Source organism: Pongo abelii, chromosome 10 (genome assembly GCF_028885655.2).
Source record: "Pongo abelii isolate AG06213 chromosome 10, NHGRI_mPonAbe1-v2.0_pri, whole genome shotgun sequence".
NCBI classification, from domain to species: domain Eukaryota; kingdom Metazoa; phylum Chordata; class Mammalia; order Primates; family Hominidae; genus Pongo; species Pongo abelii.
In genome coordinates this window covers 52,694,240-52,766,328 of record NC_071995.2, presented here as the reverse complement: position 1 = coordinate 52,766,328, position 72,089 = coordinate 52,694,240, and the positions used below count along the sequence as shown (strand labels likewise).

The 72,089-nt window shown below is 40.7% G+C and overlaps 1 protein-coding gene across 3 annotated transcripts; it reads left to right on the top strand.

Annotated features, from left to right (window-relative positions):
- Positions 1–21,216: 21,216 nt before the first annotated feature.
- TESPA1 (thymocyte expressed, positive selection associated 1) lies at positions 21,217–56,356 on the top strand. Of its 3 annotated transcripts, XM_063712162.1 has the most exons (13): positions 21,227–21,394; positions 24,044–24,215; positions 24,319–24,381; positions 29,793–30,000; positions 30,880–30,922; positions 36,497–36,546; positions 37,151–37,204; positions 37,963–37,999; positions 38,243–38,341; positions 40,424–40,632; positions 41,130–41,941; positions 43,083–43,182; positions 53,955–54,387. In XM_063712162.1, exons 4-12 carry the CDS (start codon positions 29,838–29,840, stop codon positions 43,179–43,181), a joined length of 1,566 nt encoding a protein of 521 aa, XP_063568232.1. In that variant the 5' UTR covers positions 21,227–21,394; positions 24,044–24,215; positions 24,319–24,381; positions 29,793–29,837; the 3' UTR covers position 43,182; positions 53,955–54,387. The 3 variants fall into 3 exon arrangements, with proteins under 3 accessions (XP_063568233.1, XP_063568232.1, XP_054383247.1); XM_054527272.2 differs by lacking the exon at positions 24,319–24,381 and having other exon boundaries at positions 53,955–56,356; XM_063712163.1 differs by lacking the exons at positions 24,044–24,215; positions 24,319–24,381 and having other exon boundaries at positions 21,217–21,394; positions 53,955–56,356.
- Positions 56,357–72,089: the final 15,733 nt, after the last annotated feature.

Below are 72,089 nucleotides of genomic sequence, written 5' to 3'. Positions count from 1 at the left end.
TGTTTTAATTTTTTATTTTTAGAGTAAAAAGGTTTTACCACTTTAAGTAAGTTAACAGTCAAATTTGCAATTCCAATAAACATGCCACATCGTTATAACACAGAGAACATTAAAATCATTTAGAAAGCAATTCACCATGGTGGAGCAAGCCACAAACTTTGGCATCACAATTCTATCTTCCTTCTACAATCAACTAAATGTATATTATTATGCTCTAAAGCCATCTTGTCAAAAAGTGATATGCCCAAGTATGCATCTTCAGCCCAGATCCCACCCTGGACTCTAGACCAGTACATCAAATTGCCAACCTGATATCAGCAAACAATGACTAAAACATATCTCAAATTTAGCATGTCTATAGCTGAGCTCCTGCTCGTCCTCTATATCACTCCTCCTCCAAGCTTCAGGTTCTCAGTTACTATTGGCAACCTCCTTTCTCCAGTTGCTTGGGCCAAGAACTTGAGGTCATTCCTGGGTGCCCTTTCTCTTATGCTTCCAATCCATCAACACATTTTTGTTGATCCCACCTCCAAAATTTAAGAATCCCACTAGTTTTGCCACCACCCTTGTCTGAGACACATCATGTTTTACCTGGAACATTGCCATAGTCTCCTGACTGGTCTTCCGACTTATGTCCTTGATCCTTTCATTCTATTCTCAACACAGCAGTGAGAGAGACAGTTCTGCCCCTTTTTAGTTCCAAAAGTTCTAATGACCTCATATTTTACTCAGAGTAAAAGCCCAGGTTCTTACAATGACATCCCAGTCTCTACATATTCTGCCCCCTTCCCCTTCCTATCACTCTGTTCTGGTCTTGGACCCACTTTGGCTTGCACATTCTACTCCAAGATCATTGAGTTTTTTTGTGATTCCTCAAAAGCCCTGATCCTGTCTCAGGGCATTTGCACTTGCTGTCTTCTCAGCCAGAAATGCTTTTACCCCAGATATCTACACACTCCCTCCCTCATCTCCTGCAACCCTTACTCACATCCAAATCATATTCAGATTAGATTATTCTGCCTCCCTTTATAAAATAAAATAATTTTTATTCTTTATTTGTTAAAATCTCATTTATTTGTTTAGTCCATACCATCTTCTCAGGGATTTTTCTTTCCAGGCTGAATCAGTCTTCTGTCTTTCCAGTAAATGAGCAAGTACTTGTTTTTTAATCTCTGTCATAGCACTTGTTCCATGTTGCATCATCACCATTAATGCTGTTTGTTCATTTCTCCTACAGAATGCAAGCCCTTCTCAAGCTGAAAACTTGTCATACTCCTCAGTGTAGTCTCTGCAACACAAAACACAGTAGACTTATTATGTATGTTGAGCAGAACTCTGGTTATCTCGACAATCCCCACATTATTGATGTAACAAACTGACATCATTGCAGAAATGTTTACAAAGTATTTATGATTCCCAGGCATTGCTCCAGGCACTGGGGATCTAGTGGAGGAATTGGACTAACGAGTTTCTTTCCAATTGAACGATGTTGTTTATGTTTAAATCCAAACTTGATAATTAAATTTCACAGCTGTTCTTAGGAAAAAATCTCCTGACACTTACAGTCAGATGTTCTACCTTGGTTTCAGCTTGTCCTAGATGCCTCCTATTATGAAAGAAATCCTATTTCTCTTTTCCAGGGAGAAGTTATTGTTGAGAATTCTTTACTCAAAACAAATATCTTTGTCGTATGCCTCAAGGAGCGTATGACTTTAAAATGCTTAAGACACTGTAGAAACGATTGAATTAAATGTGTTATAGAATATACATGCATGGCAAGAGGACATGGCGAGAGGTCAAATAATTTATTTGAAGAGTCAGTCTGCAAAAAAGAGAAAGGAGAATGGCTTAAAATGGGAAGAAAGATGTAGAACTCTGCCTTCTCTGTCTTTGTCTAGAATCCGCCCCTCTTCTCCCATCAGCTCTCTTCCTTCTCCTGGATGATTTCCTCCCCTCCAATCCTCTCTACTCCTCTCCATACCTTGCTCTTGGATAACTCATCCTTTGGTTGGGTGGATACGTGTACAGAAAAAAATTGGCCATAAAAAGCAGCAAAGGGACACGCGGAACTGCTAATGAGGGAGCAGGTCTAGTAAACCGCTCAGGCTCTGCAGCGTTTTCAAAAGTAGGCAAGAAACAAATTATACGTTCCTTTCCCGTATTCTGAAAGCAGCACCAGTTACGTGATTTTTTTTTTTTTTTTTTGAGATGGAGTCTCGCTCTGTCACCCAAGCTGGAGTGCAGTGGTGCGATCTCGGCTCACTGCAAGCTCTGCCTCCCGGGTTCCCGCCATTCTCCCACCTCAGCCTCCCGAGTAGCTGGGACTACAGGCGCCCGCCAGCAGGCCCGGCTAATTTTTTGTATTTTTTGTATTTTTTAGTAGAAACGGGGTTTCACCGTGTTAGCCAGGATGGTCTCGATCTCCTGACCCTCGTGTTCCACCCGCCTCGGCCTCCCAAAGTGCTCGGATTACAGGCATGAGCCACCGCGCCCGGCCAGGAACACTTACAATTTTGAACTTCAGACCCAGATTCATTGTTGTAAGTAGCTATAATGTTTGTTATGCCTTGTAAGCTATGTTCTTTTAGACATGTTCAAACTGATTTAGTCCATCAATAAGCAAACCGTGTGCCTGCTCTGAAACGGGTCCTAGGAAAATGCTTACAAAGAACTCCGACAAATTATCTTTGCCCTTAAGGAAATGAGAAAGAAAATTGGCATGTCTTCAGCTAATTTCACACCATTTTCTACTAATACTCAATATGAATTATGAAGAATCATTATTGCATTTTTTTTTTTTTTTGAGACGGAGTCTCACTATGTCGCCAAGGCTGGAGTGCAGTAGCGCGATCTCAGCTCACTGCAACTTCCGCCTCCTGGGTTCAAGAGATTCTCCTGCCTCAGTCTCCCGATTAGCTAGGATTACAGGCGCCACCCCACCTGGCTAATTTTTTGTATTTTTAGTAGAGACGGGGTTTCACCGTGTTAGCCAGGAAGGTCTCGATTTCCTGACCTCATGATCCCCCTGCCTCAGCCTCCCAAAGTGCTGGAATTACAGGCATGAGCCACCGCGCCCGGCCTATTGCATCTTTTACAACAGATAAGGACACTGAGGAGCTAAGAGGAACATTAATCACCCAATGTGAACACTTATTAAATGCCATGGCAGGACTCTAACCCTTGTCTGCCTGACTGCAATGTTCATAATCTTCTCATTGCTCAGAGTGGTTGGGGAGATAGATAACTGAGCAAGGAAATGCTTGAAAGACAGCGTGAAAGACAGAAATATGTCCATATAAAGGCATGTGTTTAGGAAGTGTAAAAATTCTCAAGGGCTATGGAATTCCAGACCTACATCATGCTGATACAGTCAGTGATTTATTCTTAAGAGAGGTCTTAAAATAAGTTGTTTGGTCTACTGTCCCTTTCTGAGAACAGTGGTTCATTCTCTAAAATTATAATATAGGTGTTGTGTAAAAATTAAAGTCCAACAGTGTAGCTGATTGGGCTAAGGGTCAGAGAAGACCTTGTGTAGCTTTGACGAGGAGACCAAACCCCTCTGAAGGGGCCAAAGACAAAACTCTCACCTGTAGAAATGCTTCATTTTGGATGTTGGTGAGAGGAACTTAGCAGATCCTCTCTTGGGAAGTAACAATATTAAGTATACACAGAAAGTGAGTTTGAGTCCAGGTTGGTGCCTTAATTATCTCATTCTCCATCCTGGCATCCCTGGGACTTGGAATAATCAGGCTTCTGTTGCCGTATACTCCCGTACTATTTCACTTCCCCACATAGCCTTGTAGTAAACACAGATTACTAGAGACTTCTGCGAGTCTTTCTTTATTACCTGAAAGACCTTCCCTGACAGAACCTTAAAGACAGAGAAGCAAAGAGAAGTAAAGTAGGCACCAGGATGCATAAATGGCATCCGTCTAGGTGCATTACTTGGTCAGCAGGGCCTGCTCAGGGTCTTGCTGAGCTAAATGTACTTTTCCATCTATTCATTCATTCAACCAATCTAAATTCAGTGTGTACACTGGGCCAGCTGTTGTGCTGAGAATATATGGATGAATACAACAGAGTCTCTTTCTGATGGGATTTACATTTCATAGGAAAGTCCAGTGATGATGGTTGTGCCTACTCTGGAAGGCAAGGAGGGGAGCAGGGGGGACCATTGCAGCTGCTGAGGACAGAGCTGTCTCCCACTTCCCCTTTCCCACATCACACTCACTAACTGCTCAGCCTCCTGCTTTTTGGTGGTGTCAGGGCAGTAAATCCCAAGTCCATAAGTAAGAAATGGTCTCAACTAATGCCAGGGTAAAACAGCTAACCAAGCCCGTAACTATCTGATCTGCGTGCCTTTTTCACATCCCATTATTCACCACTTTGTTTTTGAATACTGTATACTATAGCTACAGGAAGTTCTTCACACTGCCCTGGTCTATTTGTGCCTTTTCTATACGCTCATGTCTCTTCTCATGTCATTTCCTCCATGGGACCATTTCTCTCTAAATCACTGTTTTAGTTCATTTTTACTTGACTGTCTGCAATAAACAATTAGTTCAATCATTCCTGCTTCTAAGAATCTTCTTGATACACCTACGGAAAATTAGGTGCCTATTACAAGTGGAATTGTGTTTCCCCCAAAAGAGATACTTTGAAATCCTAATGAGAACCTCAGAATGTGACCTTATTAGGAAACTGGGTGATGGCAGGTGTAATTAGTTAAATGATGGGGAAGTTATACTGGAGTGGGGTGGACCCTAATCCAATATGACTGTTGTCCTTATAAGAAGGCAATTATGAGCCGGGTGCGGTGGCTCATGCCTGTAATCCCAGCACTTTGGGAGGGCAAGACAGGTGAATCACAAGGTCAGAAATTTGAGACCAGCCTGACCAACATGGTGAAACCCCATCTCTACTAAAAATACAAAAATTAGAGGGGTGTGGTAGCGCGCGCCTGTAATCCCAGCTACTCAGGAGGCTGAGGCAGGAGAATCGCTTGAACCCGGGAGGCAGAGGTTGCAGTGAGCTGAGATGGCGCCTTTGCACTCCAACCTGGGCAACAGAGCGAGACTCCATCTTAAAAAAAAAAAAAAAAAAAAAAAAAGGAGACGACTATGTGAAGACAAAAAAACACACAAAGAACTCCATGTGAAGACAGAGATTTGGAGTGTTGCATCTACAGGAGTAGGAATGCCAAAGATTGCCGGCACACCATCAGAATCTAGGAGAAGACAAGGGAGAATTCCCCTATAAGCTTCAGGGAAGGCGGCCAGCTGATACCTTGATTTCAGGCTGCTACCCTACAATAAACACCACTCAATTTCCAGTACTTTGTTAATGGCAGTGACTGGAAACAAACACAATGCCCCTCCTCTGAGCTCTCATTGCAACTTCTTTCTAATTATCTATGTATCAGTCTCTCTTTCTCTAGACTGAGTTCCTGTAGGGGAGAGACTCTCCTTTCCTTCTACCCTGGATCATCTCTAGAGCAGTGCTTGGTGAGGTGCTGAAAACTTGGTGCTGAATGAACAAATGAATGAATAAAGAGGCAGAGAAGGTTGCTGAGTATATGGAAGAACATCAGAGATCCAGTCAGAGGTTTTCTTTTGTTTTTAGAAATTCTACTACCAGAATTTTTTCCTTCAATGCTTTGAAAATATCAGATTCTTCCTTAAATGCACTTCCAAAGGAAGTAGTCACACAAAAATGGGACAATTATTTGTGAGAGGGATCATTGTAGGCAAATTTGAGAGGAAAGTTGGTGGCAAAAGAAAGGGCCCTAACTGGGGTTGCCCCAGACCTTTAAGAGGCAGATCTGCTCTCCCTCAGTTAGGAGGACATGAATTTGGGATCCAGAAAACTCCAGAAGTAAAACATCCCTCAGCTGCTCAAGGCCGTCTCTGCCTACTCCTTTCGTCTTATCCTTTATGTGTGCAGGTCATGAAATTGCTATGACTTTCTTGTCCCTATATCTTTTCTCTCTCTACCCAGAATTCCTATCCTAATTTTATTGGCCTTCTGAACAATTTTTCAAAATCTCACCAAGAATCACCTCGTCAATGATGCCTTTTCTGATTCTTATTGCAAGCCTCTTGTTCTGCCACTGCACCTTGCACAGATTTCTTGATTTCTGCACACCTACACATATTTAGACCCATCATGAGGCCCTGATCTTTCTAAAGGCAAGAATTATGCCTTTACATGTTTCAATACCCATCTCAGTATGTGGCATATGGCAAGTGTGCAATAAATGTTTGTGGAATCAAGAAATTAAGTAAACCTTGTCTCTAGGGAAATTGTTTTACATCAAACTAAAACCTGGCCTTGGAAAGCTCCGGTACTTTCATACTTAAGTCCTTATGAATGAACCATAACCTAACTTAGTAGGTAGGCAGGGTGGAAATCTAACTGAGGAGTATGCTTCTGTAACAAAAGCTGAGTCTCAGCCAATCCCAGTAGCCATACTCCAGCCATTCACAGGCTGCTGTTTAAACCATGTTCAAGTAAGGCAAAATGCCAAGCTGTAACCAGCCTAGCTATTTCCGTACCTCACTTCCGTTTTAGGTAAATCACTTTCTTTTTTCGGTCCATAAACTCGCTCTGACCACCAGGCATCCCTGGAGCCTCTCTGAATCTGCTGTGATTCTGGGGGCTGCCCAATTCATGAATCTTTTTTTTTCTTGTTCAATTAAACTCTGTTGGCCAGCACAATGCCACACACCTGTAATCCCAGCATTTTGAGAGGTCAAAGGAGGAGCATTGCTTGAGCCCAGGATTTTGAGACCAGCCTGGACAAGATAACAAGATCCTGTCTCTGCAAAAAGAAAAAAAAAATTAATTAAAAAATCTATTAAACTCTGTTAAATTTAACTTGTCTAAAATATTTCTTTTCACAATTGAAACTTTTATGTTGTTCCAGCCATAAATAAGGAAAGGTAAAAGTTGAAGAATCAGCCTTGAAACAGTGTTCTGTAAGGGAAGCAACACTCTTTTTCACATGAGACAGAAGTAAAAAGAATTCAGCAACAATCATTTCAGGACAGGTTGCAGTGAGTATCTGAAGGAAAGATTTTGGTGCTGGGAACGAGGGAGGGACTCACAAAGGTAGCAGAAGAGTCTCGTTCACGAGAAAGAGTTCCATGCCATTTTCTTTACCTTGGCCTGATGGTGGTGGTCAGGCCCAGCTGAGCTGACCTGCAGGACAATGGATGGGACTTAGAAGGGTCATTTGAGTAAAACTCTCTTCTCTCATTCTGGTGTAATCTAATTCAAGGGCCCAGATTGGTTGGGGAAGACAAAACCACCCAGGCAAGAAGAGTCAAATATCCTCTGCAAATATTGGCAGTGCTCATTTACTTTTTATTGGCCCCGTACCCCAAAGGTGGGGGAAGACAATTCCATCCCAGAAAATATAATTAGTCGGCCTGCTGGTTTGGGCTCTAATTTAATCTGGGCAGCTGTGCCAGGAGCTTATATTAGCATGACACTGGGAGGCGGAGAATATAATTACTGAGCAATAGAGAAGGGGAGGAGAAGTGGGATGGTGACCAGTGTGTGTCTGTGATAGAGGATGGAGCTGGGGGGGAGGGTGATGTCTATGGAGGGCGAGGATTCCTTTGGGAGTAAGGAAGAGGAAAGGGGCTTCTGGCAGTGGATGGCAGTGACTTTAATTTGGCTTTTGAGACATTAGTGTGCAGTATATATGTGTGTGTGTGTGAGTGTGTGTGTGTTGGGGTGTTGGGTGTTGGGGGAGGGGGATTCGTAGCTCCAGGCTGATCCACTCTGCATGACAAAGGTGAGCTTGAGAGTTGATGGATGGGCCTTGTGAGTTACCCTGGAGGGAATAGATGGGGGATGTTGGAGCAGGTTATGGCTGAATTTGGGACAAATATTCTTAGATACTTTTTCAGTGGATCAATCTAAATGGGGGAAGCAGAATGAGGACATGAAATTTGCACATGTATTATCTCCTTTTTGTTTCAGGCAGAAGAAATGTGATTAAAAGAATACTCCTTAGGCGATTTCATTCGTTCATACAGGAAAGCTACCAGCTACAAATTTGCTGCCAGGGTACTTACTTTCAGCTGGGCTCTAGGTTAAGCAGCTTACACTTACTGTCTTAAGTAGTCCTTGCCAAGCTCAACAAAAGTGTTAGGTATTATAATCCCCATGTAACAATTGAGGAAACTGAGGCTCAGAGACTTTAAGTAAAATGCCCACAGTCACATAGCTAGTAAGTTTTGAAGGTATGATTCAAATCCAGGCTTGTCTGACTCTAAACACTATGCTAATAATCCACAACTCCAAATAGCTATTATCCTCTCGTTTATATATGGGGAAACTGAGGCTCAGAGTGGTAAAGTAATTTGCATTCACTCAAAATGTGAGTTACTATCAGAAGTTAAAATAGAATTTGGATCTCATGCAATACTGCCTCTTTACCAGAGGACATACGGGGGAAAACAAGAAAAAAGATATTGTTTGCCGAGGAAAGAGCTGGATATACAGAAAGAAACAAATAGAAACCAGGTTTCCTCACCCTCAACCCAATGCTCTTTCACTGTAAGTGACAAATGTGACAACAGCTAAAGTCTCTGCTCCCTTCTTATGTACTAGATGATATACTAAGCTTTACATACTCCCTCATTTCACTTGCACATCACTTTGAGGTCGCCACTATGATTGTCTCATGTTACATGAGAAGGCGAAGGCTTCAAGGCTGTGTAACTTGCCCAAATTCAAATTGCAGGTTAATGACAGAGCAGGGAGTCAAACCCAGACAGCCCATTCTCTAGTCACTGCCTCCCTATGGAACACACGGCCCCTCCAGGCATCATCGCATCCCTCCCGTTGTCAGAAAAAACCTTGGAGATCCATAGAAATCTTTCTTTATGACAAACCTAAGCCAGTCCCACTCAGATGTCTGTCTGTTATTGCAGAGAGTAGGTAGACATGTAGGGATACATTGGGGATCCTTTTCTTTACCCTCAGAGTTAATATTCCCTGTGGCTTTTAACCTTTCTTCTCCCCTCTAAGGACTCGCAAAATCATTCTGGCCCTACCCTAACTGCCTCTTGTCTTATAAGAAAAAGCAGAGAAGCCAGTTTCTCCTTTTCCTTCATACTTTGAGGTTCTGTTGCTCTTTCAGCTCTGTTTTTCCCAGGCAAATACCTCCCACTGGGGCCTTGAGAACCACTGGGAGTCAGAGGGAAGAGAAGCTAGCTTTCCTCCTCCCAAAGGAGGAAGATATGGAAGCTGTGCTCTCAGGCCTCTGGTAACCCAAGTTAGCTAGAGGAGAATCCCGAACACCCGCCTGCAGAGTTCTGCTTGCTCAGCTGCTCAGGATCTGCCCTGCACCCAGAAGTGGGTCTTCCCTAGGGTCCCTGCCGATCTCCTGGGCTCTGGCAAGATGAACCAGGGGCGCAGATGTGTCCTGCATCCTGAAGCCTGCGGGCAATGCTGGGCAGCCCCAGAGCTCACGTTCAGAAAGCCATCTTGATTGTACAGATTTCTTCCTGCTGATGTCCTCCACCCCTATAGATTTCTCTCCTTATCTTTTCTCCCTCACTCCCCTAAACCCTCATGTGCCCAAAAAGGGCATGTGATAAAATTACAAAGATCTCTTGACTAAAAGTCAAAAGGCTTGATTTTCCCACTAGCTGTGTGGGCATTGATTTTCATCTATCAAATGAGACAATGGGCATCTGCTCTCCATTTCCCACAACTTGTCATGAGAATGTGAGGAAAATGTGTATTTGAAAAGCTGGTATGTCAGTGACAAGCCAATGACAGGGTTTGCTCTTAGTATTGTCATTGCAGTCAATGGATTATAAAGTAGCATATATAATGCATATAGGTTTCAGAATCAGAGACATCAAGCTTTAAATCGTGGCCTTCTACAGAGACTCCTGAACCTCAGTTTCTTCATCTGTATAATTGGAATGCTAGTGCCTGCCTTGAAGGGTTGCTGTGAGATTTACATGAGAGGATGTACAGAGAAACAACCAGAAGAGAGATGGGTGAGTTGGAAGAGCTTAATGTATGTTTCTTTTCTCCCAGATTCTAATGTTCCCCAAATCTAATCCAGAGCTGTTAGGTCTCTGCACTTATGATTGTGCTGGTTGTGCCTTGCACAAGGGAATCTGCCCAAAGGAACAAATCCATCCAAAATGTGTGATCTGAGCCTGGGCTGCACTGGCCTGATAGGAGGGCATCCCCAATCTACCAAGATTCGTATGTGCTAGACTCAAGGTTAAAAGATTACCTGGAGCAGGTCATAACTTGGGTACCAGAGTCCCAGACAAAAAGAAGGCCTAGGCTGGGTGTGGTGGCTCACGCCTGTAATCTCAGCACTTTGAGAGGCTGAGGCGGACAGATCACCTGAGGTTAGGAGTTCAAGACCAGCCTGGCCAACATGGTGAGACCCCGTCTTTACTAAAAATACAAAAATTAGTTGGGTGTGGTGGCAGGCGCCTGTAATCCCAGCTACTTGGAAGGCTGAGGCAGGAGATTTGCTTGAACCCAGGAAGCACAGGTTGCAGTGAGCTGAGATCACACCACTGTACTCTAGCCTGGGAGCCAGAGCGAGATTCCATCCCAAAAAATAAAACAAACCAAAAAAAAAAAAAAAAAAGGTCTACAATGTATCAGAGTTGAAGACAGTAAAATCACACACTCACAGTTTCTAGGGTGACATTTCTAAACATGGTTCTGATTTTATCCTATCCAACTCAATATATTTTTGATGACTTCCAACTCTTAAGAAGATAAAATACCAAAACTAGTAGGTGAGAGTTGAAAGCTTAATAAGGAATAGGATATTGACATAGTTTAAAAATATTTAAAAGTAATTTTAATTTAAAAAAGGAAAATTATAAATTTATAGTGGAAAAAAAGAATACCACCTTATATTACCAATAATAGGAAAACTGATACCACATGCTTCCTGATGTGATGCACTGGGGAGACATCATCACATGTAGTAATCCTGACAAAATTGTCTAACCCAGATTGAATCACATGAACTGCAGACAAATCAAATTGAGAGATACTCTACAGAATAGAAAGACTATACTCTAAAAATATCAACACTGAGTACACCATGGATACAAAGCAGGAAGCAACTTTGGGTCTACTTGAGGGTAATGAGTGGGAGGAGGGTGAGGATCAGAAAACTACCCATCAGGTACTATGCTCATTACCTGGGTGATGAAAGAATGTGTACAGCAAACCCCGCAACACCCAATTTACCCATGTAACATGTACCCCTGAACCTAAAACAAAAATTGGAAAGGAAAAAATGTCAATTTCCATGAAAGATGAAGAAAAGTAGAGAAAGAATTTCAGATTTAAGGAGACAAAAGAGACATGAAAACTATATGCAGTGTGTGATCCTACATATTATTTGGAAAACAATCAAGTTTGAATAAAGTCTGTAAACTAGATGATTGTATCAATGTTAATTTTTTAAATTTTGATAATTATACTATAGTTATGAAAATTATTGTCTTTAATTTTAAGAGGCAAAGGGGCGTAATATCTACAACTGAGTCTCAAAATGTTGAGAAAAAATACATTATAATAAAACAAAATATTAACAATTTTAAGTCAGAATGACAGGTGTACAGAAGTTCTCTATTTCAAAGGAAAACTGTTAAAGTTAAGACAAAGTTCATATCCCAAAATACGGTATTCAAGATTTCTTAGATCTAAACTTAATTTAGATTAATTATCTTAGGTTCCACTCACTCTTTCTTATAACACAATTCACAGTATAGCCATGCTGAGCTACTTGATTTTTCCCAAACATACCCTATACTTTTCCATCTTGGTACTTACGCTCACTCAGATCTCTCTGTGAGAACAGACTTCTTTTTACTCCTTAACCTTTTGAAATTCTATTCAACCCTGAACATTCTTTAATTTAAAATAAGCAATCTAGCCGGGCATGGTGGTACCTCATACCTGTAATCCCAGCACTTTAGGAGGCTGAGGCAGGAGGATTGCTTGAGCCCAGGAGTTTGAGACCAGCCTGGGCAACTAAGTAAGATCCTGTCTCTACAAAAAAATTAGCCAGGCATGGTGGTGGTACCTAGTCCCAGCTACTCGAGAGGCTGAGGTTGGAAGATCTTTGGAGTCCAGGAGGTCGAGGCAGCAGTGAGCCATCACTGTGCCACTGCACTCCACCCTGGGCAATAGGGAGACTCTGTCTCCAAAGATGAAAAAGAAATCCAAAAAAATCAAAGGAAGAAATCTTCGATTGCTTATTCAGCTCCTAAATTCGTTCAATCTCCTGTGATACAAATCAGACAAACAGGGGTTGTCCAGATACTCCATAATTGGGTTAATTCATCAGTCTGGGTTAGACAATGTCCTGGGCAGTGGGCTAATCTCAGATTTCCAGCTAGGTAACTGTGAGATTAAAGAATGGGTATAGGCTGCCACCTGGTGGCTATTAAGAGCACAGTCGTGAGCTGCATAACAATATTCTGGTCAAGGATGGACCGTATATATACCACAGTCTCGTAAGATTATAATGGAGCTGAAAAATTCCTGTCATCTAGTGACGTCGTAGCCACGGTAATGTGGTAGCACAATGCATTACTCACGTTTACTCGCATGTTTGTGTTGATTGCTCGTGTAAACAAACACTGCGTACCAGTCACATAAAAGTATAGCACATACATCTATGTATAGTACATACTTAATAATGATAATAAACAACTGTTACTGGAGTAACAGTTTTTGTATGTAGTTTGTGTATTTACTTCACAATACTTTTATGTATACTGCATGTATACATAATGTATATGTATATATATTTAGTATATGTATAAGTATATGTACCTATACATATACTAAACTGCACTATATTTTTATGTATAGTTTATGTACAGTTATGTATAGTTTATGTAGTTTATGTGTTTACTGCACTATACTTTTTATTGTTGTCTTACAGTGCACTACTTCTACTTATTTAAAAAGTGAACTGTAAAACAGCCTCAGGCAGGTCCTTCAGGACCTCTTCCAGAAGGCATCGTCATCATAGGGAGATGACAGCTCCATGCCCCTGAAGACCTTCCAGTGGGATAAGATGTGGAGGTGCAAGCCAGTGATATTGATTATCTTGACCCTGTGTGAGCCAAAAGTAATGTGTGTATTTGTGTCATAATTTTTTTAAAAAGTTTAAAAAGTAAAATAAAATAATTTAAAAATTAAAAAAGCTTATCAAATAAGGATATAAATAAAATATTTTTGTACAGCTGTACAATGTGTGTTTTCAGCTGTTATTAACAAAAAGGTCAAAAATTTAAAATTGTATAAAATAAAAAAATTACAGTAAGCTAAGGTTAATTTATTAATGAAGAGAGAAAAATATTTTTAAGTGAGTTTAGTGTAGCTTAAGTGTCCAGTGTTTATAGAGTCTACAGTGATGTACGGTAATGTCCTAGGCCTTCACGGTCACCAGCACCCACTCACTGACTCACCCAGAGCAACTTCGAGTTCTACAAGCCACATTCATGGTAAGTGTCCTATACAGGTGTACCGTTTTTTATCTTTTATACTATATTTTTACTGTACTGTTTCTACGTTAAGATGTGTTAAGAGCTACAAACACTTCCCACTGTGTTCCAGTTGCCTACAGCATTCAGTACAGTAATATGCTGTCCAGATTTGAAGCCGAGGACGAATAGGCTGCATTGTACAGCCAAGGTGTGCAGTAGGCTATACCATCCAGGTTTGTGTAAGTGCATTCTATGATGTTCACACAAGGACGCATTTCTCAGAGCATGTCCCCGTCACTAAGTGATGCATGACTGTGTAACAGGTTGGGGGTTCATCTGTGAAGACAGAGGTTTGTAGGGTGGGAAAAGTCAGAAAGAGACACAATCTTACTTAATTCATCTGTAGATCACAATATCCACTTCTGAGATTGTTTTCAGGATTCAAGTTAAGATATATTAGTCATTTTTCGCAGAGTATTCACTCATTAAATGATAGTATTATTAGAAATATAAAACATTACACTGGGAAGAACCCTAAAGACAATTTATTTTTACTTCCTCATTTTACGTTTAAGGAATCTGAAACCCAGAAAAGAAGCAGAGTAAGGCCTAAAGCACAGGATTTTTTACTTCTCACTCCTTAACACATAGGTCAAAAGAGACAGGTTCAATATAAGTATAGGGAAAATTATAACATGTAGCTGTGGAGCACTTTAAGTCATTTAAATCTCCTTCACTCCCACTTTCTCATTTGTTCCTACCTTCCAAGGGAGGCAGGGCAGGCTATGGGAGGAGGATGAGTGTTGCCAGGCCAGGTGCCTGAGAAAGATGAGATGTTTCCTCCAGTGGGTGGACAAGAGAAGTTGCCTTTTGCAGTTAGGTGGGTGGTTACACTTCAGTTTCACTTTCTCTTGCATGTAAATCATTTCCCTCAGATTCTGTCTCTGCTTCTCTCTGATTCAGTCTCTCTTCTCTCTTTTCCTCCTCCACCTCTTCCTCCTACTCTTTCTCAAACCTAACAGAGAGAACTCTCCTTGGATCTGACACTCCTGTGTGCGCGGAACATACTCTGGGGTGCCACATGGATCATCTCGCCACCTGCAGATATCCCTCCGATCAGAAGGCTGCAGTTGTCCCACTTCCTCTGATTAACTGACACTACACTGAGGAAACACTTAACATCTTTCCAGAAACCTTGGTCTATTGTTCTGCAGTTCATTGCTGGGTTCTGCCCCACAGCCTCTTCTGCTTTGACCTGTGTCCACTGCGCACCAGGGTCTCCAGTCTCCTGTGGACAGCGAGTGCAGTCTGACTGGTAGAGTGACCTCAGACTTCAGGGCTTCACCTTTGTGGAGGTGAGAGAGGAACCCAGGCTCTTAAAAAAAAAATCTGCCCCTTCCTCCAATCTGTGACCTCCTGCCCCTTTCTCACAATAACCCATGTTTTCATGTTCTACCTCTAATCTCTAACCCCATATTCACTCACCCTACCTCTTTTTCCCTTATACCAAATCTACAACAATGCCCAAATTTTACCTGCTATTGTGTCTTTTGATGCCTATCCTTTTCAAGGCTTTAGAATGTTGGGTCTGAAGAATCCAGTTTTAAATGTTCCCCAAATCCATGAAGTCACTAACCCCTGATGCTCCCTTCATGGTTTCTCCAAGGTTGCTATAGTCTGAATGTTCATGCCAGCCCCCCAAATTCATATGTTGAAACTTTAACCCCCAAGGTGATGGTATCATGAGGTGGCATTTTGGGGAAATGATTAGGTCAGGAGAGCCAGAGCCCTCACGATCAGGATTAGGGCCTTATAAGAGAGACCCCAGAGAGCTAGCTCTCCCTTCCCATCACATGAGGACACAGTGAGAGGACAGGTATCTATGACCTAGGAAGTAGGCTCTCACCAGACACCAAATCTGCCAGCACCTTGATTTTGGACATCTCTCCAGAACTGCCAGAAATAAATTACTGTTGTTTGTAAATCGCCAATTTTGTGGGTTTTTCTCTGTTGTAGCAGATGAACATACTAAGGTAATAGCTCAACCCACCTTAAATCCTCTTTCATCTAAAAATTTTGGCTGCTTTTCACTCCTCCTCTTCTTTCTTTCCCCATCAATAATTATACTATTACTATGAGAGTTTACTTTGTACCAGGTCCCCGGTGTAGGAAGGAGCCCTGCTAGAAGCCCTCTTCTCTTCTAGGTGGAGAGATCAAGTTTTAAAACTCTTCCACATTTCTTGTTTGTCAAGTTCATGAGATTTTTCTTGATAGATCTCTCTCTAGCCCTGAAAGGCTCCTGCCTCCCATCCTACGAAACCCTCAGATCTCTCCTCCTCCACTGCACTTACACCCACATCCAGGCTCTGTCCTCCTCCATGGGCTTACAAAACACTGAGCACTCACCATGCAAATCACACTGAAGAACTCAATTAAGACCTGTGATTCTGAGTTAAATGAGCTTGATCAAAAGAAAGATGAAACATAGGCTCACTGAGAAGTCAATCCTGTGTTCATAGCCATCTGAATATAATCAAAGATTTCAATGTCACGATTTAATCCAGAGAAGTGGCTGTAGTGGAAGAAAACTTTTCCAAAATAATTTCCTTGGGATGTTCCAAGGAAGGAAGGAAAGATAAGGGAAGGGTAGGGAAGGAGAGGGGAGAGAAGGGAAAGGGAGGGGAGTAGAGGGGAGGGGAGGGGAGGGGAGGGGAATCCATAGGCCAATACATTTGGGAAATACAAAACTTTCTCCTTCTAGGAGAGTCACAATTCATGTTAATTTGTTAAAAGCCTCAAGAAGTTATGCCGTAAAGCAGGGGGCCCCAACCCCTGGGCCACAGACCAGCACAGTTTGGTTGCCTGTTAGGAACCTGGCCTCACAGCCAGGAAGGTGAGTGGCAGGCATGATCATCTGAAATGGAACAGTTTCATCGCCAAACCATCCCCCTCACCCTGCTCCCATGGAAAAATAGTCTTCCATGAAACCAGTCCTTGATGCCAAAAGGTTGGGGACCATTGCCTTAAAGGAACATGTTTGTCTTTTGTTAACCCTGTATTTCCCCAAATTACTTGATCATACTAGAAAATAAGCCCTCTAAGTGATAGTATTTGATACTGTTTCTCCCCCTTGTATATCTTCCTCTCCTACACTCCCCTCAGCCCCTTCCCCAGATCTATCTCATTTCTGACACTCAGAAGGTATCCAGTAAAATACATTTTGGGTAGAATTACAATCCAGATCACTGAAAGAACACCCTCTGCAGAGACCTGAGATGGACTGCTCTTCTGTTCTGCTGGACTCTTACAGAGGGAAGATACAGCCAGACAGAAGGAAGAACTTTCTGGCATTGAGTGGAGTAATTTAGTAGAATGGGTAGGTTAGAAAAGTTAGAGAATCCCATTTGTTTGTATCCTTAACAACCAGAACGTAGAAGCAGAGAAAACAACAAGATGACCCTCGTAGACACTTTTCTGCCTGGAGAAAGTTCAGAAAATCCTTGGTGAGTTAAATCACTGCTCTCCCCCTACAATTCTATCCACTCTGTCTTTCTACTTTTGAGCCTTTGGTACAGGAAGAAGACAAACTCACTCAAACTCCCACATCAGCAATTTGGAGGAACAGACTGCTAGAAAAAAACAAAACAGCCAAACAAACAAAAATGGCATTTGTCAACCCCAGGATCTGAGAAAGAAGAAGGTTGAGAGCTGAAATGGAGGCAGATGATTTGCATCTGGGCCTGGGGCAGAGGGGCCCAGCTGCTCGGCCCAGAGCAGTGGCTCTAAGCAGCAGCTTCTCTGTCTTGGGGCAGCCTCTATGGACAGCTGTCCTGGCTCTGCCCCAGGTCTGGGCAACCTGCCAGCTCAGCCTGTAGTACTGCAGCTCCAGAACTTATACTCACTACAGCCCATCTGTTTGATGGGCACATCAGCGTTCAGAAATTGTTCTTATTTATCAGTGTTATCAGGTTACATGTCTAGAGGATAATATTATTCAAAAGCAATATTTACTTGTCTTTTCAATGGAAAAGAGTCTTTCAAAATACTTTTTCTAATACCTTTATAATAATTTCTTACCAAATATCACTTAATATTTTCATTTTCCATAATAAACTACATGTAGTTATAAAAGGGTAGAGAAAAATAGTCTGTACAAGTGTTACTGACATCTAAAACCAAGAGGATCTTAGAAAATATTTCTCTGTTTGTCGGAAGGTGATACTGATATCCAGTGAAATTAAGTAACTAGTATAGTTTTAAACTCAGATTGCTCTTTTACCCCTAGTTCAGTGTTTTTACTAAATTCTATAAAACACAAGAGAGGGAGCCATGGAATGACAAATAGGCCCTATGATGAGGCACCAAACTGCTGAATCACATAGGCAGTAGAGAGCTAATTCATTATCTCAGTTAGCATAAGGGTTTTTATTTTTAACCAAGGGAAAAAAAATGAACAAGCTCACAAAAAAACCTTCAGAAACCCTGAACTACGGCATCTAGTATAAAAAGAACAAGTCATTTTGTTTTCATGAAGCACCTGGAATATATGCTCAGAGAAGTTCATGGTGCCAAAGATATAGAGACAATGTTTTCAAAGGGTGGGAAGGGCAGGTGAGAGGGAAAAAAGAGAAAGGGGAAGGAGGGAAGGAGGAAAGGAAGGAGGAAAGGAAGGAGGGAAAGAAGGAAGGAAGGAAAGAAGGAAGAACGAAGGAAGGAAGGAAAAAGAATGGAAGGAAGGAAGGAAGGGAAAGAAGGAAAGAAACAAAGAAAGAAAGAGAAAGACTATACAACTGAGAAAGAAGATAAACAGAGGAATACCCTGGGCCTCCTTCTCCTCCTAGGAATCATATAGTCTTCATCTTTGTCTTTCAGAAGCTGCTTATAGGAGAGAAAAATATTTCTTTCAAAAAATAAATCACAAATACTATAAACATATAAACCTACATATGTACTCATAAAAATTAAGAATAAATATAAATAAAAACCAAAAATAAATACATCCTTTTTATTAACAAAAAAATCTCTAGCAATTGCTTGTGAAATGGTATCTTTCATGAGTGAGGTAATTTTGACAGATAGACATAGTATTCTGGATAAATTGAAAATGTTATATTTCATGCAAATCAAAACCACAATGAGATACCATCTCACACTACTCAGAATGGCTATTATTAAAAAGTCAAAAAATACAAGATGTTGGTGAGGTTGCGGAGGAAAAGGAATGTTTGTACACTGTTGGTGGGAGTGTAAATTAGTTCGACCCTTGTGGAAGACAATGTGGCAATTGCTCAAAGACCTAAAAACAGAAATACCTTTAGACTCAGCAATCCCATTACTGAGTATATACCTGAAAGAATATAAATCATTCTGTTATAAAGACACAAGCACGTGTATGTTCGCTGCAGCACTATTCACAATAGCAAAGACATGGAATCAACCTAAATGCCCAGTGATGATAGACTGGATAAAGAAAATGTGGAACATATACACCATGGAATACTATTCAGCCATAAAAAAGAATGAGATCATGTCTTTTGCAGCAACATGGATGGAGCTGGAGGCCATTATCCTTAGAAACCTAGCACAGGAATAGAAAACCAAATACCGCATGTTCTCACCTATAAGTGGGAGCTAAATGATGAGAACACATAGAGGGAAACAACACACACTGGGGCCCATTGGGAGGGTAGAGGGTAGAAGGAGGGAGAGGATCAAAACAAATACCTATTAGGTACTAGGCTTAATACCTAGGTGATTAAATCATCTGTACAACAAACCCCTATGACAAGAGTTTACCTATGTAACAAACTTGCACATGTACCACTGAACTTAAAATAAAAGTTAAAAGAAAAGAAACTATTATATTTCAAGAGTCTTAAAAATAGCTTCAATTTCTTGAGCATTTGCTGTAAAGTAGGCACTGGACTGAATACTCTGTATTCCTTTATTCTTATAGCTCTACAACCATTCCTGTAAGGTTATCCCCATGTAGCAGCTAACAAACTGAGACCTCGAGATGTTAATGTGTCCAAGACTACAGAGCTACTTGATGCCAGAGCCTCACTCTAAAGCCTGCTCTCCTAACCATCAAACTATCAATGTTAGCAAAATGTTGACATTTGGGCCAGGACAATTATTCCTTGTACTGAACATTCCCATCCCTTCAAAAGTACTTATCATCATTGGCCCTCAGGTACTAAATACCAGTATCAGCTTCCCATTTCTTTGAAAACTAAATCTCCCTCACATATTTCCAAACTCCCTACCAAAGTTATATTCTCCATATCCCAAACATATTGAAAAACAACTGTTAAGGAAAACATTGAATTCTAGAAACTTAGGATTTAAAAGAGTTGTTAAGTTTCCATTAGTTCAGTTTTTACAGTTAATTTGTATGGAAAAGAATAGTAAATAAAGAGAATTAGGGCATGTTGGATTTAGCATTTTACTTGTTGACTGTGAAGTTAATTCTCAGAGAAGCACATATTTAGCATCTACTATGTCCTCAGAAAATATGTTAGATATTTTCATGCCTATGTAAAAGGAATAGCGTGGGAGAAGGGTTGAGTGAGAAACAGAGAGAATTGTTATTTTCCTCACATTATACTCGAAGAAAATAATGTTTTGAGGACTTAATTTGCCAAGCAAGAATTTTATTTAGGATTATTTCTACCATATTATAGCTATACTATGGACACTCAATGGAGTTGTCCCATTGATGATTGGAAATGGAATTTAGAAACATGGTAAAAAAAAAATCTAACTATACCTATAGCCAAAAAATCAGAAAGAAGGTAATGAACTTGTGAAAATCAGTCACAATTAACACATTAGAGGAGTGCCTTGTAGAATAAATATTGTGATATATATTCAAAAATAAATGATTTAAAGAAGGAAACAGTAGAATCAGGAGAGAGAGAGAAAGAAGATATCCAAAATGCAGCAGCATCCTACAGAGAGGAAAGTGTGTTAGGAGATACTGGAGAAGTGAGGAGGGATAGTTAGCAGTGCTGGATGCCCCCGGTGGGTGAAAGTGATTGAGGGCTGGGAGAAACTTTTAGAGTTCAACAAGCCTTCTCCAAACTGAAAACCAATAAACTGAAGACATCTTCAGGGTGTAACTGATTTTAAAAGTTCAGCTTTGAAAACGTTGGGGAAAGCAGTCATTTATTACAAAAACGAAAACTTTGAAGTGGTTTGAACATAAAAACAAAGTTAAGAAACTAACAGAAAAAAAAAAGTAGGCAGTATTCAAAAACAAGCTTCAGGGGAATTTACCAGAGTATGAAAATTATCAACACAGAGCGACTGGCTCAGAGCCCTCTCAAGTGTGTGATAGGGCTGGAAACATCTTCTCTGAGATAAACGCCAGATCATTTATGAAAGAGAGCTTTCCCATTTTCAGACAGCTCTCCTGAGGACAGAAGGATTTATCTGCAGCAGTGGAATTCTAGTTATATGGTAGGAAGACTCCTGCATACATCTCTTTAAATGGACTGTACCTTTGCCTTAATAGGAAAAGATCTCCTGTTTTTCTGGAAAGACAGAGGCAGCTCTGGGGCAGGAAGGTCTTCCTAGTTGTGAGCACCTTGTCTACGGATGGTTTGTCCTTCGCTCAGTCTCCTGAGCCGGAGCAAAGGATGTGGCTGTGCCAGGAGGCGGGGACTGCATCTACATGTGTGGATGTGTGTGTGTGTGGTGTGTGCTCATTTCCGCTTCCCCTTTTGAGCAGGCAACAGCAGTTGAATGAGTTCAGGGAGAAAGGCATAATCTACAACATGATACTTTCTCACTTGCTTCACCTCTGTGCCCACACCTGTGAAGGCCTTGGCCCAGCTTCGACAACTGCTTTGCCTCAAACTCAGCTTTCTACCAGCGGACAGGTAAGCACAGCCTTTATCTCAGTTTCAAGGCTGTACTGATTTAGGGTGATGCTAGGAGAAAGAAGGAAACATGTCAGAGAAAAATCAGGCTGTCAAGTCAAGGGAAAATCAAGAGAAAATCTCCCACCACTCTTACTTCAACCTTAAAAGCATCCATCATTATGCCTAGGAGAATGATGCTGGGTGCCCTTTTGCTTTCGTTTGTTTGTTTTCTCTTTATTATCAGAGAGGTAATCTTTCTAGATTCTCAAAACTTGGGTCTCTTTGATGACTTGAATAACTATTTTAGGAATTTTTTTTACCTTTCTCACCTGCAAAGTTCCTCTCTGTTTCTTGCTGAACTCATTGTTGCTGCAATTTCCATCTGATTATAACATTGAAAAGTTCTCAAGGAAGAAGTTTCCCAGTTTCATTTCAGGCCCTACTCTAGTGTCCAAACCTCCAACCATTGCGAGTACCGGCTGAAATCAGCTTTGCTTTCTGTGGGTATGACCTCTTTCTTCAGAAGCTGTAGAAGAAACTTGTTGAGAGAAACTGCAGCAAGATATATTGAGGTCAGCTATGAGGGAGGATGTACACGCTTGAGTGAGGCAAGGTCAAATTCGCTGGGAGGCTCAAGATAGATGGATAGCTACCATCAGGACCAGATTTCAGGGTTCACATCTCAAAGACAGATAGATGGATGTGTTGCCCTCTCAGTGACCTACATAATATTGGGGGCTTCATGCTCCTCCAACACCCCTTGCCCCAGTGGTAGCAGGCAGAGCATGTCACCACCTACATGAGTTTTGGGGTAGATGGAGGAGTGGAAAGATCCTCCACCCTGGGGTTTTCCCATGCCCCTTCTGTGCCACTAAGCTCACCAGTGGGTGGAAGAAAAAGGGTGGGTCCCCAGGGCGGGGCAAGGACAAGAGAAGAGAGTTCCACAGAAGTGATTTGACAAGACTGTGAGCATTTACAGGAGATATCCAGGCAAGTACTAGTGACTCTGTATACCACAAATGGTCCTGAGTAGAGAGGTAAGGAGACTTTCTAGATGTTGCAGGGCAGTACCTAGGATGGGAGGTTGGAGGTAGGAACCTTCAACTTGTGTGTCCAAATATCAGACTCAATAGTTGTTCAGCTGAGTGATTAGATATAAAGATCTCGTATGATTCTCTTGCAGCATGAAGTGTTAGTAGGAAGAAGGGAAGTCAGGTTTATTGTCTGTCTCTATTTAGACTATCATCAGAAATAAGAAGCTGAAGATAGAGCAGGAGGGATAGAAAGCAATCTAACATCTGAGTTATTCGCATGCACCCCAGGGTGTTTAGAATCCATTTACAGCCACGCTACCAACATGTTCTCTTAACTCTTGGGTTTTTTGAAAATTAAGATGGAACCCTGAGATTCAGCATTATGTAGTGAACATGAAGGCCCAACCGTCATTTTCAGTTCAATGTTTGATTTGGATTCTAGTAGAGAATTAAATGGAGGTCTCATCTCAGCCAATACCATGACTCACAAGATTCCTTCTGGGCTACGGTGAGGGGAAAAGATCACACATTTATTTCCACCTGCAAACTGGTAACTGTTCTCTTTTCCACCTAAGGGACAGGACCAAAGTGGATATTCCAGTACCCACAGTACTGTGTGCCTTACCACACCCAGGCCTGATGCAGAATGGCCTAAACACAGATTTTAGATTGAGAAAAGAGTTCAGTCAAATAAGTAGAGGGACGAGGAGAAGAGAGTGTGTAGATATTGAAAAAGAAAAGCGGGAAAGAAGAAAAATGAGTATATGCAGGACAGAGCTTATTACCAAGGAAATAAAACTGAAGAATTAAAGATACGAATTCACAGAGCTAACACAATGGTTGAGAAATCTGCTCATTCTTTGTACTTTCCGTTGATGAAACCTTCTATAAATAAGCTCAGATAAACTGCTGTGTCTTATTCTTGATGTCTTTATTGCCCATTCAAATAAAGATATTTGATGTCTCCCTATATTGAGAACATGGTATTAATTTTTTTTCCAAATCCACAACTTTAATATTTCTTGTAGCAATTATACAAGCCTTTCTTAAAATTCATATCCTGAAAGTGGAAGTAAGGAAGAAAGGGAAGGAGAGGAAAAAGGTCTTAGATGGTCTTCTTTCAGTATTTATTCAGCTACGCTTATTTGTGGGAGAAAGAGTATGAAAAGGGAGGGGAATAGGAGTTCTATTGACTAATGGGCATTTTTTTCTTTCCATTATTTACCAAGTAACATTTCCCCTTTTCCCTGAACAGATTGAACTGCTCCTTAGACAATAGAAGTCTCAGAATGCTCAAATATTATACTCAGGGAAATTCTTGTTCTGATGATCTTCCAACCTGAGTGACATGGAAGAGGGTTAGGAGCTAGAAGACAGTTCTATGAAGGAATGTGAGAATTTGTTGCAGATTGGGGTATATCAAATGGGGGACAATCCACCTGGGTTCAGGTAGAGTTTGTCCAGTTAATGAATAGAGAAATGTCAGCTACTCTGGGATTTCCCGCAGCTCTGCGATGGTAATGATGTATATCTTGGCTGTGGATGCAGAAGGTCTTATGGGCCACATCACGGAAACCCCATTTCCTTCTTCTCTCCTCCCACACTGGTTCTCACTCTCAGTCTCAACTCACAGGCACTGCTTGGGGCATAGGTACAAAACGGACAGAAGAGAAGAGAGGTCTGTCTCATACATGTCCCCCAGAGCACTAAAGACAAACCTGGGACTGGGCCTTGGAGACCAAGTGTGGCAGGAGGAAGGCTGTATGATATAAAGGAAGAAAGCATGCATCTGGAACTCAGAACTTGTGAGTTTGGTTCCCATTTAAAACCACTAATATTCTTTGTGACTCCAGGCAAGCCTGCTTCTCTCTCTCTCTCTCTTTCTCCCTCCTTTCTCTCTCTCTTCAGTTTCCTCAACTACAAAATGAGTGACCAGGATTAGATAATCTCTCTGGTCCCTTTGGGAATTAGGTAAGAAAGATTTTTCTTTTTTCTTTTTTTTTTTTTTTTAATATATTATACTTTAAGTTCTAGGGTACACGCACACAACGTGCAGGTTTGTTACGTATGTATACATGTGCCATGTTGGTGTGCTGCACCCGTTAACTCATCAGTTACATTAGGTATATCTCCTAATGCTATCCCTCCCCCCTCCCCCCACCCCAGGACAGGCCCCAGGAAACAAAGACTTTTCATTGCTTACTTTCTATCTCTGCTTAACACAGATTTAAAAAATCTTTTTCACCATCTTGATTTTATACTGTCAACTGCACCCTGCATTCACACCTTCTTCCTTCCTTCTTTCCTTCCTTATTCCTCAAGATGTTTCAACTTTAGTGAACATCTTAGACTGAGGGGAGATTCATAATCATAATCATATCTATCACTTATTAAGCACCACCTTTATACATCAGGGACTTAATATATATTACCTGATTACAACTGCCAATCACCCAACTAGTTTGTCACAGTATCTATTTTGCACATGAAGAAAATTAGGTATAGGCTAGGTGTGGTGGCTCACACCTATAATCCCAGCACTTTGGGAGGCCAAGGTGGGAAGATCGCTTGAGACCAGGTGTTCAAGACCAGCCTGAGTAACACAGCAGGACAAAAGAAAAAGAAAAAGAAAAAGAAACTTAGGTATAGAAGAAAAGATAGTGTTACCAAGGACAAATATGCAGAGAGTAGACAGAACTATCATTCCAAATTAGGCTTACTCTGATTCCAAGGCCCAAACTCTTTCTACAGTTTTCCTTTTCTTTAATTTCTAAATAACACTCTGAACTTTAAAGAAAAAGAAGCATTGGTCATCCTTACTGAGCCCCTTGAAAATTTCCCCATGGTGAAGTATCTGTAAGCACAGCTGATATTGTCAGGTGCAAATTGGTAGGCTAATAGTTGCTAAAATATTAAAATATGTCTAATAATGATAATTATCCACTTTCCCAAGCCCTCTGAGTGCCCATGACCAGCCCAGCTATCCCAGCTCTTTCCTCAAGACTCCCCAGACAGGCCCCAGAAATTCAAGGCCCCATCAGCCATGTACTGGGCGGGGCCCCACCACAGGGCTGTGATGGTATCAGCTCTCATTGCTCTGTGGTGCCCCAAACCATTATGAAATATTCCGAATGCCACAACAACCTGAAAGTAATGTGGAATTCCAGGCAGATTCTCTCCTCCCAACTAGAAGTTAGGTGGGCCCTTGCCAAAAAAACCACTCTGTAAGCCTGAGGAAGGTTAAACTGCTTCATAATCACCTAGCTGGAGTCAGAAAAGTTCAAGCAGTGTTGAGAGTCAATGAGTAGCACCTGACTGACTCCCTGTATAAGTTCCGGTATGGCCTTCCCGTTCAGGCTGACCACTTTCCTGGATCCAGTGTGAAGGCCTCATGTGCAGGAGCTCCATATGTTGGTGTTAATTTGAAAGGGAATTTGGTATATGGGAAGTAACTCCAGAGACCACTGAAGCATTTCCCATTTTTTAATGGGGAAAACTGTATAAATGCACTTTCTTTTATGGGTACTATTCTTATGCATATTTCAAACTCACCTAAATAAATTAATAAACATTGGTACTGGAAGTAAATGTACACAACACTGAGTCCAGCCAATCCCTTTCCTAGAGGATTAAACAGAAACTGTAATAAAAAAGCCTAACTGATATGCCATAAGTCAATTAATTGGACAAGTCAGAAAAATGTCCAAGTTTTCTGATTTCTAGTCAGTTTTCTTTTCACTTCACCAAACTCCATTGTATTATCAGTGTACGTTTTTGAATGACTTATTTGGAGGAAACATCTCCATGTCTTTGTCTCTATTACAAGGGGCCCCAAGACCTACAAAGCTGCTATCTTGACATCCGTGTGCACTCATTTTTTAATTCTGTCTAACACTCTCATGGCTGATGTGCTTGTCTGATAATCATTTGCCGCTTCCTGCAGATTTCCACAAAAAAAAAACAAAAAAAAAAAACGACGGTTTCTTATCTCCCAGCAGTACAGCTTCCTCCTATTACCACTAACCAGACACTACCATTTCTTCTTGCCTCTTGATGTTGCTGTACTTATAGTATTCCCATATAACACTCCATGGACAGGTCTCTACAACTCAAGTGTTGCTGAGATTGGGAAAAAAATTATTTGTGCAATTTCCCAGTCCTCTATCCTGTGTGCTAGAGTTGTGAAGATTAGCTTAGATCTACCTTGTGTCTTTTCTTCAAGACTTGAGATCACTATTACTTTTTCAAGTAGAAAAATTATTACATTCTCACCCAAATTGCCAGGAAAATGTCTGTCATTCTCAGTGAACACTTACCTGTCTGGTCTTTTTATTGTCATACCTACAATTGCCATTTGTTTGTAAGGCGTTCTTTGGAATTATTAAGCATTAAGGATTCTGTCTTCATAGGCATTTTCCTTTAGGAATTAACATTAAGTAAAACTTCTGTACATAGGACATAGAGACAGGCAGTAGATAGGGATTAGTCAAGAAAATGCAATTTTTGTTCTCAGTTGTAGGAACTTCTAGGATAAAAACAAGTCTTAGAATAACCATCTCTCTTTTCTCCAACTTTCAACCCACAACATTTTTACATGCTTAGTAAGCACATAGTTACCAGCTTATTGTTACTGTTTTGAAGTTGATCTCCCTGCATGTGTCTCTGATGACTCTGAAAGGCACTGGGCTCCTATGAGGAAAGGTCACCTTCTAAACATTCACTCATTTAGACAATGAGTATTCATTAAGTGGTTACAATGTGTTAGATTCTGTTTTAGGCATTCGAAACACAGCAGTAAATGACCCAAAATTTCTGTGCTCTTGGAGCTTGTATTCTAATCAGAAGAGTAAACAATAAATGGGGTAAATAAATAAAATGTAAAGTATGTTAGTGATAATACCTAAGAAGAAAAAAATCAAGCAGAGAAAGAGCTCAGTGAAAGTGATTAAGGTAGGCTGTGGAAGCCAGGCATGGCTCCATGGAGGAGGTTGGTTAAGACCTGGACACTGCAGGGTGAGTGTGGCAAAGACTGAGGAAGATGAAAAGAAGGAGGGAAAGAATTTGAGAAAACCGAGGTTAAAAAAAGAGGTAAGTATTTTCAGGGGATGCAGAGGAAATTAGCCTATATTATTGCGATATATTTTTGAAGATGTGGGAGGAATGTGAAATAGATTCATATCACAGAGGATGTTGAAACCCCCCACCTCCATTTCAATTAGTGAGATTCTGGAATTGTGCTAGGCAGTATAGGGGTTCGACTGTAAAATAGCACATCCAGAAGTTTGTAGTACTAGATGCATCAATATTAGGGCTGTAATGTTTTCATTGACAAACTGAGATCAAATAAAAGGATGAAATGTTCCAAGGTTATACCATTTGAAGTGGCAGAATAAAGTATGGAATCCAGATATTCCTCCCTTCCTCCCTCCCTCCTTCTTTTCCTCCTTCTCTGCCTGCCCTTCTGCCCTTCTGCGTTCCTGCCCTCCTGGCTTCCTGGCTTCCTGCCTTCCTTTTGAGTTCTACTACCAAAAATGTTCTGTGAGCTGAAGATTCCCAGTGATTTAGGGGAGGTCCATTTCCTTCGGGAATTAAAAACAATAGGCAAGTCAGCCTTTGTGATTTTCTTCTCTGGGTTTTGGAACCAATCTATTAAATATTTTGGATCACAGGACTAGGTAAACAAACTGATAAGGCTTTTTAGATTCTTGTCCTACGGTCATTCTAGTGGCAGTTGCATTAAATGCTCTGAAAACTCTAAATACCGGGGTAAGTCTTTCAAGTCAGTAAGTTTGAAAGCTTCAAACATCACGATTTAATGGACATTATCTCCTCACGACAGCTCTGACCAAAGAATAGCAAGTCATCTCTGCTACTCCTCTTTGAGGCTTCTTTATGACACAAACTTAATTCAATGATTTAATTTTCTCTAAAAGGCACAGGCAGTAGACAAAGAGCCAGGTGCCCGGGGTTAAAGAGCAAAGTCTCATAGTGCTAACTACCGTCTCACTTGGAAGAAAAATATGTCTTGGACTGGACCTCAAGTGAAGGAATTTAGATCAGACAACAGTAATTATGTATTAGTTTTTCCTAGGTATGTTTTGTCTGTAACAAGCAGAGGCATTAAAAACAATTTTATTGCCCTAGGAATGCATTTTATGTTCAGGATGTTCTTTTCAAAAAAGCTATTTTAACGCTTATATTGTTGGATGCCTCACTAATGGTTTTAAGTGTTGGAGGAACAGAAGTCTCTGTAAACTGGTAGTCTTTTTATTTTATTTTATTTTATTTTATTTTATTTTATTCCAACAGTTAAAAGTGTAGCTCTTAAGATGGGGTTGTTTATGGCAGCTCGAGGAAATAGGGGGATAAGACCCGGAGAGTTTCAGCCCCACTCCTACTTGCTCAGTGTGGTGGGATGCAAGTGTGGCCAGCGGGGGAGAGGCAGCAGGACAGAGTATGAGCCAATGAATATTACATTAGCCTCAAGCTTTTTTAAGCTCTATTTGGACAATTGAATGATTCTTCCCCTCTGTTCCTCTTTGAATGTGTATCTAGTGCCGTCATTGTGTCTCTTGGAAGAATACATCCATATTTAGTAATGTTACATGAAATATGAATCTATAGTATTAGTAATTGCATTGATGAGCTGAGGAATAAATTCATAGTTAGGTAGAAGCACAAGTTGACTAATTAGAAAGTCATTATCCTGAAGGTGCTGGCTGCTAATTGCTTAAGGCAGTGTCTCCTTGCTTTTAATCACAGGGTATTTTTTTTTTTTTTTCTGAAAGAAATCATATGTGGACTCCTAATATATAAAACAGAAACATAAAAAATCAAGACAAAAACTAAACAAACAAAACCCAGAATTCCTATAGTTGGAGTGACATCCTGGTTGTGGGACCTTAGAAAATCTGTTTTACCTTTGAGACCCTAAATTTTTTCATATGTCTTGATGAGGATAAAAAAATGAAGTGAATTTTATAAGTTGTAAACTTAAAGATGTTTTAGCCATAATGGAAGATTCTGGTAGACAACATTCTTAAGGATTAAAGAAAAAATGTTTTCTAATACAACATTTCAGCTACCCTGAAAAATAGAGATTCTTTAAGTCAGAAGAGTTTTCTTAATGTCCATTAAATCGTGATGTTTGAAGCTTTCAAACTTACTGACTTGAAAGACTTACCCCGGTATTTAGAGTTTTCAGAGCATTCCTGTTTTGCGGGAGAGACAGAAAATGAGCTAGGCATGTCCTCCCTGCTTTTGAATGGTCAGAGAGACCAAGCTCCTTTGGGCAGACACAGGAAAATTCGGGGGGCAACCCTGAGCGTCATGGTGGTTTCTGAGCACATGATGAGGGGGTATCACTGTTTTTCAACTCTTAGGACGGCATTACTGTTACGGGAGGCTCTGAAGTCTGAGCCAGGGCAATGGAGGCCTCTGTGCTGAGCCCCACATCCTGGGAGAAACGGCGGGCCTGGCTCCGTCAGAGCCGTAACTGGCAGACCCAGGTCCTAGAAGAGGAGGCTGCTGCCGCCCTGCACGATGTCCCAGATCCTGAGCCTTCCAGCCTGGATGACGTTTTCCAAGAAGGTAAGAGACGAACATCAGACAGACATCTATGTTGTCTGGTGGCAAAAGGTGACAGCAGGCCCAGGTCTGCAGAGTGTGAACAGGTTCCTTGTTTAGCCAGGCCCTCAGGGAGGACTGTTTTGACTGGTTTAAATATGTTTAGGAGAAAAGCTAAAGTAATACAAAATATGAATTATGTGAGAAAGAGACAGGCATATGATTAGGAAAAAGGGAAGGGCACATTTTTGCATCATCCTGAGAAGCTTCTGTAAGAACCCGAGGCTGGGGCTCTCTATGAATGCTTTGGGGTGTTTCTATTTTGTCTGTGTAACAAGACCACACCCAAGCTGGATGCCTGGACTCTGGCCACAATGCTGTCACTAACAAGCTGTGTGGCCTTTGGGAAGTCACTCACCTCTCTAAGACTTATTTGTCCAATTGAAGTAGTAGTACCTTCCCTACACTTCTCAGAGCTTCTTTGAGGTTCAAATGAGACCACAGTCATAAGAGTAAAACAAAAATTCTGATGGAAATAAATGCTTCTTTGGTAGGAAGCAAAAAGCACAAAAACAAGATTGTCTTTCTTTTTCTTTTTCTTTTTAAATGAGAAGGATCCACCCTTGTGGGAAAGGAACTCTCAAAAGACAGCAGTGGGCCTGACATCTTGGGCACTTTCCAGATTCTTGGGAGGAAGGGAGAAAAGAAGCAGAGAGAGAGAAGAAATATCTACTATTTTTATATACGGTGTATTCCTCTCATATCTTAAAGAAAAGCTTTATGTAGAAAAAAAGATTCATGACGCAGCTTATGTAAGAATAAACTTGTGGAATGGAATTAGTTGCAGGGAGGAGGTCTGATTTCGTTCAGTTCTCACAGTGATCTAGTGTCTGACTTTTCTAGGGAATCCAATCAATAAAATTGAAGACTGGCTGCAGGATTGCGGGTAAGTGCTGGACAGGCAGTGGGGTGGTATGTGGCTGATGGTTAAATTTGCTAACAGACACAACTCCTGGAAACTCAGAGACAGGAAGATGGATTTGATTTGGGCCTAAAGATTAGAAGTAAGGTTGAGATGGTGGTTGGAGGGGTGTTGCGGGTTTAGGGTGAACTGGTAATCACAATTACGAATCAAGTGCAACTTGGGGCTAAGACTAAATTAGGCACGAGGTCTAGGAATAGAGGTTGGGTTTGAGCTAAAGCTAAGAGTGGATGGGGAATAGTTGGGGTGAGTTCCAGACCCCTACTCCCCTGACTTCCCCCTTTAGATTGGAGTCTTACTTTGTGTAACAAAGGGAATTGGAAACCTGATCATTCTTGCTGAAGAGCAATTCATCTGTGTTATTTATTTCTACTGCAGAGCACAGGAGAAGCTTAGGGTTTATGACAGTCATTCAAAGCAGGGGAGAATTGGAGCAGGCACTTCAAGGCAGTGCATTACCTCTTTCCTCAGAGATACTTTAAATTATGAGACCCCACAGCCCATCAGCCTGTTACCGTTCTTAGGCTCAGTATACCCAGACACAAAAGGAAGAATTCTGTGATCTATTTAGTCTTATGTCTAATAATGAATTCTCAGAATGGACAACTTCTGCCTGCTCCTTATTTTCCCTCCAGGAATGTCTCAAGTTTTATATAGCCTTTAATCTAAACTCATCTATTAATTGGCATAAAGAAACCCATTCTTGCTTATTTGGTAGGAAATAAATAGCACCAAATAATCCAAGGTTGTTTATTTCACCTGTGCCCAAGAAGGCAATGCCAGGAAGGATTTATTTTGTGTTTGTTTTGTTGTTTGAAAAAACTTATTGTTCTCATTGCCCTCATCTTATTCACAATTCATTGATTTCAAAGTCAATTAGAGGACCCAAAAAATACAGGAAGAAAAGAACGGTGGTAATCAGAATGTTTGCAGGTTTGGGTGAGAAGCCTAGGATGAGAACTGTCCTAGGATTTAAAATACTTACCAGATATGTACAGGGGAAACAGTCAACTCAGTTAATGTCCTTATCTCCTTAACTACTCTTGAGTCATCAATTCATGTCAGCAATTATTAATTACGCTTTTGCTAACTGTCTGATTATCTGAATAACCTAGAGGGGTGCCAAGTAGTTTAAAATATGCTCATTGACTTAGAACATATTTCATTCTAATTGAAAATAATAAATTCACAGAAATACAAGATAATAAACTCTAGAAATCAACTTTCTTCACTCATGCTCTACAAAGATAAACCCTGAACCAAAATTTATGACAAAAATGTGGTCTAGTTAGTGAAAAGTGTCCAAGATTTGAGCCTAATTCTTGTGCTACTAAGTGGTTAACCAACCATAAGGAAATAACTTAAAATCTGTACACTGTAGACACCTGAGCTATAAAGTGGGACACTTAAAATAATACAGTCTAAGGGTTCTCGTGAGGTTTAAATGAGATGATATATGTGTATGTGCTTTGTGCTTTTAATAGTGAGTGACTGGTGAGTTTTATAAACGAGGAGTTTATACCTACCTATAATTCCACAAAATGTCTGTCTATATCTATCCATCTATCTACATCTGTTTATTTATCAGAAAAAAATACTCCCAGAAAGGATACATATTAACTCTTGGATAGTGATTACCTGGAAGAAGGAAAAGAATTGACTTTAGAAGTAAAATAAGACTTTAGTTATATCTTTAATATTTAATTTTTTATTTTACATTATATATTACTTAATATATTTTTTCTGAAGCAAATATGGCAAAATGTTTACATGTGTGAAAATAGAGTGACTGGTGCAAGGGTATCTGTTACATTTTCATTATGTATCTGTGTTTTGAAAAGGTTTCAAATATTTAAACTTCAAAATGGCCATAAAGAGTTAATCAACATACTTGCATTTGTCTTTGGAAGGGGAATTGTTGGAGTCAGAACATTTTCCAATTTCCTCTGTTTTCTGATTCTAAGTGTGTAATACTTCTTAATTGCATGGAAAAGCTAGAAAAATTAAAGGACGATAATGACAATGATTGATAGTGAGAGTACACTTGACTTTTGGTAATAGATAATGAAGAAGATAGAGGGAAAACGCATTCTAAATATGAGATTCTGAATTACCACAGTATTCCATGCTCCAAGACCACAGAGGAAAGAGGATAAACAAGGAGCCTGCATTTACTGATTATCTGTCCACTCTGCCAGGTGCCCTGAGGGGCGCTTTTCAAATTTTGTTCCAAGACCATATAGTTTCCATTTTTCTTTCCAAAGCCAAACATCCTCTGGTAGCAAGAGCATCTTCTTTTCTGACAAGCTCTGCAGAAGAGTCCACCAACATCTCAGGCAATTTAGTGTCAATGTTTCTCAGTGCAATTGAATCTAGCGGCCGACTATTCTGCCACAGGATCTGATCATGCATGTCTTTGCAAACTATGCCTCTCCTTTTTTCTTTCTCCTCCTAAGCTCTCGGGATTTTCTGGGACATGACTGTGTTGCTCATGAATCACCAGAGGTGGGGTTGGGAGCCCAAAAATCATCTGTGTGGGCTTCAGCTTAAATCTCTGCAGGCAGGTAGCTATGGAAACATCTAGAAGAAGCTAAAAATAGCCATATACTTTTTCCCACAATGCAACCCCTCCTCCCTACTATTTGTTTATGAACTGCATATACAGAAAGAGCAATACCTTGGCTCTTTCATTTGAGACTTAAAATGATGCTAAGGAATTTTTCAATGCAAGGGTGGGAAGAGGGGAGCAGCTATAGATCTAGTCCCTGGTCATTGATTTTATGGCCTATCCGATAACCCATGGAAGGCCTGGGACTTGAGTGATGGACATAAAGTCTCAAATCATCGTGCTCGGTGAGAGAGCATCAGTAGCTCCAGGCCCATGTCCACACTGCTGTTGTAGGTTCCACAGAATGCCCCAAGACCCACCAAAGGCTATTCCTCATAAAGAGAATAGAAATACTTGGCAGATTATAACTAAAGAAGAGAAATGTAGGATAAGCACTCAATAAAAATTTGTATCCAATGAATACAAGTGAGTTTTGCTTTGGACAAATCAGAAATTTTATCAGTGACATTTTAAATGTAAATTGTATTGAAGTTCAGCATACATATCAGTAACATTTTCCTTTTTAATATAAATTATATTGAAGTATAATATACTTACTGAAAAATAAATGAGTATTAAATATGTAGCTGAGGCTAGGCACATGGCTCATGCCTGTAACCCCAGCACTTTGGGAGCCCAAGGCAGGAGGATTGCTTAAGCCCAAGAGTTCAAGACCACCCTGGGCAATGTACCAATACTCCATCTCTACAAGAAAAAAAAAAAAAAAACAGTTTTTTAAAATTAGCCAGGCATGGCAGCACCTTTAGTCCTAGCTACTCAGGACAGGAGATTGAGGCAGGAGCCTCGCTTGGGCTTAGGAGTTCAAGGCTACAGTGAGCTATTCTCACTGCGCTCCAACCTGGGAGACAGAGTGAGACCCTGTCAACAAATAAATAATAGGCAAATAAATAAATACATAAATAGCTCAATGAATTTTCACAAACGGAATACACCCATGAAACCTAAAGCAGAGCATCGCCAGCATTCCAAACGCCTCCTTTCCGTCCCTTTCGTTCACTATCCTGCCTCCAAGGGTAACAAATCCCCTGACTTGTAACATCATAGATATGTTTGGGATTATTTTGAACTTTATAGAAATAGGGTCATATAACATGTACTGTTTTATGTGTGTTTCTTTTGCTTAGCATTATGTTTATGATGCTTACCCAAGTATTCGCATGCAGCAGTAACTCATTGTTATTATTGTGTAATATTAAGTTGTATAGTTATTATATAATTGTTTAATTTTATAATAAATAGGGACTTGGAGGCTACCATTTTTTGGTTATCATGACTAGTATTTACTTGGGGGAACCTATACAGGCATGTCCATTGGGTACAATCTAGAAATGGAATTGTAGTCTATTTAAATTGTACCTCTAGTACTAGTAGGCCTTAGTAGTGGCACTACTGTGCAGCTACAACACAAGCATTAAATACAGTAGTAAATTGTAATATTCTAGTACTTGACTATATTAGCTATCATGCTGTTTTTAGTAGTAATAGTAAATATTATAGTTACACATGTTTGTAGTATTATACCACAACATATTTTATGCAATTATATATTAGGAAGAGAAAAATATATTTATAGTTCTAGGTGCATTATTAGAGTTACCTATTCTTAACGAGCTTGGCTATTATTTCATATTTTATAATGAACCTTTGATGTAGTATTTTTCATAAGGACATATTAAAATTCAGATTTTGGTAAACATGGTTGATTTTTTTACTACTGAAAGGAGTTACAAGCAAAAGATATATCTATATCTATCTATCTACACACACACACACACATATATGTGTGTGTGTGTGTAGTGACTTATTTTGTAAAATTTAGGCAGAACTTGACCTACAGATATTTGGTTAGTAAGCCTATTCCCACTGTTACACACGCCGTGAAGTGATACTCCAGTGGCCTGAGAGTAATCTGGATTGCTGGAGACTGATAAAGAGAAAAGCTCCTTTAGGACCAGCACCAGTGGATGCACTTCAGTTTCTCTGCTAACTCACATTACTGACCCTTTTCCCCTCCAACCTCCACTTGAGATTACATTTAAAGCACCATGAACAACTTCCATGTAAAAGCTTTAGGAAAGCAAACTCCACAAAATTCACAACATATCAGTGTTTGAAGCAGACTTAAATGATGATAATATCTAGGGATCCAAATTCTCTTACATAATATTTGAGAACAAAACAGCCACGATGAGCCAGGACTAGAATCTGGATGTGCTGATCGCGTTTCAAAGCTCTGTCACAGATTACTTCACACACCTGTTTTTGGACAGAGAGAATTTCTTGCTTGTTTGTAAAACTGAGCTGTCTCTCACCACCATTTGTGCTGATTTCTGTTTGTTCTTCTGTTGGAGATGGTAAATGTTTGATAAGACCATGTCTGAAAATTTTTAAATATCTCTAACCAGGATACGATTTCTGCTGTTTCCTGAATGACATGATATTCAGCAATAACATGGTTCAGAGAGAAGGAAGGAAGTGTGGGTGGTTAAGGTGATCTAAAAGTTTTAAGAAAACCTAGAAATTTGTATTTGTGATTTGGAAATCATGGCACGCAAACCCCTGCTTCTATGAATGTAATTCTCCAGTTTTGCTTCAATATTCTTTCTTTCCTGTTTTACCTAAAGACCGAAGAATCATTGCTAAGTTGACTTTTGTCCTTTAGTCCTGTGGCCAGGACAACAGAAGCACAATCTAAAATATAGTGCATTCCAGCCCCAGTTTCCCAAATTACTTCTATGAATTTTTCAGACAAGTAACCACTCTGTCTTTGTTTTCTCCAACATAAAAGCAAATTAAATACTACTGACTCTCATTGGAAAAGAATATGAATATGTGTGAGTTTTTCCATGAGAAAGCTCCTTGGAAAATGTAGTAAGTGACTTCAACCTGTAAGACTGTTTTTGGTTTAGATACTCTGAAGAAGGATTTTCTGAGGAAGCAGGACAGTTTATCTACAATGGTGAGTATAGGTTCTGTCCATCTATTTTTCTTCTACCTGGAGAGTGATATACCGGTGCGTGTGTGTATGTGAGTGTTTATGCACATGTACATGCATAGGCATGCAAAAGAGTCCCCGAGTGTTCTTAAACTGGCTGCAAAACACTGTTGGTGGTCACAAGGCTTCAGGAAATCCAGAAGAAAGTGCTGGTTCAGAGCCCACAGGCTCACTAACAGTCATAGGCTATCTTCTGCTAGTGGTTGCTCAGATAACAACCACTGCTATAGGAAAAGAACTTTATAAAATATGTGTTTATATGGGTGTGAGTGCACACCCCCATGTGTTTGCTGTTTGGCAGGGGATTGTGTACATAACTATGTGATATAGGGGAAAGGTTATAGGTGAATGCATGTGATTCTTTCTGAATCAAAAATGAATATGACTTCTGAGGTGATATATGTGCAGTTTGTGGTAATTTGACAAATGTGGGTATCTAGTATAATTATCTGGTTGTGCAAGTCTAGTCTAAGGGCATGTGAAGATGTTCGTGTATGCAGGGGTGTGCGTGTGCATGTGTATATGTTCCATCCTGGTTTTCTGTGACCCTCACCTGATTATTGGACAGGCTTCTGCAGCCATGGGACCAGCTTTGAAGATGACTTGACCCTGGGAGCAGAGGGTAAGTGGCACAGTTCTCTGAGGTTGGGATGAGAAAACAGGATATACATTGGTTGAATTCAGAATAGGATGGAAGTGCAAAACTTCAAAAAGAAACAGCCCATCCATGGAGTCTTATCTATAGGGAAAGGGCAGTCTCATTATTATCTAATGTAAAATACAGAAGGCATCACATGCCCAGAAACACCTCCTCATCAGCCTGCCATGACTCCTACTGGTTCATCACTGGAACTTTCCTTTGGCCCCTGGGATGATAACATATAAAATTACTATAAAATTTGCTGCCCAGATAGCCTTAAGACTGTTTTCTGTACAGAAACTCCAAACAAGTCTGTGCACTGGGTGTGAAATAGAGACTATACTGCGGGAGGAGAAGGACATCAGTAAAGAATGAAAGCACAGCAACCTACCAGTGTCTCCTGGGACCTGTAAAGACTTGTGTAGGGGGACAGGAACACTAGCCAGGAAGGCCAAGTGACTCTATCCTTTTCAGGACAGAGGGGCTCTTGCCTACACATCAGTCATGGGTCAGAAGTTCAGAGGCTTAAGGCCAGTTACTCTCTGGCATATCTGTCCCTATTCCAGAACTGTGTTAGGTAATCTTGAGGCCCCAAGAAGTGCAGAATTCACGGGGTCCAGCTAGCCTGTCATAGTCACAAAAGGAAACAGAGAAGACTGAGTTTTAAGTTCAGAGGGGCAACACAGGTGATTTTCATTTTTCCTTCTAATTTGCTCTTTGCTTCTCTGTTTCTTGTCCAGCCACACTACTGGCCGCCAATGGCAAACTCTTCTCCAGGTAAGTGTTAGGTTCGGCCAGGGTGAATGATGTCTCCTTTAAGAATCAATGAATTGGGGTAGGTCAAAGAGATTAAAATAAAGAGCTAAAGATTCACATTAGAGAGTGAGACTTTCCAATGAACAACCACTGCATAGACTAAAAGGTACCCTTCAGGGGGTGAATAAGCCCAGCAGGGATTCCTTGAAGCCAGGGTGCAGACTGGAAACAAGATTTGTATGACAACAGCTTTGATCTCTGCAGGAGTTTCCTCGAGACAGCCAGGCCTTGCCAGCTACTTGATCTTGGCTGTAGTTTGGCTTCCAGCAGCATGACTGGGGGGACCAACAAGACTAGTTCAAGGTAGGTACTGAAGTTTGGCAGGGTGGAAGGGTGGAGAAGATGAGAAGCATAGGAGAATGGAACCAAGAGCCATTGCCTGTTTTTTCTGGGATATCTTACTGGAGCTTTTATGCACTTTTACTGCATACTTGAAAAATGTGACCACATTTGTTTCAAGAATTGTGAAAGATGCAGAGGAGTCTTCTCAGAGCTGAATACTATGTGTAAAATACAGGTGTCTCCTCCCACTGAAACTTGTACCCCAGGAGGTATAGTATTGGTACCATCACAGTTCCAAGACTCAGAGTAGGTGCTCAGTAAACAATGTATTGATTAATTGACTAATTTGTTGATTGAATGAAGCAATAAAATATTAATTCATTCAGACAGGCAGGCCAGGCAATGACTGTATGGAATTTGAAAAAGATGAAGCAGCACTATTCACAATAGCAAAGACATGGAATCAACTCAAATGCCCATCAGTGATAGACTGGATAAAGAAAATGTGGTTCATATACACGAATACTAGGCAGCCATAAAAAGGAATGCATTCGTGTCCTTTGCAGGGACATGGATAGAGCTGGAAGCCGTTATCCTCAGCAAACTAACACAGGAACAGAAAACCAAACACCACATGTTTTCACGTCTAGGTGGGAGCTGAACAATGAGAACACATGGACACAGGGAGGGGAAAAATACACACTGGGACCTGTCAGGGGATGGGGTGAGAGGAGGGAGACCATTAGGAAAAATAGCTAATGCATGCTGGGCTTAATACCTTGGTGATGGGTTGATAGGTGCAGCAAACCACCCTAGCACACATTTACCTATGTAACAAGCCTGCACTTCCTGCACATGTACCCCAGAACTTAAAATAAAAATAAAAAAAGAAAAGATGAAGCAGACAAATAGCTGAATGATTTAACAGGGTGGACAAAATATACACACAAATAACTCTTTAAAAAAGATGAAAAGTTGGGAAAACTACTATGATATAATGAAAAGTATCTGAAATTTGAAGTCAAAATTTGAATTTGAGACCTGGTTCTGAGACCTAAATTTTGTTACATGACCAAGTTTAGTAATTTATCCTCACTGAGCCTTAGTCCTAGTTCATACCCTAGTTCAATTTAGTCAGAATGTCTGGAGATGGGATTCAAATATATGCATTTTTAAAGCCTGCAAAGGTGACCCTAACATGTAGCCATGGTTGAGAAGCACTGATCCAGTTTTATGCCCACAATTCACAGATAGGGAAACTTAGGACCATGAAGATAAAAGCTGGCAAGCACAAGAGTAGATCCAGGGATTCCGACTGTCCAGCTATTAGCTAAACAAGATGGTCCCTATTTGATCAAAAAGCCCAGCATACTTTCTGAAGAGAGTGATAGTGATTATTCAAAGCCTCAAATAATAATAGCTTCCCTTAGCCTCACTGTCTGAAACACAATTACTAAGCTCTAGTGTCACCCAGGTTGGTGGAACTCCGATTTAGACATAAATCCAGGTTGATACCATAAGGAGAGAGCGCGTGCATGTGATCTTCTGTGACACAGGACTTCTGTACTGAAAATAGTGCTAGAAAGGAGCATATCTCTCAAAATCAGGTTTTGGATGTACTTACTGATTACTTTTTGCCCTAAGATCAAGAATAAAAATGTTTACCTTCAGGGGTTCTATGTTTCTTACATATTCATTGATTAGTTGTCCCACGCAACAACCACTGGGGCAAGTCGGATGGCAAATTTGGGAACTGAGCACTTAATGATGCAACTGTGAAATTTATTTATATCTATACTGCTCTTATTTTTCAAAATCCTTTCATATTTACTTAAATTTTTATTCATCTGCAATAAGTTGTTCAGAGTACTGTACTAAAGTTTTAATCAGTTTTTGTAACTAGGGTTGGATTGTAGTTTCCATGTTTCCAACAGATAATTTAGGTTCAGAGAAGTGAAAGTTTTTCTCAAAGTCACGGTGAAAAGTAGAGAAATGGACAGAAAAGAATTTCAGTCTTCTGACACTTTTATTAGATATTCTGATATTCTGAATTACCATATGTCTCAAAGTTGTCCCTTATTTACCCAAACTCCCTCATTTCAGCATCTCGGAAATTCTGGACAAAGTGCAAGAAGATGCAGAAGATGTCCTCTTCAGTCTGGGCTTTGGCCAAGAGGATCACAAAGACACTTCTCGGATACCCGCCCGATTTTTCACCACCCCCTCTCAGGCCAAGGGCATTGATTTCCAGCTCTTCCTGAAGTCCCAGGTGCGGAGGATTGAAATGGAAGACCCCTGCCTCATGCTGGCCAGTGAGTGTCCCTCCCAGGCACCTGCTCTACTTCCCTTTTCCTTTAGATTTTCACAGCAGGGCTCAGTGGCTTCAAATCCTGCTTTCTCGTGGTTATCTTTCACCCTTTGCCTATTGTGTCTATTTCCTCTTATGTTGTCTTCAATGAAGATGGAGAACTCTATCTGATTCTTTCTCTTAAAGAAATAGCCTTTAAGAGACTTCAGGCCACTACTGCTTCCTTTAGGCTTTCTTGCCTTTCAGTCAATCATATCAGCATGATGTCTATAAATCTTAGCCCTCTTTTTTATTTCCCAGTTGGAATATCTTCATGGGATGGGGTGTCAAGAAGTCATGAAATTCCAGAAAAAGTGTTAGAAATCTAAAAGGGAGAAACACTAGTAGGAAAATTGGAAGCTTCTCCCTGAATTTTGAGCTTTGGGGAGCCTTCTGAAGGGAGAGATTTAAGAACATTTGCTGATGAACCCCAGACTCACCATCTTTAACTCTTGTACCCAGGCAGGTTTAAGCAGGTGCAAACACTGGCTGTCACTGCTGATGCCTTCTTCTGTCTCTACTCCTATGTGTCTAAGACACCTGTCCAAAAGTTCACACCATCCCACATGTTCTGGAATTGCAACCATCCAACTGATGTGCCATCCATCAGGATTCTGTCCCGAGAGCCTGAACCCCAGTCACCCAGAGACCGCCTTCGGAAAGCCATCTCCAAGATGTGTCTGTACACATGCCCCCGAGATCGGCCACCACCACCCCACAACACCCCCAAAAGGAACAGTTTGGACCAAGTTGTGTTGGAAGTGATGGATAAAGTGAAAGAAGAGAAGCAGTTCCTCCAGCAAGACTCTGATTTGGGGCAATTCTCACAGGAAGTTCCTGTGCCCCCTGTTGAGGGTAAAAAGTTAGCCACTTCTCCCTATCCATGTGTCCTCTGCTGCAAAGAGGAAACACAGCAGGGGATGTCCACCGTGTTAGCACCATCACAAACTCTGGATTCGAACCCCAAGATACCCTGTTGCACACATTCTCTGCCCATAGAAGATCCACAGTGGAGCACAGACCCAGCTCAGATAAGGAGAGAGCTGTGTAGTCTACCAGCCACCAATACGGAAACCCATCCAGCCAAGGATGAGACTTTCTGGAAAAGAAAGAGCAGAGCAAGAAAGAGCCTCTTCCAGAAGAATCTCATGGACAGGAAGGTTAAGTCCTTGGACCTGTCCATCACCCAGCAGAAATGGAAGCAGAGTGTAGACAGACCAGAATTGCATCGGTCTTTAAGCCAGCAGCCACAGGACACTTTTGACTTGGAGGAGGTAAGTGGGTTGGAGGTGAGGGAGAGACTGGCAGAGAAAGACTGTAGATTCTTTCCTAGAAGATGAAGGGTTAGGACCCTTGGGGGAAAAAAAAATCCAGGCTTCCTGTCCTAGCCAGATATACCACTTTCTGATTTGAATTCAGGGTTAATATACAGGGGGAAAGAGAAAGAGGCCTGGTTTCCTAAAAGCAGTCGAGTTTTCAGAGCTCCTTTGGTAATACTTACCTGATCTGATTGCCATTTAATGTTCTCCTTAAGTACACCTGTCATTACCATTTGTTGTGGTCCCCATGAGATTACAAATGGAGAGCAGTTTTACACAAAGCTAACCACTCTTAAATAAAATAAATTCTCCCTTACCTTGACAAATATCTAACCATAAAGACCCAGAAGTCCAGATTTCAATCTAGGATTCTCAGACTCTTAGGACTTCTGTGCTAGAATGTGACAGTGTGAGCAGAACCACTCCCCAGCTCCTGACCTGTTCCCTTCTCTTCCCGTGCCCAGACCTGTCCTATACCATAAGGGACCTTGCATGTCCATGTTGGTCACCCGAGCCTGCACATCCAAATGCCACAAGCTCCCACCTACACAAACAGCCATTGGTCATCATTTGGGCCTAGACTGCATACACTACTGGAGAGGTCAGCCCTTGAGAGAACAGTCATCAGGCAAAACCAATGCACATTCCTGCAACCGGCTTGGGGCCATTTGACCAGCAAACTTTGTGATTCTGGGTAACCAAAGAATGTTCTAGAAGGAATAGTGCAGGACTAGGTGGGCACATTCTCTAAGTCCACCAACCCTTCTGACCCTCTAAGACTCAGAACTCCTCTTGCCTGGGTCTATGGAAGGTACTTCCATGAAGTGTTGGGATCTCTTTAAAAACCTTTTAAATCCTTGCCACAAAAAGAAGCCGTGATTATTTGAAATATCATTTGCATGTATGTCACCTCTCCTTGAATGTAGAGCTACACCTCCGCTCCTGCCTTCCTCATTACTGTGTCCCTGACACCACAGAAGAGGCTGTCTCTCAAGTACACTCAGCCTCCTTCCCCTACAGCTACCTGCCACCTGCACCTTTCCTTACCCCCTTTCCCCCTTGGCTCTGGCTGAGTTCTGTGGGATCTTGGTTACAGGTGCAAAGCAACAGTGAAGAGGAGCAGAGTCAGAGTCGCTGGCCCAGCAGACCCAGGCACCCCCACCACCACCAGACTTTTGCTGGCAAAGACTCATGAAGTAAGTGGGCCTCTCTCAGGCAGTTGTCAAACCTGGCTGCACATTGTAATCAAATGAGGAAGGTTTTTTTTTTTTTAACCCCATAATAAAGGGTCCCACAACCTGTAATTTTGATTTAATTGGAAACCAATGACTAATTATTTTAAGCTTCCAGGTAATTCTATTATGGCTGGAAAATACCTCTCTAGATCAATGATGCTCAGGCTTTGGCAGGCATCACAATCACCTGGAGGGCTTGTTAAAATACAAATGACCGGATCCCAACTCCCAGAGTGTCTGATTGAGTTGGCCTGGATAGAACCAAAGAATTTGCATTTCTAAGAAGTTCTCAGGTGATGCTATTGCTGCTGGTCTGGTAATCACAGTCTGAGAACTGCTGTTTCAGAAGACATTGTGTAGAACTTTAATATTCAAACTGTAGTCTACAGATACAAGGAGCATCAGCATCCCCTGGGATTTTGTTAGAAATGTGGATTGTCAGCCCCCACCCCAGACCTAATGAATCACAGTTTTACCAAGATCTTTAGGTTAGATAATTGATTGCATATTGAAGTTTGAAACTCATTGTAGTAGAAGTTTTGTAACAGGTGAGGACCAGCCATGGAAGTCAATATCCCAACACCTGCTTTCAGCTATGTTCTAATCAGCCCACATCATTGGACTCAGAGCAGACTCCTCAATGTACCTCACAGCTATGCTCATTTAGGGTCTGAGCTCCCTTCTGCAACTATGGTCGGATGAAGGTAGCTTTCCCTCCCCTTCTCAAAGCAGGAAATGAATTTCACATTGTTATTTATTGCAGCTAAAATTTCTTTCCTCCAGATATGAGTTTTTCAGTATTAATTTTTTCAGAAATATCTCTTATACCTTGAAATAGTTTGGCCAGTAATTTATTACTTAAACTAATGAAAATTAGTCTTTCTGTAGTTTTAACCACCTATCTACTACAACCACAAAGAAAATGGCATAAGGGATAATGGTATTTTCCCCAGATAGTATAAATTACAATCTTTATTGAATTAAGTAAATAAATCTTGCTTAGAGATTCCTTTATTTTGGATATCTTGGTACCATTTTCTGCATTTTCTATTCTAATTGTTTTCTTGGTTAATACTCCAAAATTTCAGTGGCACTTGCTCAGACACACAAAGATATTTACAATTCTAACTGTTCTAATTCTAATTCTCTGTGGTTTTAGGAATCTAATCACTCTTGTTTCTCTCTTACCTGCTACCTACATCTCAGGGTATATGAATCATATGTATATATTTAGTCACTCACAAAAGAGGTAAATAGCAGAAGGCATCAATATGTCATATGCACTTCAAGAAGTTTCAGATGGTTTCAGTTGCTGGTCTGGCACGTTAGGAGCTAGAAGCGGCCACTCCACCCAAACAAGTAAAAAGCTGAACAGACTGAAAAATTAGTAACCGTTCTAGACCCATCAGAGAAGTGGGTCACAGGGCAAACCACTTCTCCTCAAATTAGAGAAATAGGCAAATGCAAAGATTTATGACTTGTTAGAGCAAAAACCCCAAAGCATAAACTCCCCCAGGAATCAGAACCACAGTAGAGAATCCACACAATAACCGAGGAATTACTGGATGCTCAGCATGGACCGGTCTGAGACATAAAAACTCTAGGGAGACCCAGTCATTGGGAGGCCCCTTATTTCTGGGAGTCTTACTTCTAGGAGCTCAACCAGGTTCTCACAGGAAATACTGGAGAAAAATCCCCTAGTGTTTCCCGCAGGGAACGGGAGAAAGGAACCATTTTGAAATGCAACAGAGCATTCTATTCCTCTTAACAAAGTCTTCCCTCGGGAGAAACTAGATACCAAAAACCTAACCGGATGAGGTTTTATCAGAAACTAATCGACCTGAAGCAAGGGAAACACTCAACTCCAGCCTACTCTAGCCATCCCGTCCCATTAAAGGGGACAGAGAGGATGAGAAGCACAGGTGAGAGTTACAATCCAGAGGCACAGGCTCACTGGAAGACTGAGACCTAACCATAAGACCATGGAACACTTCCCTTCTCCCTAAACCTTACCACCACATTACTAAAAGCCTATTTACATCAATTTCTTTTATTCAGTACATCGCGTCCAGTTATAAAAAAAAAAAAGACATAGTAAAAGGCAAAAACAGATTAAAGAAACAGAGAAAACATTAAAACCAGTCTCAGATATGACAGGGGTGTTAGGATTATCAAACTGGAAATTTAAAACAACTAAAATGATAAGGACTCTAATGGATAAAGTAGTCTGTGTGCAAGAACAGATGAGCAGAGAGATGGAAATCCTTAGAATTAAAAAAAAATGCTAGAGATAAAAAATGGTGTCACAGAAATGAAGAATGCCTTTGATGGGCTTATTGGTGGACTGGACATGGCTGAGGAAAGAATCTCTGAGCTTGAGACTATAGCTATAAAAATCACCAAAACTTAAAAGCTAAGAGAAGACTGAAAAAAATAAAAGAGAATATCCAAGAAATGTGGGACAGTTACACAAGGTGTAACATGCATAATGGAAATTCCAGAAGGAGAAGAAAGAGAGAAAGAAATAAAAGAAAGATCTGAAACAATAATAATTGAGAATTTCCCCCAAATGAATGTCAGATACCAAACCACAGATCCAGAAAGCTCAGAGAACACCGAAAAGAAGAAATGCAAAAAAAAAAAAAAAAAAAAACACACAAAAATCTACACCTAAGCATATAATTTTTAAACTACAGAAAATCAAAAGTAAAGGGGAAAATCATAAAAGAAGCCAGAAGGAAAAAACACCTTACCTATAAAAGAACAAAGATAAGAATTACATGCAACTTCTCCTCAGAAAATGTGTAGTATATTTTCCACAAGTAGGTTCTTGCCAAGAATTGAATTTACTCTAAAATGCAACACTTTGCTTAAGTGTTGTTTGTCCAGCAGATGTCAGCCTTGCACAAGAAAAAAAATGCCAAGATGTTCCACAAAGCAGGCTGTGTGCAGGATTTATATGGTTATACATTTCTGGGCAATCTATGCAATGCCCGGAACACAAGTTCCTCTCACAAACCTGTCCCAACTTTGTCTAAAGGTCAGCATTTTAAAACATCAGAATTGAATTGCTAGGGAGAAAGTATTGCTAGGAGTCATACATTTCAAGTACCTAACTAGATTCCATTTTCTGCCAGTGATGGGGCTTCATTACAGCAGGAGAGGTAATGGTTTAAAATGCTGTATTTTATTGATTCTAAGGCACACATTTTTCCACACTTTAACATCTCTGAAATTAGGTTGTGCCTTAAAATTTGTAGTGTCAGCCAATTTAGTTGTCTTTTTTTGCCTCCTTAAGTGGAATGTAAAATAATTATGAGTCTTACAAAAAATGGTTTATCATAATCAATGAAATAGAATAACTTTATAAATTAAATGCACTTTTTCTCTCAAGTAAATTAGGAAAATATTTTGTGATTTTTTTTCTATGATTACATAGAAGAATAAGAGATCTCTTCTTTCCTGACACAGTCTTTGGCTGAGGAAGGGGTCACAGTAGTTCCCAAATTTTTCCAATGTCCTGTGCATTTGTTTAACCATCTTTTCACAAAGCTATAACCTATTTCTCTCAATCCACTCCTCTATTACCCTTTAAGAAATCTCAGGAAGCGGAGAGAGCTATAGCAACAGCTCAGTACTGCCAATATTAAAGCCTGTGTGATAAATATGGAAGGGGGAAGTTCACTCACCACAATCAAAGGCAGAGCTAAGTGGGATAATTTTTTCAGTTCTGCTGGGAAATAGTCCCACTTCTCCCTTTTTCAGAGTCTGTAATTATTTCCTGGAGATTAATGATCTTCCATTGTAATGTCGTTTCAAGTCCCAGGTATTAACTACTACTTGTTAGTAGTGGATAGGAAGTGGTAGCAGCACTCAGCCAGCCACCGTGTAGTGTTGTGCAGCCCATGCATAGCCCAGAGACACCCAGCTGAGTAGGCAAATGGGAATTAGAATCCAGCCCTACTGAGCTTGCCATCCAAAAACTCTAGGGCTTTCATCTTCTAAGAGCGAGCTCCATTTTTTTCTAATTCATTCACATAAGGTGAGTGCGTTTCTGTAATTAGCACAAGGGCACTGCTGTGGTTTGAATGAGTCTCACAAAGTTGGTATATTGGAACCTTAATCCCCAATGCAGTGCTGAGAGGTCAAACCTTTGAGGGGTGATTAGGTCATGAGGGCTCTGTCCTCATAAATGGATTAATGTCACTATTGTGGGAGAGGATTCGTTATCTCAAGTGAGCTTGTTATAAAACCAAGTTTGGCTGTGTCTTGCTTTCTTGCTCTCTCATGCTCTCTTCCCCCTCCATCTTCCACCATGGGATGATGCTACAAGGAGGCCCTCACCAGATGCGGGCTTTTGACCTTGGATTTGCCAGCCTCCAGAATTGTAAGAAATAAATTTCTTTTCTTTAAAAATTGCCATTATCTGTGGTATTGTTATGGCAACACGAAATGAAGTCAAACAGGCAACTTTTCTATTAAAAGAGGACCTTGACCCCCAGCCAACAGCTTTCTTCACTTGCCACCTTCTCATTTAGTCTCTGCTGGGAAAGAGGTTTTAATCTTCCTCCAAGTTCCTGAGAAAGGATGACCCACATCTTTCCTCATAATTTCCACCATGCTCAAAAATGTCAAATTCACAGCCCTTTCTATTGGTTTCCTGTGTTGACATTTAAACCGCTTGACCTTTATCTCACTTATAAGAGGCAGAGCCAAGGAGAAAGTTTTTATTTTTTGTTGTTCTTTTTGTTTCTTTTACCAGATCTGAGGTAGCACAGGTCAATATTTATTCTCTTTGTGAAGTGACCATATCTAGAGGTGGAAGTTTTCATTTTTATGGTCAACCCTGCTGGTGGTAACAGAAGAGACAGGAGGGACTAGGTGGGAATGCTCGTTCAGAGCATGAGACAAAGAAGAAAACTAGTTTGAGATACCCCCAAATGGTAGGTAACTCAAAGCACTATCTGTTTTGTACTTGGTGGAACCTTTGTAAGTTGGGTAGCTACAGTCTTTTCTTTGATGTAAGATTGTCCTGTATGATAATATTACCAATAACAACAAATATATATAGGGATTACTACATAGCAGACAGTATCTTTAGCACTTATGGATATTAAATCATTTCATCCTATGATATAAGGTCTTTCATTATTCCCCATTTTATAGATGATGATACTGGACACAGTTATTTTTATATCAAAATAAATTCTGAAGAGGTACTGTCAGATGTGAAATGTAGGAAGAGATTAAACAAGGGGGAGGGATGGTGGGAGGACATCATGAAAATGTGAATATTTTTCCACCTCATTTACAATTCTTACCAATGTTGTTTTGCCTCTGTTGGGAAAATACAATTAAAAGCAAAATCTCCTCCCACCCCAGGAAATCGCTCCACAAAGGTGTAAAAGAAAGAAAGTTTTATTTTTGAATACCATTGAAGCAGACTATGATATGCATTACAGAACATCCACTAAACAGATTGCAAAGACAGAACGAAATCTTACCCTTGTACACAGCCAAGCAGATACAACCCATTACATGGCTGTTGTCAAATAAACAATACTTTGTCCTCAAGTAAGAAGACTTAACAGAATCATTTGTCACTCACAGTTCACCCTATACTTACCTGGTAATCGGAGTGGTCATCTGTGTCAGTCAATTGGCTTTATGCAAAGAAAAAAATAAACTTCTCATATTTTTAAGACAGGAAGTGGTTTTGCAAGTTAAAACAAAGTGCTTAAGTTAGATGCCCACCTGCCCATGGAGACTGGAAGAGAGAGGTGCTACCTTCCTTGATGATTACATCTCAAAGGGATGGCTGTCAACCTTTGCCCATTTTTTTAATTGGATGATCTATTTGTTTGTTTTGTTATTAAGTTGAAGAAGTTTCTTATATATTTTGGAATTATCATTTATTGAAAGAAGACATACAAGTGCCCAACAGGTATATCAAAAGATTCTCAATATCACTAATCGTCAAGAAAATGCAAATCAAAATCACAATGAAATACTACCTTAAACCTGTTAGGATGGCTACTAGTGAAAAGAAAGATACACGTTCACAAGGATGTAGAGTAACTGGAACTTCTGTACACTGTTGGTAAGAATGTAACATGGTGCAACGGCCATGGAAAAGAGTACTAAGTTTCCTCAAAAAATAAAAAGTGGAACTACCATATGATGTAGCAATCCTATTTCTGGGTATTTATCCAAAAGAATTGAAATCAGGATCTTGAAGAGACATTAGCACTCCTATTTTCACTGCAGCGCTATTCCCAATGACTAAGATATGGAAACAAACTTAATGTCCATCAGTGGATGAATGGATAAAGAAAATGTGACATATATATACAGTGAAATATTATTCAGCCTTTAAAAGAAAGGAAACCTTGCAATATGTGATGGCATGGATGAATCTTGTGGACATCATCTCTCTATATAAGACTTATATGAGACAATATTTCTGAAAATGCTATACAGTATAATTACTAGAGGCTCTTTCTACCAGAAGGACTGTGTAAAGTGGTGTGGATGAAGCCGGGACCTCCTCTTCTCTGCACATCCTCAAAAGCAATTCTTACATTGCTTTCTATGTGAATGTTGACACCTGATGTTGTGTGCCTTGGCAGCCTTGGAAGTAATCTTGGTGATCCATTTGAACTACAACTTAGAAAATGGGGATTATGCAATGCAGATAAAGATTATCTTTCTGCCTTCCACAGCCAAAGAAAGAATGAGACAGTGTAGATAAAGGGAAGCCTGAGGAAGAGAAAAGAAGATACAGCAGTGTTCCTTTGTCTGTGGTTTTGCATTTTGTGATTTCATTTACCTGAAATCCGTTTTATACTTGACTGGGCTCAAGAAAAGGACTTAGCAAGATCATGCAACTAGTTAGTGTCAGAGCCAGAACTAAAGCCCAGGTCTCCTGAGATCCAAGCGAAGACCATTTCCATCAGAGCATATGGCCCTGATTGAGCAGAAGTTTAGGCTGTTACTGTGGATCAGGGCAAGCCTCACTACCTGTACTTGGATCTGACCTTCATTTACTGTGTGCCTTGACCCTTTATGCTAAGTACCAATACTCTCACTACCTTTGTCACCACTGAAATGTACTTGCCTTCTTATAAAGTCACCAGCAAGAGGAGCATTATACAGAATAAGCAGAAATGTTCACAGGATGCTTTGAGTTCATAGTTTAGTGAAAAATATGACAAGAAAATCAGAAATTATTAATAATTTTCATTAAATGCCATAGGGACCAGAAATTAACCTTTCAGAAGATGACACTACTTTTTTTAACGATGTGTGTTGGCAAAGATGTAGAGAAGGTAGGCCGGGCACGGTGGCTCACGCCTGTAATCCCAGCACTTTGGGAGGCCGAGACGGGCGGATCACGAGGTCAGGAGATTGAGAGCATCCTGGCTAACACGGTGAAACCCCGTCTCTACTAAAAATACAAAAAAAATTAGCCAGGCCTAGTGGCGGGCGCCTGTAGTTCCAGCTACTCGGGAGGCTGAGGCAGGAGAATGGCGTGAACCTGGGAGGCGGAGCTTGCAGTGAGCCAAGATCGCACCACTGCACTCCAGCCTGGGCGACAGAGCGAGACTCCGTCTCAAAAAAAAAAAAAAAAAAAAAGTAAATAAAAAAAAGATGTAGAGAAGGTAAGTCTGGACAGATGTGTCCAACATTGAACAGGGAGAAGGTGGCTGAGGAGAGTAGAAAAAGGAAAAGCACAATATTGATATTCTAGGCAGAGAGAAAGATAAGTTCAAAGACAGATGAATGGAATACCGCAATATCTTATGAAACTACACCTTATGCCTAGTGGGAGAAAGGGGATGTGCTGGAGAAAGATCAGAACTGAAAATAAGAAAGATGAATAGAAAGGAAGTTATAAAACAAAGTCTCCTATGTTATTTTAAGTGTTTTCATTTAGTCTAAGATAGGAACCCCCTGAAAAATTTACAAAGGAAGTGATGTGATTAGATTTGTCTTTTAGAAAGATTATTCTGGCAGAAGTATGGGAGATGGACTGGGTAGGAAACCGACGGAGTAAGGAAAATAATTTAAGAATCTACTGCAGAAACCTAGGGAGAAACGTGATGATCAGAAACAAGCTGAAGGCAGTGGGAATGGAGGGGAGGACGAGTAAGATTTTGAGATATTCAGGAGGTAAAATATCTAAGCCAGGACCGATTAGACTTGTGTTTGGGGAAGAAAAATGGAATAAGGAACAGAAAGAAAGATAGCACATAGAGGTTTCCTCTTGGGCAACTAAATGGATGTAAATATCATTTTATTAAGAATGAAGTAAAATAGGAATAACAATTTAGAAGGCAAATATATTAAAGTATAATTTTCAAAAAGGTAAAATAATGACTCTCATGCAAATGTAGATAAACATGTTCAAAGACTTTACTCAACTCATTAATTACTGAAGGCACCAGCAATATGCTTGACCTGGTCCAAAGACTATTTGAGAAGTCAATTTATACAGAGAGATAATTTAATAGATTGCCATATTAGATACAAAACTGGTTAATATCCAATAACAGCATAAACTTTATCTCTGGGATTACTGGTTCCACTGGATGGAAATTATTTGCATCTCTACCCAACATAAATCACTAAGGTAATCTCTGTCCTTGCAAAAATATAAAATAGCAGTGTAAATAGAAAGTCAAGATTAACATTGTACTGAAAGAATATCTAGTCATCTTGTTTTACTACTTACAAAAAGCTGATGAGTTCATATCTGAACATGGTGAGTGTAAGGTACTTCTAAAATACTATGATAAAGAGGTCCATGTCTTCGTTGGTTTCTGTTGCTGTAATAGAACATTACAAACCAGGTATTTCACTTTATAAAAGAAATTTATTTGCTACAGTTCTGGGAGCTGGGAAGTCCAAGGTGAGGGCCTTCTTCCTGCATCATAACATGGCAGAGGATATCACATGGTAAAAAAGCAAGAGCATGCCATCCCAGGCCTCCCTTCCTCTTCTTATATAGCCAAGATTCCCATCATGGGGCCTCACCCTGATGAGTTTATCTAATCCTAATTTTTTCCCTAAGACCTCACATCTTGATACTATCACAATGGCAATTAAATTCCAACATGAATTTTGGAGGGCAAACTCAAACAGCAGTCCATAAGGCAGTTAGATAAAGGAATCTAGGAACTGAGCTTTTTGGAGTTCAAGGCTTACTTATAATAGGTGACGGCATGAGGAAAGATAGTTCACCAAAGAAAGTATGCAGAATCAGAATCTGAAGTAAAAAAAAAAAAAAAGAAACTCAGAAATATTAATATTTAAAGTTTTATCAAGGAACAATGTATATAAAGGAGCAATATTGATTAGAAAAAGGAGGTTGCAAATAAAAACCAAGTGATGTTTCTCTCAAGAAGGAGTAGTCTTCAGTAACATTTACCATAAAATATCCAATAGGAAGGAAAATGCAAAGATACCATTGTATTTGTGACTAGATAACAATTACTAACCTTGATAAGAATATTTTTATTTGGGTGACAAGGCTTTAAAATATTAATATGAAAAGTGAATAAGAAATGATGAAAAGAAAGTAGGTAAATAATTTTTTTCTAGGATGGTGAAAGTTTAAGCATACAGTAAATATTTCCCTGGAAGGAAAGAATCAATAGAATGGGAAAGGCTATGGTTTAGGAGGGAAGGGATTGTATTAGTCTGTTCTCACATTGCTATAAGGACCTACCTGAGAGGTTTAATTGGCTCATGGTTCCACAGGCTGTGCAGGAGGCATGGCTAGGGAGACCTCAGGAACTTTCATTCATGGCAGAAGGGGAAGGGGAAGCAAGAACATATTCACATGGTCAGCAGGAGAGAGAGAGAAGGGGGAAGTGCTACACACTTTTAAACAACCAGATCTCATGAGAATTCACTCGCTGTCATGAGAACAGCAAGGGGGAAATCTGCTCCTGTGATCCAATCACCTCCCATGAGGCCCCACCTCCAATACTCAGGATCACAATTCAACATGATATTTGGGTGGGGACACAGAGCCAAACCATATCATGGATGTTGATGGTGTGAAGTCACTGAGAACTGGGATGAGATGAGATCCAAGGCACTTTTGGAGAGTGTAGCTAGCCATAAAATAGTGTGACAGATATTTCTCTGAGATTAAAGGAAAGAAAAAATGGAAAAAAATTTTAAGTGTCAATATAGTTATATTGGTCATCTGGAGAGGAAGTCAAGAAAAATTCTGCCTATTTCTTTCTCTCTTTTTCCTGTGGGGTCATTACTAAAAAGTGTGAGTCAGGAAAAGAATGGTAAAAATTTGAGAATTCTACTGTGTAGAAAAAACAAGAGAAATAATTATTAATAGAAAATGCATTGCTAGTTGAATAGGTGAATAATGTTAGGCTCATTTCAAGGTACAGAACATGAATTGATAGTGGTTTAGTGATATTCTCCAACAGTGCTCAGCAATCTATACAAAAAAATAAAGGTATAAATATATGCTTTTATAAGTATTAAATAATAAGAGGTAAACTCTTGCAGGAATCTCACCTCATGATGAAAAGAGCAGAAACCCTAGGTCACATGACTCTTTGCTGCTGCTGCTAATAACTTTAAATATCACTTATAATACTGAGAAACATTTCCACAGCTGAGGTATGAAAGTTCCTACCAACCTCAGTACCCAAAGTTGTTTAAAAAATGCATGATATGTATCTTTTTTATTCCCATTGCAGGCTTTCTCCACTGCCACAACAGCATGTGGTCTGACAGAAGTGGCTTCATAGAAGAACCTAAAAGCCACCTCTTGCAGGAAACTGCACTGCCCTCAACATCCAGCCCCTACTCCTTGGTCCTCCAAACCCCCAAACTCTGCAGGAGAAAGGCAGCATGGAACATGGGGAGGAAGATCAGACTGAGCGATTTGGAATCCACATCCTAACGCTGCCACAAGCTGCATGCACAAAGACCTTAGGCACATTGCTTCATTTCTCTGTACACTGGTTTCTCTACTATGTGTGTATTAAAATATATAATGTGGACAATAGTAAACTGAACAAAGCCTTAATTTTCTCCCAAGCTTTGACATTGCCAAGGGCAGTTAGGAGACTTCAGGATCAAGTTTAGGGGACAAGTTTTTTTCTAATACTTTCAAAAGGCCCAAGTGAAGAGAGGAAGGACACCTCACTTTCTGGTTCTAAAAGCATGGTGCATCTCACAGTAGGATTCCCTCTGCACCTCTGTTCATCCCTGTGTTCCTAACTAAATTCCAGAAAATCTTCCACAACACCAGAGTCCTATTTTTCTTCTTGAGACCTCCTTTGAAGAAATCAACTTGGAGGCTCCTCCTTAAATCCAGTTTCTTTCTCTACCCAAAATTTTGCATCTTTAGTAGATGGAAAAGAGATAAATAGATGCAAAGAGATAAGTAGGATTCAGAGTCTCTTCTCCTAGCCATTGTGGGGGGAAAAAAACGCTATTTCTGCTGGCAGAAAACAATACAAAATTTTTTTTAAATCATGGCATGTTTTTAAAGTTAATTAACAGCTGTAGTTTGCTTTGGAAGTTAAATATTTTGTCAATAAACAGGGCTTGAGCACATGCAGTGCTCTCTTAGGCAGTATGTGGTTTCAGAGCATCTTGGACACATTTCTCCCTGAGAAAATATTAGTATTAATAGAATGGGAGAAGTAAGATACACGCATTTCCAGAAGTGTATTATTTGGCTGCCTAATAAATTGTGAGACAAAAAAATAATAATAATAAAAAAAAAAGACAGGAAGAGAGGGACTTGAGGGAATTTGAGGGAAATCATAACCAAAAGTTTAAAGGGAAAAATTACACCAGACATGATAAACAGAAGTTGATTTTGTTCTGATGCTATTGCCAGCATTAGGGGAGAAGGCACACACTAAGTCTGATACCTAGTGAGGCAGAGACAAAGGTCTAGGGTGGAAAAAATTTTAAACCATCTGTGTTTACTAATTCGCCATACCAAAAGAAAAAAATGAACTTTCTTCTATTTCATGATAAAAGATAGTTTTACAATTTGGAAAAAGCCCCCCACTCCAAGTTTCCTACCCTTCCCACCCACAGAAACCAGGAGACAGGGGAACTATCTTCCTTAATGTTTATATTTCAAAGAGGTGGTTCTCAGGTCCTAGAGAAAGATATTCCTGAGTTGTAAAACTGGGAAGAGGCTGGAAGAAGATTTATATCTCAAGAAATAGAAAGAACTACAGTAAATTTTCTAAAGCAAATATTCTTAAGGGAGGTCAAGGGCCTGAAGTCAGGAAGAAACCTATTCGGTCAAGCTGAGGGGAAAGTTAAGGCTATATCGTCACAAGAGAACAGAAATATCTGACGATATTTCATTCAAAGAACTGTATTTGTCCATTCTCACACTGCTATAAATAAATACCTGAGACTGGGTAATTTATACAGAAAAGAGGTTTAATTGGCTCACAGTTCTGCAGGCTATACAGGATCATGGCAACATCAGCTTCTGGGGAGGCCTCAGGGAGCTTTAACTCATGGTGGAAGGCAAAATGGGAGCAGGCATCTTACGTGGTGTGAGCAGGAGGAACAAAGAAAAGGGGAGGTGCTAACACTTTTAAATGACCAGATCTTGTAAGAACTCACTCACTATACAGTACCAAGGGGAGATGGTGCTAAACGATTAATGAAAACTCTACCCAGTAATCCAATCACCACCCACCAGGCCCCACCTCCAACAATGCGGGTTACAGTTTGACATGAGATTTGGGTGAGGACACAGATCCAAACTGTCAGGCCTCTGAGCCCAAGCCAAGCCATCGTATCCCCTGTGACCTGCACGTATACATCCAGATGGCCTGAAGCAAGTGAAGAATCACAAAAGAAGTGAAAATGGCCGTTTCTTGCCTTAACTGATGACATTACCTTGTGAAATTCCTTCTCCTGGCTCAGAAGCTCCCGCACTGAGCACCTTGTGACCCCCGCCCCTGCCCACCAGAGAACAACCCCCTTTGACTGTAATTTTCCACTACCTACCCAAATCCTATAAAACGGCCCTACCCCTATCTCCCTTCGCTGACTCTCTTTTTGGACTCAGCCTGCCTGCACCCAGGTGATTAAAAAGCTTTATTGCTCACACAAAGCCTGTTTGGTGGTCTCTTCACTCGGACCCATGTGACACAAACCATGTTAAGAACCTGAGAGACTAACAGCATCCTTGATCCCATCTCCATGAGGAAATAGGTTGGGGCTGCAGAATGAGGCAATCCCCACATTCAGTTTTGCCAGACACTACTCCTCAACAACTGAAAGTGGACAACTGAAAGGCATCTAGAGTGTGTGTCTATCAGAGATCTCATTTTGAAGGTAGCGGGGGTATGGTCAAGATAATCTCCTCTGTTCCCTAGGGGCTTCCTCAGTCTCTAGTCTCAGGCCACACAGACCATGAGGAGTGACAAATGGATCTGCACGGGAAACACCAGGGAGGGAGAAAGAAACAACACATGCTCCCCTGCTGCCCTACCCTCTCCACCCACCCCAAAGATTCTGAAAGAATTGAGTTGGTGAGTGCGAATATTTTGCAGCAAGTTCTATTATTAGCCCTGAGAACAAAGGCTTCCCTTGCTCCCCTGCTGCCTTAGCTCTCTCCAGAATCTGCCTGGCTCCACCTTCTCCAGTTGGCTACCAGGGAGGACCAGACTTCTCTGCCAGCCTCCCCAGCCACAAACTGTCCTTAAGTGAAGGGGCAATGGGGCGATGGGAGGAGGGAGTCCGCACTCCAAGGGAACTGGCTGGTTGCTGCTTAACAACTGCTCATTGTTTCCAGGCCACTCTGCAGTTCCCTCCTCTCTCCCATGTGAGTGACAGAAGCTGGGTGGATGGCAGAGCTGCTGCATCATTTAGGAATAATGGATTAGACACACGGCAATTCAGTGGTTTCTTAAGCAGAGCGCAGCACTGCAGTCTCGATAAGGTTGTAGGCTTGTTTACCAGCTGTAGCCAAATTGTTACACTGTGAACTTAGCAAAGCAGGGGCTAATATTTCCATTCCCAATGGGTAAACTGAGGCTGGAAATTACAGACTATCACAATTCAAAAGGACCAGCCCAATTGTCTGGTAGTAAAGAAACAAAAAAGGGCCAGAGAGAGCAAAGGAATGTGATCAAGATCACTGGCTGGCATCCAGGGCTAGAGCTCTGGTCCTATGGCCATGAGCAGAAGTGCTTTTTTTTTCTGTTACATGCATTCTCCATGTTGTCCAAGCTTTTCCCCCAATTCTTCACTGTCCCTTTTCAGTGCTGACTTTTCTCAGCCATGACTTTCTCCCACCTCCCATTTCTATCCCGCATTATCTGAAAGCCCTGTAGAAGGAAGAGAGGCCAATCTGGGAGATAGGCTCCCTCAGGAAACAGCCTGGAGCTCATAAGTGCTGCCCAAAAAAACAAAAAGTGACAAGCGTATGTATGCAAATTGGAGTTCCTAAGCGAATTCTAAGGGGAGGCCAGGGAAAGCCAAGGTCATTACAGGGAGCTGATTCCAAGGAAAGTGACATGGGTGGAGAAGCCTTTAGGAGATCACTTTCCTGAGCTACAGAGAGGCCTCTGAGGCTACTGGGTGGAATACGGCAGTGGGAATGGCTGGGATGGGAAGTGAGGGAGAGGAAGCATTCATCTGGCTTGGAGAAGATACAGACTGTTAAATTTTAAAAGTAGGAGGCTGTTAGCCCGAGGCTAAATTTGAGTTAATCCTCTCAATCCCCACTGCCACTTTATCAATTAAGTTTATGTAATAGTCTAAATCTTTTGTTGTTATTTCAACAATGTTTACAATGTCTTCACCAGGAGTACATTGCATCTCAGGAAACCAATTTCTTTGCTAATCCATAAGAAATAACTGCTCTTTTTTTTTTTTTTTTTTTTGAGACGGGGTTTTGCTCTTGTTACCCAGGCTGGAGTGCAATGGTGCGATCTGGGCTCACTGCAGCCTCCACCTCCTGGGTTCAAGCGATTCTCCTGCCTAAGCCTCCCCAGTAGCTGGGATTACAGGCACGCTCCACCACGCCTGGTTAATTTTTGTATTTCTAGCAGAGACAGAGTTTCACCATGTTGGCCAAGCTGGTCTCAAACCCCTGACCTCAGGTGACACACCTGCCTCAGCCTCCTAAAGTGCTGGTATTATAGGCATGAGCCACCGTGCCCGGCCACATTTGTTAGTTTTATCACAAGCAGCAATTCCATGATATCTTCAGGCTTCACTTCTAATTCTAGTTCTCTTGCTATTTCCACCACATCTGCAGTTATTTCCTCTACTGAAGTCTTGAACCCTTCAAAGTCATCCTTGAGGGTTGGAATCAACACCTTCCAAATTCCCGTTAATGTTGATATTTTGACTTCACCCGTGAATCACAAATGTTCTTAATGGCATCTAGAATGGTGAATTCTTTCCCGAAGGTTTTTTATTTACTTTGCCCAGATCCATCCATTTTGTAAAGCCTTACAAAATGTATTTCTTAAACAATATAACTTAAAAGTTGAAGTTACTCCTTAATGAGCTGCAGAACAAATGTTTTGTTAGCAGACATGAAAAAAATTGTCTTGTACATCTCCATCAGAGCTCTTGAGTGGCCAGGTGCATTGTCAATGAACAGTAATATTTTGAAAAATAGTATTTTTTTTCTGAGCAGTAGATTTCAACAGTGGGCTTAACATATTCAGTAAACCATGCTATAAAAAGATGTGCTGTCATCCATCTAGGCTTTTTTCCATCTATACAGCATAAGCAGAATAGTTTTAGTATAATTCTCAAGGGCGCTAGGATTTTTGGAATGGTCAGTGAGGATTGTCTTCAACTTAAATCTCCAACCGCATTAGACCCTAGCAAGAGTCAGGCTGTCCTTTGAAGCTTTGAAGCCAGGTATTGATGTCTCCTGTCTAGTTATGAGAGTCCTAGATGGGATCTTCTTCCAATAGAAGGCTGTTTTACTTACACTGAAAATTTGTTATTTACTGTAGCCACCTCCATCAATTACCCTAGCTAGATTTTCTGGATAATTTGCTGGAGCTTTTACATCAGCACTTTGCTGCTTCACCTTGCACTTCTATGCAATAGAGATAATGTATTTCCCTAAACCTCATGAACCAACTGCTGCTAGTTTCAAACTTTTTTCCTGCAGTTTCCTCACCTCTCTCAGCCTTCATAGAACTAAGAGTTTTATGAAGTTCATAGAAGAGTTAGAATCTTTGTCTGGATTAGGCTTTGGCTTAAGGGAATGTTGTGTCTTATGTGATCTATCCAGATCACTAAAACTTTCTTCATATCAGCAATAAGGCTGTTTCAGTTTCTTATCATTTGTGTGTTCACTAGAGTAGCAACTTTAATTTCTTTTAAGAATTTTTCCTCTGCCTTCACCACTTGGCTGTTTGGTGCAAGAGGCCTAGCTGTTGGACTAGCTCAGCTTTTGATATGGCTTCTTCACTAAGCCTAATCATTTTTAGCTTTTGATTTGAAGTGAGAGATATGTGACTCTTCCTTTGGCTTAAACACTTAGAAGCCCCTGCAGGGTTGTTAACTGACCTAATTTCAATATTGTTGTGTTTCAGGAAATAGGAAGGCCGGAGGAAAAGGAGAAAGATGAGGTGGGGGGACAGCCAATCAATGGAGCAGTCAGAAAACACACACAACCTTTATCAATTAACTTTGCCATCATATTTGGGCAGTTTGTGGTGTCCCAAAACAAGTACAATAGTAACATTAAGGATCACTGATCACAGATCACCATAGCATGAAAAAGTTTGAACTCTTACAAGAATATCAACAATGTGACACAGAGACGTGAAGGAGCACATGTTATTGAGAAAATGGTGCTAATAGACTTGCTCCATGCAAGTTTGCCACAAACCTTCAATTTGTAATAAGTTCAATATCTGCAAAGTACAATAAAATAAAACACAACAAAATGAGTATGCCTGGAACTTTTTTTTGTAACAAAAGCCAATTACAAATAATTAAACTTCAACCAATAACTTCAACTCATCACATCATGCCCAAAAAAGGCAAATGCTTCATCACACCATGTCCAAATAAGGCAGATTCCTAGTTATCAGATGATATGTCTACTCAGCTTCTGTGTGTAGCCTGTAAAAGCTCACTGCTCACACTGCTTGGCTGAGCGTTTTGAACTTTGTCTGGTTCTGTGTTGTATTAGTCAAGGTTCTCCAGAGGGACATTACTAATAGGATATATGTATATATGAAAGAAATTGAGTAGGGAGAACTGGCTCACATGATCTCAAGGCAAAGTCCCACAATAGGCCACCTGTAAACTGAGGAAGAAAGGAGCCAATAGTCCAAAAGGCTCAAAAGCAGGGAAGCCGACAGTGCAGCCTTCAGTCTGTCGCCAAAGGCCCGAGAGCCCCCGGCAAACCACTGGTGTAAGTCCAAGTGTTCAGAGGCCAAAGAACCTGGAGGCTGATGTCCAAAGGCAGGAGGAAAGGGAGGAAACATCTGGCATGGGAGAAGGATGAAAGCCAGAAGACTCAGCAAGCCAGCTTATCCCACCTTTTTCCACCTTCTTTGTTCTAGCTGAGTTAGCAACCTACTGAATGGTGCCCACACACATTGAGGGTGGGCTTTCCTCTCCCAGTCTACGAACTCAAATGTCAGTCTTCTCTGGAAACAGCCTCGCAGACACACCCAGAAACAATACTTTACCCCCTATCTAGGCATCCTTCAATCTAACCAAGTTGACACCTAATATTAACCATCACATTAGTGCTGACTGATTCATGAATCATTCTTTGCTCAAATAAATTCTTTTCAATCTAATTTGTCTAAATTTTTAACAAGATCTCCAGAGTTGCTAAAATCTAGGGATTGGGTGTTTATTTCAAGTTAGCTCTTCAAGTTAGCCAAATTCTCAGGTATTTGGCTCTAGTTAGATTCAGAGACAGCTCAAGAGCACCCTGAGAGTTTCCTCATTTGTTAAAATGGGGATAATAATATAAAGGTTGCTTTCCTCTCAAGTTATTGTTGTGAAGATCAGACAAAAGAATAAGAGAGTGCTTTCTAAACCAAGTCAAATATATACCAGGGAATTATATTTTTTTTTTACAAGTTGCAGTTTAAGGCACAGCTACTCCCTTTTCATATTCCACCACTTCCTAAACTTACCAGTTATTGTATCAACATTTTAAGAAAGAAATACATTGTTCTGCATTTTAACCTGTTGACTTTCTACAGGGTGAGTCAGGATGCAGTGATCTGCGTAAGGGTGCCTTCTGATCTTGGCACATGCAGGAGGAGTAGAGAAATGTACACAGGACTGAGAGTAAAGAAACCTTGATTCTTGTCTCATCATGGCTCCAACCTGCTGCCTGACCCTGGACAAGTCTCTCTCCATCTTTCAGCCTCAGTGTTCTCATCCACTTCCAATCCCACCTGCAGCAGCCCACATCTTCTCTCTACCCCTTTCCTGCCATAATTTTTCTCCATAGAACTTACCCTATTTCACATTTTATGTTTACTTATTTAATGTGTTCCTTGTCTCTTTCTCCTTAGTAGAATGTAAGCTCATGAGGGAAGGTATTTTTGTCCTTTTTGTCCACTACTATATCCTCAAGGGCTAGAATAGTGCTTTATGCCTGAGTCACTCTGTGACTAAATACATGAACGAATGAAGACTAAAGATATTAAACTAGATTACCTCAGATTTACCAATATTAATTGTTTGAATCTTTGATTTAGTCATGAGGTATTTTCCCATGTGGTTTCTTTTTACCTTGCATTATCCTCCCCCAAATGAATTATAAGAAATACTTTTACATTCAATGAGCTTAAAAACAACCAGAATGATTCAAGTTAGATCTAAAGGCTTTCTTATACACTGAAATGAATTCTGTGTTAGTTCCTACAACAGAAATAGATCTCAAGTTTTCCATTTGAATACAATGTGTTTCTCAATGTATGTCACTACTAGAATGCAGGCACTGGGCCCTTCTATTCGTATGTATGCCCAAAGAAACAAAGTAAGCAATTTGAAAGTAGAGCCTTAGAAGCTACCAGATGGAACAGTATGAGGGAAGCCTGGGCCCATTTCCTGTCCTTGAGGAGTCTAGTTCTTCAGAAGGAAGTGATCCTGCCCAGTTGCAAAGAGACGGTTGAGATTTTTTTTTTCTAAGTTTACCTGTTACTAAAAATGCCTTAAAAATGCATTGGACTGTGCTATAGATTTGAGTTTGTTCCCTCTGAAACTCATGTTGGAATTGTATCCCCAGTGTGGTAGTGTTGGGAGGGGGGGCCTAGTTGGAGGTTTTTGGGTTATAAGGGAAGATCCCTCCTGAATAGATTAATGTTCTCTTGTGGGGGCAAGTTCTTGTTCTCTCTTGTTCTCATAGGAATAGATTAGTTCGTGGGAGAGTCGTTTGTTAAAGAGAGCCTGGCTTCCTTGGTTTCTCTCTCTTGCTTCCTGTCTCACCATGTGATATGTTTGCACAACCTGCCTTTCTACTTTGCACCATGATTGCAAGCAGCCTGAGGCCCTCACCAGATACAGCTGCCCAATCTCAAACTTTCTAGCCATCAGAATTGTGAGGTAAAAAAACCTCTGTTCTTTATAAATTACTCAGCCTCACGTATTCTATTATAGCAACACAAAAAAGACTAAGAGACTATTTCAGTTTGTCTAGTGGGTGTCAGGATGACTCAGCTGAAGAAAGAGCAGACTGAGTAGGAACTGAGTCATTGCTTACATGTCTAAGCCACGTTGTTACCTGCAAAGAACGGAGAACGGATGTTCTTCCTGCCAAAGAATGGGAGGAGAGAAAGAGCTAAGATTTCAGTATAACAAAGTTAAGACAGGACCCAAGAGGGAAGTAACTGTCAGTAATAATAAGGAAGCACATGATGATTACTGAGCAAGTGCTAAAAACTTCTGCTTTGGAAATCCTTGCAAACAAAAATTTTCCATAAAATTCAAACGGCTGTGAGTTCAGAAAAACCTTTAAGAACTCATGGCAATTAAGAAATGTGTGCCGGGCATGGTGACTCATTCCTGTACTCCCAGCATTTCGGGAGGCTGAGACAGGTGGATCATCTGAGGTCAGGAGTTTGAGACTAGCCTGGCCAACATGGTGAAACCACGTCTCTACTAAAAATACAAAAAATTAGCCACGTGTGGTGGTGGGTGTCTGTAATCCCAGCTACTCAGGAAGCTGAGGCAGGAGAATCGCTTGAACCCGGGAGGTGGAGGTTGCAGTGAGCTGAGATTGTGCCATTGCACTCCAGCCTGGGCAACAAGAGCAAAACTCTGTCTCAAAAAAAAAACTGTGATTAAAAATCAAATATGCTTGTAGAAAGGTAGAAGTATTGGGAGTGGAAAGGGATGACTAATTCCTGATGATCAATTTTTGAGGTCCTACCCAAGAGTCTCTTATACTTTCTTCTTAGAAGAGAAATGGTTGAAACCTCTTCATCCTCAATGTGTCTGTACCCCTGTGAAAGGGAAATAAAGTCTCAGGACTCCAACTCACTATACCAAAGGGAAAAATAAAGCTTTGAAACTGAGTCATGTAAAATGCTGACTTTACTTGTATTCCTAAACAGATAGTTATGAGACAGGAGGACATATATCTACTCAAGGGGCCTCCCTCACCCTGACAATGTAAATTAACAGCTTATCTTTACAGGTATGGAACAAAAGGAAACTAAAAACTGTCCCCCTGTCCACCCTGAGATGAATGCATATTTGAATTCTGCTCTTTGTTTACTTTACCTTAAGCGAGGTACAGATTTATGAAGTGCAAGACAAATATACAATTGGCTGTTCCTCTGTCTTTTCCTTTTCACATGTAACAGGTAGATTCAGTGATGGCTAACCCAAGCCTCACAAGAATGTGACCATACTCTCCCATTTTTTTTCCTTCCTCCTTTCCCCACCCACCCACTTTTTCCACTTTAAATATTGAAGCCCTCAAAATTCTCTTTGGAAAAGTTGTGAGCCACAGATTCTACCGTGGCTTGTGTCTCTTCTTCCTAGGGACAACCTCAACCTTGACAAAATGAACCTTTAAATTAATAGAGACACTGTTTTTGGTTTACAAATTGGCAACCATGATGAAATTCTGAGTGGAGGTGGCCCTTGACCTGTGGCAAATCTCCTAACAGTGCCTGATACTAACTTGGGCTATTTTTATTGCTCAAACCAATAGGACAACTTGCTGAGGTCTGGGAGCTTCATCCTCTCCAGTGAAGACTTGATCTCCCAAAATTTGAGTGAGATCTAAGGTTTATCTTGCTATTACAATTCCATTCTGGAGTTCTGCTTGCTTCTGGAAAGGAAGGTGACTTTTCCTGCTTTTACAATGGTAGAGAGCAGTCTTTAGCCTGAGCCTCATTCCTGGATAACAGCTAAGTTGAGATTTTGTCTTAAAAATTCTCTTTAATGACTAAGTTGGTGCCAGAGGTATTCAAACCAGGTGACTCCATCTTGAATAGGGGATGGGTAAAATTAGGCTTAGACCTGCTGGGCTACATTCTTAGTCACAGGATGAGAAAGAAGGCTGGCACAAGATAAAGGTCACAAAGACCTCACTGATAAAACAGGATGTGGTAAAGAAGCCAGCCAAAACCCAACAAATCCAAGATAGCAATGAAAGTGACCTCTAGTCATTCTCGTTGCTCATTGTACACTAATTATAATGCATTAGCATGCTAAAAGACTAACAGCACCATGACAGTTTACAAATGCCATGGCAATGTCAGGAAGTTGCCCTGTATGGCCTAAAATGGGGAGGAGCCATCAGTTTCAGGAATTGCCTTCCCCTTTACTGGAAAACATATAAATAATCCACCCCTTGCTTAGCATATAAGCAAGAAATAACAATAAAAATAGCCAAACAACAGCCCTTAGGGCTGCTCTGTCTATGGAGTAACCACCCTTTTATTTTTTTACTTTCTTGATAAACTTGCTTTCACTCTACTGTGTGGACTCTGTGGACTCACCCCTAATTTTTCTTTCGTGAGATCTGAGAACCCTCTTTCCACTAACATAAAGATTGACAACCAGCTATTCTTAACTTCTCCTTACAATTAGAGTACTCAGTAATCATATAAATTGTATGAGCCCTTCCATAGTTAAGTCATAACCTTATTAATGCTTATTGGCTTCATTGGGGAGGTTACCCTTTGTAAAGATGCTCAAAAGCCAGAAATATCAGCTATTTGCCTCTGCTAAAATCTGGTAATAATGAGACAGCCAGGCGGGAAGGGCTCCCTGGCAAAACTCCAGCTGGCCTGCACACTGGGAGGAGTGCACTCTGGGGTGGAGCCACAGAAGTTCATGCCATTTGCAGTGGGGAGGAGCCTGGCCTCGCCTCTTCCTGGGTGGAACCTGGGATTCAATCTGCAAGGCAGAAAGCACACTCTCTCACTTCACCAAGAGTCTCTGTTTTTCCATTTTTCCCTCCTTTTCACCCAATAAAATCTTTAATTGTCAGGCCTCTGAGATTTTGTGCTGCTCCAACACTTCACTATTTCATTTTATTTTTCTTATTAATACAAGAAGACAGGAATGTCAGGCCTCTGAGCCCAAGCTAAGCCATCATGTCCCCTGTGACCTGCACGTATACACCCAGATGGCCTGAAGCAACTAAAGATCCACAAAAGAAGTGAAAATAGCCCTCATCTTTACCCACCTGAGGAACTTCTTTACTTTCTTGACAGATTTGGTGAGAACTCCCCAGACATTTCACACCAACAAGCTGCCACACTTCTCCGCATCTACTTACGGCACCTTTCTCCTTATGTCAGTTGCACTCCCCCCATATTTGGACCTCTAACCACACAAAAAACTATCCTATTCCTGTTGCCTCTCCTTTGTGCATCTCCTGACAACAGCCTACTGGAATCCCTTTAGGCAACCTTCCACTGTCCACATGTTCCTTTACTCTTTATCTGCAGAACCCAGCCACACACATTATCAAACAGATGGTAGCATTCCAACTTCGCATTACTGATAAGACCTCTATCATTACTGACAAACTAAAAAACATTGGCAGTCACTATTGTTTAGGAAGACACCTAGCCTGCATCTCACTCCATCCTTGGCTACCCTCCCACTGCTCGTCTGAATCTCCTCCTAGGCCCTCCTCTTGCTTTCTTATACCCAGCCCCATGAATAGCAGTAAAAGGTTACTTGTAGACACTATGCGCTTTTTCATATACCATGAAAACTGAACCCCTCCCTCTACACAGTTGCACTATCAATCCCCATTACAACCTCTAACAGCTGCTACCCTTGCTGGATCTCTAGGATTTTGGGTGCAGGATTCCTCTTTCAGTACACCCTCTCACCTTTTCACTTTACATTTCCAGTTCTGCCTGGCAAAAGGTCTCTTCTTTTTATGTGGCTCTTCTACCTACATGTGCCTGCCTGCCAACTGGACGGGCACATGTATTCTAGTCTTCCTTACCCCCAAAATCCAGTTCGCAGATGGGAACGAACAACTGCCTGTCCCCCTCATGACATCGACATGACAAAAAAGAGTCATTCCACTAATCCCTTTACTTGTGGGTCTAGGACTTTCTGCCTCCGCTATTGCACTTGGAACTGGAATAGCAGGCATCTCAACCACTGCCACAACATTCCACAGCCTCCCTAATGACTTCTCTGCTAATATCACAAACTTTATCTGTTCTCCAAGCCCAGGTTGACTCTTTAGCTGCAGTTGTCCTCCATAACTGCCGAGGCCTTGATTTACTCACTGCTGAAAAAGGAGGACTTTGTATATTTTTAAATGAAGAGTGTTGTTTTTACTTAAATCAATCTGGCCTGGTATATGACAACATAAAAAAACTCAAGCATAGAGCCCAAAAACTCACCAACCAAGCAAACAATAATGTTGAACCCCCTTGGACACTCTCTAATTGGATGTCCTGGGTACTCCCAATTCTTAGTCCTTTAATACCTATTTTTTTACCTCTTTTATTCAGACCTTGTGTCTTTTGTTTAGTTTCTCAATTCATACAAAACCGCATCCAGGCCATCACCAGTAATTCTATATGACAAATGCTCCTTCTAACAACCCCACAGTATAATCCCCTACCCCAAAATCTTTCTTCAGTTGAATCTCTCCCACTGTAAGTTCCCATGCTGCCCCTAATCCTGCTCGAAGCAGCCCTGAGAAACATTGCCTATTATCTCTCCATACCATCCCCAAAACTTTTTGCTGCCCCAACACTTTACCACTATTTTGTTTTATTTTTCTTATTAATGGCCTGAAGCAACCAAAGATTCACAAAAGAAGTGAAAATAGCCTTAACTGATGACATTCCACAATTGTAATTTGTTTCTGCCCCACTCTAACTGATCAATGTACTTTGTAATCTCTCCCACCCTTAAGAAGGTTCTTTATAATTCTCCCCACCCTTGAGAATGTAGTTTGTGAGATCCACCCCCTGCCTGCAAAACATTGCTCCTAACTCCACTGCCTATTCCAAAACCTGTAAGTGTAGCAGGATGAGCAGCAGACAAAACTCCTCAGACACCGGGTTAAAGAAGAAAGTGGTTTATTCGGCTGGGAGCATCAGCAAGACTCCGGTCTCAAGAGCTGAGCTCCCCGAGTGAGCAATTCCTGTCCCTTTTAAGGGCTCACAACTCTAAGTGGGTGTGTGTGAGAGGATCGTGACTGATTGAACAAGCAAGGAGTACGTGACTGGGGGCTGCATGCACCAGTAATCAGAATGAAACAGAACAGGACAGGGATTTTTACAATGCCTTTCCATACAATGTCTGGAATCTATAGATAATATAACTGGTTAGGTCAGGGATCGATCTTTAATTACCAGGCTTAGGTCAGGCAGGCCCAGGCCTGGTTTTGGGTCTGGTTCCTTGGTTTTGGGTCTGGTTCCTAGGAGCCGGGCTACCTGACTTTAGTTTCGCTTCTCGTTCTTTTTCTGAGTATAAAACAATATAAGAGGGTCTGTCTCTCTTCTCTCATTTCCCCCCTTTGAGACTCTCACTTTTTATTAGTGGGAGTTCTCACTCTTATTTTCACTACTTATGTCTTCCTGTGCAATAGATTGATAATGATTCATATAGTACACTTTCTTCTTAGATGAGTAGCCATTCATCTTCAGTCTGTACCCCTCTTGAATGCATCCTGAAATCCTGGGACTCCCTTGAAAAGCACCTTTTTTCCTTGCTCCTCCATTGTTCTCTCTTCACTGATAATTCTATCTCCATACTATAGAATACTCCCCTCAGATGCATCCTCTAAACTGGAAAGAGTTGATTTCCCAAACCCTAAACTGGTTGGCTTAGGATTGGGCTCAGGGGAAGGGAACCAAAAAGCCTGACATGCCCACATAAGGGTAAAGTTTTTACCAGTCAGGCTTTTGGCCTCCCTCTCCTCTTGCCGTCTTGGATGCCCACATGAGAGGACCCAAAATAATTTTCAACAGCCTGGGATTCCTTTGGGAGAAACAGAAAAGTCACTACAAACTCCATTTTAGGAGGAACCTCTGTTTTCCTCATGGAACCCTCAGAGTTGCAAGAAGAGAGATTCTTAAATCTAAAACTTCTCTTTATTGTCTTAAGTCATTGCTTCCATTTAAAGTGCTTTTCCTGGCTTTCTTAACTAAAATGTACTTACACCATTTCTTTTTTTATTTCCTTGGTTTGAGCGTATAATTATCTTTTAGGCCCAACTTCTTAGCTCTGTACCTTGAGATGTAAATTCTCTATCTGATTTCACCTAAGAGTTGTTGCTTTAGAATGCAAATTTAGAGCTGTCTAGCTGACAATTGCCTAGGGCAATGAGACAGGCTCTCAAAAAAACTGCAAGTCTACAATGGGGCAGAGAAATTTTGAAAACTGACAAAATAATAATCTTATAAATCTATAAGATCCACTTCGGTCTGCTACTATATGTCTATGTATTTATATATGTCAGGTGTATATAATGTTTTACTACTGAAATATATAAAAGAACTCTAATTGGCTTAAAGAAAAAAGTACTTAAATCAAATATTTTATCAGAAAAATTAAAACTTTAACTCAAATACCTTTCAGTTCACATGACTTTAGTAATCTTTGGTAAAGATCGTTTTTAAAATCTTTGGTAAAATAAAATAGAAACATCTTCAAATTAATTTAACAGATCAAATACTATCTCTGCTAAATGTTTTCAGATATAAAAATTTGCTTACAGATCCATTTAATGTGCATACACACCAGGGAATTTCAAGGGAATGATTATCCAATAACCCAATGAGGTCCAGATGCTTATATACCCTTCTTCATAGAAGAAGGTGAGATGGGGAGTGGGTATAGAAGTAATTCATTTTCAGGAAGAATGTGCTCTAGGGGAGGTGGCAGGAAGGGGAAGAGTAGAATTTCACAGTAAAAAAACTTGTTTCATTATGTAGATAAACTTTCCCATGTAAACCCTCTGAGTTACCCTCAGAAGAATAAATGAAAAGCCTGTCTGGATGTGATGACTCCCAGTCTTTTCTCTGGTAGTTAATATTTCCTAGTTATTTGATGAGATTACCAGGGAGAAAATCTTAAAACAATTGTATTTCTTTTGTAAAGAAGCTCCCCTAGTCAGAAGAGGAAATTTCTCAGTACTTGGAAAATAAAGAAGATCAGAAAGGCAGGGGAAAGTCAGAGAGATACCTTGGTTCTGAGGGTTTTTATTTCCTTTAATTCAAGCACTCAGCATGCCGAAACACCATATTTTGGAGCATTATCTTCTAAACCCCAAAATGGCATGCTACAGTACCCAAATTTTGAAATAGTTAAAGCCATTCATTATCTCTCATATGGGCCAACTTGTTTGCTATGTCCAAAAATTTCTTCATAGAAACTACAACTATAGTTCATAATTATGTCTCTGAATTATATTGGAGCTGCAAATTTGGTTAGATTTTATGTCTTCTTAAGCCAATGCTAATACACTGAGAATAACAAGTAAGAACAGGTTAGTGATGTAAAATTGGTATGAATTGCATCCCTGCCCCTTCCCACTTTGCACATTTGAAAGGATATTGATAGAGTCCAGATCCTCAACCTTAGAAAAGAGCTTCATTTCCCATGAGGAAGCTTTGCTCAAATTACATGATATTATTTACATATCAAATAAAACTTTCATTATATCAAACACATTATATCAAACACATTATATCAAAACAAATCTATAAATTGATAAGAAAAAAGGGAAAAAACCTAGATGGACAAACTAGGCAAAGGATATAAATGAAGTTGACTACCATTTATTTATTTTTTAAAAAGTCATAGACTAACATTAACACACCTAACATCTTCTTTATGTTTATGAATAAAAATTCCTAGTCTATGCTTCTGTACGACCTTGCTAACATGCCCAAGGACATTTAAGCATTTTACATGTTGCGATGATACAGATAGCATGCAAGAGTCATACTTGATGTTATGGTACCTGTATTAGTCCATTTTCATGTTGCTGATAAAGACATACCCAGACTGGGCAATTTACAAAAGAAAGAGGTTTAATGGACCCACAGTTGCACATGGCTGGGGAGGCCTCACAATCATAGTGGAAGGTGAAAGGCACATCTCACATGGCAGCAGACAAAATAAGAGAGCTTGTGCAGGGAATCTCCCCTTTATAAAATCATCAGATCTCATGAGACTTATTCACTATCACAAGAATAGTACAGGAAAGAACCACCCCCATGATTCAACTACCTCCCACCAGGTCCCTCCCACAACACATGGGAATTATGGGAGCTACAATTCAAGATGAGATTTGTGTGGGGAGAAAGTCAAACCATATCATTTCACCCCTGGCCTCTCACAAATCTCCTGTCCTCACATTTCAAAACCAATTATGCCTTCCCAACAGTCCCCCAAAGTCTTAACTAATTTCAACATTAGCTCAAAAGTCCACAGTCCAAAGTCTCATCTGAAACAAGGCAAGTCCTTTCCATCTATGAGCCAGTAAAATCAAAAGCAAGTTAGCTACTTCCAAGATAAAATGGGAGTACAGGCATTGGATAAATACACCCATTCCAAATGGGATAAATTGACCAAAATGAGAAGGCTAAAGCCCCTATGCAAGTCCAAAATCCAACAGGGTAGTCAAATCTTAAAGCTCCAAAATGAACTCCTTTAACTCCATGTCTTACATCCAGGTCACGCTGATGCAATACGTGGGTTCCCATGGTCTTGGGAAACTCTACCCTTGTGGCTTTGCAGCACACAATCTCCCTTCCAGCTGCTTTCATGGGCTGGCATTGAGGGTCTGTAGCTTTTCCAGGCACACAGTGCAAGCTGTCAGTGGATCTACTTTTCTGGGGTCTGGAGGATGGTGGCCATCTTCTCATAGCTCCACTAGGCAGCACCCCAGTGGGAACTCTGTGTGGGGGTGCCAACCCCACATTTCCATTTTGCACTGCCTTAGCAGAGGTTCTCCATGAGCACCCTGCCCCGCAGCAAACTTCTGCCTGGACATCCAGGCATTCCCATACTTCCTCTGAAATCTAGGTGGGGGTTCCCAAACTTCAGTTCTTAACTTCTGTGCACCCACAGGCTCATGGAAGCTGACAAGGCTTGGGGCTTGTACCTTCTGAAGCCATGGCCCAAGCTGTACCTAGGCCCATTTTAGTGATGGGTGGAGTGGCTGGGACCCAGGGCACCAAGCCCCTAGACTGCACACAGCAGAGGGACCCTGGACCTGGCTCACAAAACTACTTTTACCTCCTAGGCCTCCAGCCTATGCTGGGAGAGGCTGATGCAAAGGTCTCTAACATGCCCTGGAGACATTTTCCCCATTGTCTTGGTGATTAACATTCAGCTCCTTGTTACTTATGCAAATTTCTGCAGCTGGCTTGAATTTCTCC

What these genes read in the sequence shown, in the direction of transcription:
- TESPA1 (XM_063712163.1), top strand. Translation starts at nt 29,838, where the DNA reads ATGGAGGCCTCTGTGCTGAGCCCCACATCCTGGGAGAAACGGCGGGCC. An exon ending in GACTGGCTGCAGGATTGCGG is followed by an intron (nt 30,923 to 36,496) that starts GTAAGTGCTGGA and finishes TTTTTGGTTTAG; the next exon opens with ATACTCTGAAGAAGGATTTT. An exon ending in CTTGACCCTGGGAGCAGAGG is followed by an intron (nt 37,205 to 37,962) that starts GTAAGTGGCACA and finishes TTTCTTGTCCAG; the next exon opens with CCACACTACTGGCCGCCAAT.